General features: G+C 41.3%; 1 protein-coding gene across 1 annotated transcript; it reads right to left on the minus strand.

Annotated features, from left to right (window-relative positions):
• Window positions 1-21,137: 21,137 nt before the first annotated feature.
• Window positions 21,138-37,720, minus strand: LOC121513900 (IgGFc-binding protein-like). Its single transcript, XM_041793920.1, has 10 exons — window positions 37,477-37,720; window positions 33,963-34,186; window positions 33,675-33,816; window positions 30,728-31,070; window positions 30,285-30,401; window positions 28,764-28,865; window positions 28,481-28,676; window positions 23,418-23,681; window positions 23,186-23,328; window positions 21,138-22,545 (listed from the first exon to the last, which is right to left on the minus strand). The coding sequence occupies exons 1-10, from the start codon at window positions 37,689-37,691 to the stop codon at window positions 22,159-22,161; spliced, it is 2,133 nt and encodes a 710-aa protein (XP_041649854.1). The 5' UTR covers window positions 37,692-37,720; the 3' UTR covers window positions 21,138-22,158.
• Window positions 37,721-67,500: the final 29,780 nt, after the last annotated feature.

Below are 67,500 nucleotides of genomic sequence, written 5' to 3' on the forward strand. Positions count from 1 at the left end.
CTCTCCATGCCCGCTCTCACCATCCACCATGCCAACATGCAAACATCATCTTATCTATCTTACCACATGGCCCACACAGCCTCAACAGCATGCCACCTTCAACAGACCCAGGCTCCGTTGATGCGAGCTCCAGGTAGTGACGATGCCGATACTACCTTCCTTAACACCACTCATGATTACCGTGCAACAATTATTACCAATAACTAAGAGTAAAAAGAAAGGGAAGTAAGACAGATTAGGGAGAGTAAGAGAGAGAGAGAGAGAGAGAGAGAGAGAAAGAGAGAGAGAGAGCAAGCTTCACAATAAGGTGGGGGAGGCAGAGCTAAGGGTGTGGCACCCTGTCGTGGGTTACACACACCCCTGGTCTGGCGTGGTGTGCGCTCTATCCCCTCTACTCCCTCATTTTCATGAGGGAAGACAGAGTAGAGAGAGAATTAAACAAAACTAATGGATAGAGAAGTTACAGGGTTTCGTCAACCTTCATTTTTGCCCCAGCTGGCATTACTCCTCCTTATCCAGATCCACTGGCTGTCCTGAGCTGCTTCATCTGACATCTCCTTTACTGTCTTTCACAAGTTCTGTCCCTGCATTCCCAGCTCTCGAAGGCTATGTTCACACTGCAGTTAAAAGTGACCTGAATCTGATTTTTTTCGCTCAAATGTGACTCATATCTGCTTCGTTTCTGACAGTGTGAACAGCACAGGTCACATTGAATCTGACTTTTTCGAATCAGATTCAGACCACTGTCAAATGTGGTACTGAATCGGATACATATCGGATTCTTTTGAAGGCGACTGTGGTCTGAACAGCCAGGTCGCATTGAATGTGACTTTGACGTCATTCTGGAGTGACACACATCACTGTTCTGCACCGCATGCAAAAATGGAGATGGGAAACACACTCAATACAAACAACCATGGACGACAGCAGTGATAGAGTTAGCCAGTGGAGGGATAGTGAAGTTTCTGACCTCATTAGTATTTGAGGTGACACTTCGGTGCAAGCCAAACTTGAAGGGTCCTATCATAACCAGTTAGTTTTTCGAAAGAATTTCAAGGAAAAGTCCTTACGTGGCCACAGGAGGACTTGGTTGCAATGCCAATGGAAGGTAAAAAGCCTAAAGGCTAGGTTCAAGGAGGCTAAAGACTGGAACCGACGTAGCGGTCGTGGTCGGATTACATGTCCATTTTATGACGAGCTGGACCGTATATTAGGGGATAAACCAAGCTGTCAGCCATTAGAGCTGCTGGATAGTTCTGTGGCTGCAGCTGAAGATGAGCCTCAAACTCCGGAAAGTGGAACAAGTTCAGCTGGCAGTCATGACACAGACATCGAAACAGGTAAACTAACGATCTGCCCCTCAACTGATTATAGACCTAATAATATTTACCTTACTCAGATTTATGTCAGAAAAGTCCCCTAAACCCTTGTAGCAGGCACTGCTTTATGCAAGCTCCAGTTTACTATCATGTTTTGTGACCAGCCGTACTTTGTACACGTCAGTGTTGATTTCTCACCCATGAGGTGAAAGGGATGAGTCCGATTTTTTGTGGGGTTCATGACAATACTTGTGTATGGTTGGTATGTTACTTTATTCAGAAAATTGTTGTAGTGCTTCCATATCAGTAAAACTCTTAACACACAGCAGCTTAGATGCACATAGGACCAAGAGCAAACAACTACAGATATGCAGTGAAATGGCTTAATTCATGTATGAATATTCAACCCACAATTTATTTGCACCCAAAATATTTTAGGGTGTGAAAATGTTGTTTAGGTCACTGAAATAAAGATATAATCAGTAATATTATGGCATCGTGATCTGATCTGTTTGTTTGCCCTAGGAGATAACCTTGAGTTACTCCCCTCTACAGCTTGTACGTCAGATGATACCTCATCAGAGACCCAGCAGAGTACAGAGACCTGTGAGAATACCACAGCAGCCACCAAATCATATGGAAGTAAGTATCCATAATGGTTGTGATCAGGTGCTTGTGCTATATTTAACACAGTTTTCTTAAGGGCTACAACCATGTTAGTTCAATTAATGGTAATAGATTATCAGTTGGTGAGTCAGTAAACAATGACATACTAACTGATATGTCTGCAGACATTTATGGTAAAATGGAAATAAATGGATTTGAATTCAGTAATGTGAATACTGTATTTCTTATAAATGGATCAGTATCCACCATTAATTTTGTCCCAAAGTATATTCTGTTACATGTGTAACAGAAAACATCACTTTTATCATGCCTACCCTCTACTACTTACCTCTATTTTTTATTCTACCAAAGTAAATAATACAACATGATTGTTTATCCTCTCACAGCTACATCTTTCAAGAGCCAAAAAAGGAAGACAAAGATGGAAACAACACTTGAAGTCTTTGCTGAAAAAATTGGTAGTGCCTTTAACAGTGATGACACCGAGCTTCAATTGAAGATGCAAGCAGCACAACATGCACATGAGCTGAAAATGTTCACAATGTTCACTCGGTTTTGGAAAGGTCACACCAGTCTCCACATCCACCTTATTACCAGTCACCAGTACAGCCACCACCACTACAGCCTCCAACAGTACAGCCACCACTACAGCCTCCAACAGTACAGCCACCACTACAGCCTCCAACAGTACAGCCACCACTACAGCCTCCAACAGTACAGCCACCACTACAGTCTCCAACAGTACAGCCACCACCATTTCAGTCTCCAACAGTACAGCCAACACTACAGCCTCCAACAGTACAGCCACCACTACAGCCTCCAACAGTATAGCCACCACTACAGCCTCCAACAGTACAGCCACCACTACAGCCTCCAACAGTACAGCCACCACCATTTCAGTCTCCAACAGTACAACCACCACTACAGCCTCCAACAATACAGCCACTACTACAGCCTCCAACAGTATAGCCACCACTACAGCCTCCAACAGTACAGCCACCACTACAGCCTCCAACAGTACAGCCACCACTACAGCCTCCAACAGTACAGCCACCACTACAGCCTCCAACAGTACAGCCACCACTACAGCCTCCAACAGTACAGCCACCACTACAGTCTCCAACAGTACAGCCAACACTACAGCCTCCAACAGTACAGCCACCACCATTTCAGTCTCCAACAGTACAGCCACCACTACAGCCTCCAACAGTACAGCCACCACTACAGTCTCCAACAGTACAGCCACCACTACAGTCTCCAACAGTACAGCCACCACCATTTCAGTCTCCAACAGTACAGCCAACACTACAGCCTCCAACAGTACAGCCACCACTACAGCCTCCAACAGTACAGCCAACACTACAGCCTCCAACAGTACAGCCACCACCATTTCAGCCTCCAACAGTACAGCCACCACCATTTCAGCCTCCAACAGTACAGCCACCACTACAGCCTCCAACAGTACAGCCAACACTACAGCCTCCAACAGTACAGCCACCACCATTTCAGCCTCCAACAGTACAGCCACCACCATTTCAGACCCCAACAGTACAGCCACCACTACAGCCTCCAACAGTATAGCCACCACTACAGCCTCCAACAGTACAGCCACCACTACAGCCTCCAACAGTACAGCCACCACTACAGCCTCCAACAGTACAGCCACCACTACAGCCTCCAACAGTATAGCCACCACTACAGCCTCCAACAGTACAGCCACCACTACAGCCTCCAACAGTACAGCCACCACCACTACAGCCTCCAACAGTACAGCCACCACCACTACAGCCTCCAACAGTACAGCCACCACTACAGCCTCCAACAGTACAGCCACCACTACAGCCTCCAACAGTACAGCCACCACTACAGTCTCCAACAGTACAGCCACCACCATTTCAGTCTCCAACAGTACAGCCAACACTACAGCCTCCAACAGTACAGCCACCACTACAGCCTCCAACAGTATAGCCACCACTACAGCCTCCAACAGTACAGCCACCACTACAGCCTCCAACAGTACAGCCACCACCATTTCAGTCTCCAACAGTACAGCCACCACTACAGCCTCCAACAGTACAGCCACCACTACAGCCTCCAACAGTATAGCCACCACTACAGCCTCCAACAGTACAGCCACCACTACAGCCTCCAACAGTACAGCCACCACTACAGCCTCCAACAGTACAGCCACCACTACAGCCTCCAACAGTACAGCCACCACTACAGTCTCCAACAGTACAGCCAACACTACAGCCTCCAACAGTACAGCCACCACCATTTCAGTCTCCAACAGTACAGCCACCACTACAGCCTCCAACAGTACAGCCACCACTACAGTCTCCAACAGTACAGCCACCACTACAGTCTCCAACAGTACAGCCACCACCATTTCAGTCTCCAACAGTACAGCCAACACTACAGCCTCCAACAGTACAGCCACCACTACAGCCTCCAACAGTACAGCCAACACTACAGCCTCCAACAGTACAGCCACCACCATTACAGCCTCCAACAGTACAGCCACCACCATTTCAGCCTCCAACAGTACAGCCACCACCATTTCAGCCTCCAACAGTACAGCCACCACTACAGCCTCCAACAGTACAGCCAACACTACAGCCTCCAACAGTACAGCCACCACCATTTCAGCCTCCAACAGTACAGCCACCACCATTTCAGACCCCAACAGTACAGCCACCACTACAGCCTCCAACAGTATAGCCACCACTACAGCCTCCAACAGTACAGCCACCACCATTTCAGCCTCCAACAGTACAGCCACCACTACAGCCTCCAACAGTACAGCCACCACTACAGCCTCCAACAGTACAGCCACCACTACAGCCTCCAACAGTATAGCCACCACTACAGCCTCCAACAGTACAGCCACCACTTCAGCCTCCAACAGTACAGCCACCACTACAGCCTCCAACAGTACAGCCACCACCATTTCAGCCTCCAACAGTACAGCCACCACCATTTCAGTCTCCAACAGTACAACCACCTCACCTTTACAACACTAGGCACTAGGCAACCACCACCTCAATACTCCTACATCACTTTGACTGAGTCCCCTGCGTTCCACATGGCTTCCCCTCAGTCTTTGCCATTTAGCCACGAAACATCAAACCACCCCTTCTCCTTCTTGCAAGAGCTGTCTCATCCTCTGCCTTTCAACCTCTCTCCTGAACACAATCCAGATCCTGCTCCACCCTTCAGTCAGGCTTCAGCACACCCACCATTCAGCAGACCTACGGATGATGAGGAAAACTAAATCATATGTTAGAACTGATGAGAATGTTGTAAAATGTTATGGTATCACAACCTGTTTTTCTTTCCCACAATTCAAAGGAAAAAAGTCAGCCAATTTTCATTTTGAATTGAACACATAGCATGTTTACCTTTTATGGAAGACTATTTTGTTTCCCTTCCAAAGATAACTTTTTGCTGACTCTATTCATTAATCATGCAAAGAGAAACTGACAATTTTAGCAGGTGTAGCAGGCAGCATTTTTATTTTTTATATTTCATATTTGCAGTTTTTTTCAGGGACAAACCTGACACCTTATGCTTTGCCTTAATAACTTTAAAAAAACTCCACATTTGGAGAATTTTGTATTTGACATTCAAATAAAGTAACCTTTTTTCAAACAGAAGTCATCAGGTTCTTATGTTTTACAAAAACAACTTAAATGTAAGACTGAACAGTGAGTGCTGCTGTTATAGTTCAACGTTGGCTGTAGAAGAGTTCTGTCAGTGCCTCCCTGACTCTTGCTGGGTGAGCAGTATCCTGTGCCCCTCCCTCTGCTGCTCTGTCATCCCGAGGAGCAGCTTGAGCAGGGTCCTCGTAGGGCTCACCATGCTTTTCACACACATTGCCCAAAGGCACATTCAACTGTCATTCTAGCCCTGCTGTGTCACTCATTGAAGTATTTTTGCTGGTCTGTCAGAGTCCCTGTGTCCTTGTATCCTTTCAGCAGCCAGCTTCGCAGAGAGTACGAAGGATCACCGAGCAGCATTATCAGAATTTGGACGCCATTGATCTCTTCAGTTTCCTAAGATAGTGGAAACATATTTATGAAAAAAAAATTTGACATGCAAATTTTGACCCCTCTTTATCTTTTTTATCAGCCATAATATTGTGACCACCTGTTTGATCACAGGATACCCCTGAATGAAATTTCACTTCATTAAATCTTGACAGGTGATCATAATTTTATGACCCATTATTTGTGATCACAAACTGCATTATTAGAATAACACTGTGTCTTGTCACAAAAAGAGAAGGTGGTGGTGGTGGTGACAGAGGTAGACACCTACTGCTGGAAAAGCTCCCCTCTCCTCTATGGCAATTCCATAGATCCTGGAGTTCTTGAGAACCCTGGCATCGTGAACACTCCCAGGCCATCCAGTGTAAGATGTTGGTGAAACTGATGAGCGAACATGTGATGAGTTAAGCATCCCTTACTTTTTACCAGGCAAAAATAATGAAAAGAACTGAAGAAAGAATTAACCCGCTTATACCATGGTCACCTGCGAACGAAAACAATCAGTAAAGCTATTAATTAATAATGTCATACGTTTTGTGATCAAAATAGAAAGTTTTACAAAAACAACTTCTTTCCCCAAGCAGGGCTTGACTAATAACTGGAATAGCCATTCAAATCCCATAACGTTCTTAGGGAATGTAAACGTTATTCAGTACTCCAGTAAATAGGCGGGCCATTGATACCAAGTCACAACAGAGCAAAAAACTAGTCCACTCAGTGCACTTTCTGAACAGATTTATCACAGAAATGACATGAATATGAACAGTCATCTGATAAAAATCTTAGTTTTGGCAAACCAGCTGTTAGAATAAACAGAATAATTCTTCCTTCTGCACTACGGGGTCACAGACATGAAACGGAGCTGTCCACACCCTGCAGGTGCTGATTCTCCGTCAGACATGACAAGATTTATCAGATATTATAATGCCGGTTTATCAGAAGCGTTTCCTTTGGCTCTACAAAGAAATAATGGCTTCTTTTCTTTTGTTTGTGTTATGTGAATCTTCTGACAATAGTTTATAACAGAACAGGAGGAAAGTGAGAATCGATTATTCACAAAGACCATGGTATAAAAATTGATATTTTATCACTATACACACACCTTTGCATGTAGGCCTCTCATCATTATAATTACACTGTGTACTTTTGATGAATATTACTAGCTAGATGAAGAAAAGATATTTTTGTCAATATTGGCTTACCAGAACTGGTGATCAACAACACCCTGTAGAAGGACAGAGCGCCAGCCTTTACGGTTGAAGTAGTCAGTGTGGTTTTCTTCAGACGCAATGATGGGGATGTGACTCCCGTCTATCGCCCCAGCACACTGAGGGAAACCCCACCTCTGCCTGAAGCCTTGTAGCCCCTCTTGGAGATCGTCTCCCTGAGGCAGTTTGATGTACTCAGGCATAAGGACATGATGCACTGCTCTGCAAAAGCTATGGACAATGGCGCAAACGGGTTGGCCAAGGTGCGGTAACCCACCCCCGTTGCTAAACAGTACACCCCCACTCCAACTCGCTTTCTTAGGGAGATGGATTTCCTGAACGACGTGTCTTGCCTTGAAAGTCTCGAGGCGAGGCGCTGACAGATGTGGTCAAAGGTATTCCTCGTCATTCAAAAGTTTTGGAAGAACTCCCGCTCCGAGAAACCAGTCACATCCGGATCCCACCACTCCTGGCTCCAACACCGCATCCAGACACTTCTCTGTACAGATGTTGCAGCTATTGCTCCGCACAAGACGTCATTAACATACAGTTGGAGGGGAGAGTTGCGCTTCACATCAATTTACACCGTCAGTGAAGTGCTAAGCCCAAGTTCAAAAATCATTCACAAGGCCTTCATCAGAGCAATGAACATGGTGATGTTTTGTCCTCTATGACTTGGACTCTGAGATGTGCTGCCTTTTTTGGAATTTTACATCATTAACATATTAAGTTTCTTTCTCCTCTTCCTCCTTTTTAACATCACTCGCTCATAGATTTGCACAATGTTTTTAACATGAAACCATAAACAAGAGTTACTTCATCGGCTGTCGCCATCTTCACTTCCGTAAACATCATTGATGGCCAATCAGATTTTATACCGTAAACGTGACGCTATGTTCAACTGAGCATGCAGGTGATTTCAGGAGCATGAGCTGTTCGCGGTCTCCAGACAGACCCTTTTTTTTTTTCATACTTTTATTAAAGCAAGTTCGTAGCGTACAGTGCATTTGAGGTACAGTCAACATTTTCTTTCTACCCCAGAACATTCAAGAACCCAGTGAAGCTTCACCTTATAACAACCCTCCCAGACCAACAGACTTCTTAAAGACCAGACTCAATATACAAAAGTAAAAAGCTCACATGCTAAAACACAATAATTAAACAAAATTAAATAAGTAGGTATTCGTGAAAATTTGTCAAATTAAAGTACATTTTTCAGAGTAGAGTCAAAATGCATAAACAAAAAGAATATATACATATAATACAATTTAAATAAAAAAAAAAAAAAAGAGAAGTATATCCTGTGAAAGAGACAGACTTACTCACACACCCTGCTTAACTTCATCTATGTAAGGAAACAACAGCTGCCCGCATCCAGGTCATCACCTCAATGAATGAAGAACCCATGCTTAGGAAGAGGTGTATATGTACGTAGCATGAAATTTGATGTTTAGTCCCGCACAGGATAGCCCTGACTCAGGGAGGATTGGGGGGGGGGGGGGCCGGCACGACAGGTGTGCTACTATAATATCTCATCAGGTGAGAGTTTCTCGAAATATTGTAGCAGAGGTCTCCAATGAGTGTAAAACTTATCAGAGCATCCTCTAAGAGTGAATTTAATTTTCTCCAACTTAAGGAGAAATAAGACGTCGTGCAGCCATGTTTTGAAGGAGGGGGGTTGTGAAGATTTCCATACAAGAAGGATCCTCCTACGGGCATTTAAAGAGGCAAAGGCAATAACATTGTCCTGAGTGGTCGAGGTGGCAAGATTATCAGGAGATCTACCAAAGATGGCTATATGGGGGGATGGATTGATGTTTAACCCTAAGATGTTGGAGATGGACTTAAAGAAGGATTGCCAAAAATTAACAAGTCTAGAACATGACCAAAACATATGTGTTAGGTTACAAGGAGCCTGGGAATACCTATCACAAGCATCATTAATTTTTTCTGGAAATATTCTAGAAAGTTTATGTTTGCTATAATGAAGTCTGTGGAGTACTTTAAACTGAATGAGAGACAGCCTAGCACAGCTAGTAGAAGAGTTAACGGCCCCAAGTGCCTTCATCCAGACATCATCAGAAAGGTTAGTTTGTAGTTGGACTTCCCAATCAGACTTGATCTTATTAACCGCGGACTTGTTGGTTGTGAACAGGAGGTAATAAAGGAAGAAAACCTGACCTTTGAGCAAATCTTTTGCCTTAAGTGCCAGATCAATGCCACTGGGGTTTGGAACTTGAGGAAATGCCGGCGAGTGTGTCCTAGCAAAATCCCGGAGCTGGAAGTATTGACAAAAGTCTGACCTATTTAAGTTGAATGCAGAACGTAAGTGGTCGAAACTGGCAAAGGCACCATTAACGCATAAATCACCCAAACAGCGAAGACCATTCCTCTCCAAAGATGTATATCGTGGGTCAATTCTAGCTGGTATAAAAAGTTGATTATTACAGATGGGCGTCGCTTTAAGGAGGGAAAGCTACCCGAAGTGTCGTCTAATTTGTGACCATATTTTAAGTGAGTTTATTACAACTGTATTAGACGTAAAGCTAGGGGGAGAGAGGGAAAGGGTGCCACACACCAGAGATGGGAGAGAAGAAGAGCGGGAGTCAGCCTCCAGTTGGCACCAGCTGCACTGGGGTGAGGTAAACCACAGTATGATTTTGTGAACACTGGCTGCCCAATAGTAACTGAGAAAACTAGGCAGCCCAAGCCCACCCTCTGACCTGTTCCTCTGAAGTAAGGATTTACCTGTTCTCGCACACCCACCAGCCCAAATAAAAGAAGAAACCAAGTTGTTGATAGATTTGAAAAAGGACTTGGGGAGAAATATGGGGAGACATAGAAATAAATACAAATATCTGGGCAGCACATTCATTTTTACAGTCTGTATTCTTCCCGCCAGAGAAAGTGGCAAACAATTCCACCTCTGTAGATCTGATTTGACTGTAGCGGTTAAAGCAGTAAAATTTTGTTCACGGAGAGTACGAATGGTATGCGTGATCATAATACCTAGGTACTTTATCCCCATGTTGGACATTTTAAATGGTAAGGATGATGGTGACATATTTATGGCCAACTGATTAAGAAGAAGACATTCACGTTTCAGAATATTTAATCTATATCCAGAAATAGCGCCAAAAGTGTTCAGGAGTGAAAGGATAGGTGGAAAGCTTGTCAGGGGATCACAGACATAAAGGAGAAGATCATCTGCATAAAGCGAGATGCGATGTTCAACCCCCCCTCTTTTAATCCCTTTGAACCCTCTAGCCGACTTTAAAGCAACTGATAGTGACTCTATGGCGAGTGCGAACAGCAGCGGGGAGAGCAGACAGCCTTGCCTAGTGCCATGAAAAAGAGGAAATGGATTTGAACACTGTGAGTTTGTGCACACAGATGCGTAGGGGGAGGAGTAGAGTAGCTTAATCCAGGAGATGAAGCCGGCACTAAAACTGAACCGCTGCAGAGAGAAAAAGAGGTAAGCCCACTCCACCCTGTTGAAGGCCTTCTCGGCATCGAGAGACACCACAGCCTCAGCTTCAGTAGAAGAGGACGAGGTGTGAACTATGCCGAGAAGCCCTCTGACATTAGAGAAAGAGTGCCTCCCCCTTATAAATCCTGTCTGATCTTCTGAGATTATCTTGGGCATAATAGCCTCCAGACGACAGGCTAGGACCTTAGCCAGAATTTTGACATCAACAGAGAGGAGTGAAATTGGGCGATAGGATGTACAGTTTGCTGGGTCTTTGTCTTTCTTATGAATAAGAGATATCGAGGCTTGCATGAGCATAGGTGGCAAGGTGCCCTGGCGGCATGGTTAAACATTTCGAGTAGGAGTGGAGCAAGAGAATCAGAAAATTGTTTAAAAAACTCTACAGGATAACCATCTGGGCCCGGTGATTTGCCACTGCGCAATGAGCTAATGGCCTCTTTGATTTCAGAAAGTGTTAAAGGAGCATCCAGTTTCTGACTGTCATTAGATGAAACTTTCGGTAATGATAGTTTATCAAAGAAATTACATAATTGATTTTCATCATTAGGAGATTTGGAGGTATATAGTTTAGAATAAAATAGCCTGAATATGTCATTGATCTTCTCAGGGTCAGAGGTTAGAGATCCTGACCCTTCCCGTATCTGGGTGATCTGGTTGGAAGCCAATCTGGCCTTTAGTTGGTGGGCCAGAAGGCGACCCGCCTTATCGCCATGTTCGTACTGAGACCCACGGGAGCAGAGAAGGAGACGTTTGGCTGCTGTAGTGAGAAGAAGGTCAAGTTTGGTCTGGAGACCTAATCTTTCCTTGTACAAGTCAGGTGTTTGGGAAGTCGACAACAAAACATCAAGGTTGGCTATAGATTCTTCTGATTCCCTTTGGCGAGCCCTGTGCAGTTTGTTTGCATGAGATGTATACGAGATAATTCTACCTCTAATGAAAGCCTTCAGGGTTTCCCACAATAATGAAGGGGAAGTTTCATCGTTTTTGTTAGTTTCGCAGAAAAAAACAAATTAAAATCAGCAACATATTTGCAAAAGTTTACATCGGCCAGCAATAGTGGATCCAGGTGCCAAGTTCTGAATTCCTTTGGTCTGAGGTCAAAGCGGAGGTCTAGGGTCGCTGTAGAATGATGAGATACAGTTATAGGGGAGTATTGGGTAGAGATAATTGACGGGATAAGTGTTTTATCAACCAAAAAGTAGTCTATCCGAGAGAACGTTCGGTGAGCATGCGAAAAAAAGGAATATTGTCTGGTGGAGGGGTGTGAAAACCTCCAGGAATCGACATAACCATACTGATCCATAAAGGCTAAAAGAGTCTGTGACATTTTCGAAAGTGGGGAAGGCCGTGAGCTAGATCTGTCCAATATTGGGTCTAGTTCATATCACCTTCAAGTAGCAAAAAATGGGAGTTCAAGTTCGGAATAGAGGACAATAGCAACTTCATAAAATTATGGTTATCCCAATTCGGAGCATAGACCGACACCAGGACAACTGGCTTCTGGTATAGTATGCCTGAAATGACGACATAACGGCCATCTGAATCCAAGACTGTGCTAGTGGGAGTGAAATGTACATTTTTCTTTATTAAAATTGCTGTGCCTCTTGATTTCAGATTGAATTTGAAATGACAGACCTGACCGATCCACTGCCTGTTCAACTTCCGGTGATCAGAGTTTTGTAAATGTGTTTCCTGGAGGAACATTATATCGGCATTGAGGCCTTTGATATCTGTCATGATTTTAGTTCGCTTCACAGCAGCGTTTATTTAAGGAGATGATCCTCACTGCCCGTCCGCCAACCACGCCCTCACTGGTCACATCAACCATAACTTAGCACAGAGCAGCAAAAGATGTTGTCAATCCTAAGACGCAAGCAGCAAAAGATGAGTGAAAAGCAGCAAGTGCATGAGCAACATAGTACAGTGACAACAAAATTAAAATGAAAAAAACAAACATCACCAAAAGATAAAGTCAACAAAGAGGCTCCCCTCCCTACACACCCCCTAAGCTGGCACTTCCTTCCAGCTCCAACTCCCCCACCCAAAAGAACTTCCCCATTGAAAAAACGATCCTCCCATCCTTCCCAACCCACAATACCCCTATCACTTCACACAACCTTATAAACTAATACAGAAGATGCGTACTTCCCTTTCTGTGTCCTCATTCCCTCAGGTTTTGTCTCGGATCCCGCAACCCATAAAATGGAAAATCAGAAACGTAAACATGTAACCCTCTGAACACAATATGAAATGTTGGCCCACCACTGAACAAAGAACAAACAGCCTGCAAGTATCAAATTAAGGTCTTAAGACAGCCTGAGCTATTCTGCATAGAGTAATAAAAAAGAAAAATAACCATAAGAGGAAGAAAAATAAAAACACATGTTCAAAACAAACCCCTTATTTGTTTAAGCTAACTTTGGTCAGAGCATGTGCCTAACTGGCTCCAGACTGTGAAATGGAGGGCTTATTCAACACCAATTGTAAAAGAAATATAAGATCTTATATATAAAGACAAATTGTAAACATTGTAACAACTTAAACATTGTGGAATTAGCACCTCGGAGCCATGGATATCTCAGATAAGGTGCTAGCCAATATGCATTACTAGTATAAACTTCTACAATGTCAACAAAATAAGTGGAAAAATAAAACGAAGATAAAAATCAAAAGTAAAGTGTTCGAGTAAACAACAGAGTCAGATTACCCAGATATGCTGGCTCTCTTCACAGACCCTTTAGTATGCATGATGAAGGTAGGGCTAGTCGGTTAGCCTCCAGGCCAACAGTAAAGTGCAAAGGGTGGCGTACAAGAGAACTTCAGGCCTTGAGTATCACCATCATGTCTTTTATGTCCTGATACAGCCCAAGCTTGTGCGCTTAAAGCATTTCCATATTGTCAAAGAGTCTTACCCTGCCTGTGTCGGTGCAGCTTGAAGAAAGTCCGTGTTCGCATGGCTAGTGTGGCTAGCGCTCAGACTCTGAGCAAGCTAGCAATGCAGCTAATCAGGCCTCGGGGTGTGTTGATAGCTGCAAAGGTGTTGGCCTCCTCGGGCAACGAAAATCTCTTCTTTACCCAACCTTCCGATGATATCTCCAAGCGGGCTGGGAAGAGCAGAGCTGGTCTTAGAGCAAGGTTGTACAATTTAGCCATTACCGCCCGATACTTAGCGCGTTCCTCAACAACCTCCGGAGTATAGTCTTCGAAAATCTGTACAGGGGACCCATGATACTTGAGTGTACCTCGTCTCTTGCGTGCTTCCCATATGATCAGGTCCTTGGTCTGGTAACGATGAAGGCAGGCCGCAGCCGTGACCCGGTTGTGGCTTGGCGACGAGTACACTGTGTGCACGGTCCGGTTCGGGGGGGGAGATGAAAGGGTCTCGGCACCTAACAGTTCAACTAGGAGGTCGGAGAAGAAGCTTGTGGGCCTGGGGCCCTCAATGGATTCCGGTAGGCCAATGATCCGGATGTTGTTCCTGCGGCTCCGGCCCTCTAAGTCCGTAGCCTTTGCTGCTAGCCTAGCGTTGCTATCCGTCAGGGCCGCACATCTCTCCTCCAGTGCCTGAATACACTGGATATTCAATTCAGCAGTGTTTTCCAAAGTATCAAGACGTTACCGTGGTTTGTATTTTGTCCAATCTGGATTCCACAGCCGTGAAGGTGCTCTTAATATCAGTCGAGATGCTAGCTCTGTGATCCTCTAGCAGGTTAGCTATGCTAGTCAGGCACGAGTTGCTGCATGGAGCAGAGGCTTCTGCTTCTGTCTTCCTTTGCGGTTTAGAAGATTTCAACATCTTGGCTTCGCGCTTAGAGAGAATTTATGTTTATTTCTCAGTATCACGTGTAGGGTAGGCAAAAATGTAGGGTTTTTAAGGATAAAGTAAAGTTAGAGTTACGGGAGACGGAGACGACGCTGTGCTCACATGCTCACCAAACCAGAAGTCCTATCCAGACAGATCACATTTAAAAATGTTATGTGAACAGCCAAACAAAAAATCAGATATGAGCAATAAATTGGAATTGAGCATTAAGGCCTGCAATGTGAACGTAGCCTAAGTAATGACACAGCTGACCTTGCTACAAACCCTCTACATCCCACTTCTACTGGACGAGTCCTAACTTTCCATCGTCACTGTTCAGCTTCTGCTCCTAAATCTGTATATCTCAGTTTCTTCCTTTCATAGGCTTCCTCCACAGAATCCTCCCACAGAACCGTCAGCTCTATAAAATACACTACATGCTGACTGGCAGACCACAGCACTATGTCAGGCCTAAGATTGGTGCAAACTATCTCCTGTGGCACAACAAGTTTCCCTCCTAAATCTACCTGCATCCTTTAACTGGCCAGTTAGGCCAGTTAAAGGATGCCAGTTAGGCCAGTTAAAGGATGCTAAGGACTTCCCAGTCCTTAGCATCCTTTAACTGGCCTAACTGGTGCCTACCTAAAAAGCTATCTGCTTTAACCTTCTCTCCCTCTCTGACAAACTGAACCGTCCTCATTCCCTGATTATTTCCTGCATTCACCTGTCACCTTCTGCTTTCAATTCCAAAACCCTGTCATGCCTCCATGTATATCTACCACAGACTGACAGACTGATCTTACATCCTGTCAAAATGTGCCTCAAGGTTGCTGTCTCAGAGCACAAAGGACACGATGGGTCCCCATCAACCCAGCACTTTAGGTTCTGGGGTGATGGTAAGACATCATAGGTAGACCGTAGCAGGAATTTGATCCACCTATCTTCCATACTCCATAGGTCTCTCCAACTCATCTTCTCTGCACTCTCCCAGTTCATCCACTGTCCCTGCTTAGCCTGAGCCACAGCCTTAGTGAACCTTATTACTTCCTCCTGTCTAAGTACCTGTTCCACTACCAGTCTCCTTCTATCTTAAGGACCTGCTTTGTTCCACTCCGGTCTACCTGAGCCAAGCCCCAGGCCTCCCCGACCTATCTGGACATTGCCTACAATCTCAGCATGCCTAAGAGCTGCCTCTGCCTCCTCTACTGCCTGTCTTAGGTTCGACTTCCTTCCCCTGGTTGGATTTGGAACTACACTGCTAACTATTCTATCTTTGCTCCCTGCTAAACAGCAACTCTGTTCTAACCTTTGTGCACTTGAACTCTTCTGTCAAGCTAGTGATCGGGAGTTGGAGTATCCCTTTGCCATACAGTGCCACACTGCTGAGGCACCGAGGAACGCCCAACCACTTCCTTACAAATGAGTTAATTACTCTTTCCAGCTTCTCTACCTTCAATATTGGGATCTCATAAACTGACATGGGCCACATCAGTCTAGGAAACAGAAGATTGGTAGAACATCTGCAGGAGTTTCTTGCAGACGGTGAAGGAGGCCAGCCTCCTCAGGACCTGTACATGTAATTGGAGTTCACTGACCAGTCCAGTTTGCTGTCCAGCTGCAGGCCAAGGTACTTGTATGAGCTGACTACCTCCACCTCCTCCCTCTTGATGGAAATGGGCTGGGGAGGGGGTCTCTTCCTGTAGTAGTCCAGTACCATCTCCCTGGTTTTGGCGGTGTTAATCTGCAGCTGGTTCTGCTGGCACCACCTCACAAAGTTCTCCACGTCTCTGTACTCCCTCTCACTGCCTCAATACAACCCATAATGGCTGTGTCATCAGTCCCTTGTGTTGCTCCTGTGCTGCTGGTCACAGTGCTTGATGTACAGTCCAGCAATCTGACATACTGTGGCCTGCCAGTGAGGTAGTCTGTGATCCAGGAAGCAAGGTAGGGCCCTGAGACCTGGTCAGCTTTTCTCGCAGGAGGTAGGGCTTTATGGTGTCAAAGGCGCGGGAGAAGTTGAAGAAGAGAATTCTCACAGCGCCACTCTCCTTATCGAGGAAAGAGAGAACTCTAGCAGAAGAACCAGGACAGCATCCTCAACCCCCACCTTCTCCTGGTAGGCGAACTGTAGGGGGTCCTGAGCATGTTGCACCTGAGGCCGGATGAAGTGAAGGATGAGCCATTCAAAGGTTTTCATCAGATGGGATGTGAGTGCCACTGGTCTGAAGTCACAGAGGTCACTGGGGTGCTTCTTCTTGGGTATGGGGATGATGCATGAGGTTTCCCCAGGGTGGGCACCTTCTCCAGGTTGAAGATGTGCTGGAGAGGCTCCCCCAGCTCAGCAGCGCAGAACCTCAGCGTATGTGGACACACCTTGTCCGGGCTGGCTGCTTACCTTGGGCAAAGTCTCCTCAGTTAACCACTGACCTGTGCTGCACTGATGACGGGGGGAGTTGGAGGGAGGTGTGGTGGACTGTGCTCAGGAGGCAGGGCCATGGAGGAGGAGGGTGAGGGGAGAAGGGCTGGGAGGGTGTGTGGGGGGCTGTGGGGGAAGAGGGTGAGGGAAGGGGGTGCAGGCATTGAGTTGATACCACTGAAGAAGGCATTGAACTGGTCAGCTTGGTCCTTGTCTCCCTCTGCTGCTCTGCTGTTTGTCTGTTTGCATGGTCGTCATGCCACTCCAGACCTCCCTCATGCTGTTTTCCTGCAGCCTGCTCTCCAGCTTCCTCCTGTATGATTCCGTGGCCTCCTTCAGACACAGCTTTAGTTCCCTCTAGTTCCTGCATCTCCTTCCTATCTTTCCTTCTGAAAGCCCTCTTCTTCCTGTTTAGAACAGCCTTTACCTCACTGGTTACCCAGGGTTTGTTGTTGGCAAAGCAGCATACTGTTCTAACAGAGACTGCTGTGTCCATGCAGAAGTTGATGTAGTTGGTCAGGCAGTTTGTAATGCCATCAATGTCCTTCTCACCATGAGGATCCTGTAGTACAGTCCAGTCAGTGGTCACAAAGCAGTCTCTGAGGGCCTCTTTTGCTGCAGGAGACCACCTCCTGAAGGACCCATTTGTTGTGGCCTGCCTCTGCACCAGAGGAGTGTACAGTGGCTGCAGATGGATAAGATTGTGGTCTGACTTCCAAGTGGGGGAAGGGGTGTCGCTGTGTATGCCTCCTTGGTGTTGGCATACAGTAGGTCAATTGTCCTGTTTTTTCTGCTGGGGCAGTCGACATACTGATAAAAAGCAGTGAGTGTGTAGTCCAGGGTAACATGGTTAAAGTCTCCAGAGACAAGAAAAAAGGCCTCTGGGTGCTGTGTCTGTAGCCTTGCTGTGGCGGAGGGAATCACCGGCATGAAGCCGGATTAGCATCTGGCATGAAGCCGCTATGTCTCCGTGAACATAAACAAACTACTCTCCCGGTACATCCGCTGAGTCTTGATCAGTGCTGTAAGCTTGTCCATCTTGTTGGGCAATAGATTCACGTTTCCCATGAGAACCGGAGGGATACATGGCTTAATTCGCCGCCGTTTGCTGTTTGTAAGCCCAGTTTTCACCTTAGCACCGACTCTGCACCCACAGTACTTCTGCCTCAGCTCAGGGGGGATGGTGTGACGCATGCCCGTCTGTCCTTTTTTTCCTCAGCGCCAGTAGATCTTCTCTCAAATAAATGAGAATGCAGGGATGTGTAGAAAAAATGATCATATCATGGGATATATACTGTATAAACACACAAAAACACTAGACCCACCCCAGTGGCAGGAAAAGCAACAAAAAAGTAAGAACACGTAAACACAGAGGAGCTGAACGCAGCTTGTTACCACATGCGCCAGAACCGGTATTTCTCCAGTTAAACACATCAAAAACAGAGATTCTTATTCTTGATCCCTGAGCATGTGTTGAATGAAATCTGTCCTGCTCTTGGAGACCTTGCTGATAATCTGGTATCTACAGTGAAAAACCTTGGTGTTATTTAGAGGGTAACCTCAGTCTGGAGCTTCATGTAAAAATGCTTTCTCAGTCATGTTTTTATCAACTCAGAATTATTTCCAAAATTTGCTCTTTATCAGTTTTAATGTCCTGGGATAAGTTACTCTTGCTTTTATCACATCTAGGTTGGATTATTGTAATGCCCTTTGCTGTCTTAATCAGATCTTGCTCTCATGGCTTCAGTGCATTCAAAATGTAGCTGCTAGACTCTTAACCCAATCAAGAAAGCATGATCACATCATCCCTATTCTATCCTCACTTCACTGGCTCCCTGTGTGTTTTAGAGTTGATTTTAAAATTTTAGTCTTGATGTTTAAAGCCCTACATGGTCTGGCCCCATGCTACCTCTCAGAGCTTTTAACTTTCTATATGCCAAAGCAATGCCTGAGATCCTCTGATAAGAACCTTTTATCTGTCCCTAAAACCAGATTGAAATCAAAAGGTGACCAGGCTTTTGCTGTCAGGGATCCAACCCTTTGGAATAATTTACCTGAAAGTCTCAGACTTCACTATCTTAACTATCTTCTTTTAAATCAACTCTAAAAACACACCTTTTTAAAATAACCTTCTCTTAAAAAAATGATCTGCTTTTTAAATGTACTGCTATTTATTAACAATGTTTTGATGTTTTAGATTTTCATTATTTTTGTTTTATTTTATTTTCCATGTATTGTTGAATAAATGTATTTTTATTTCCTTTGTGAATCACTTTGTAACTGAAGTTTTGAAAAGTGCTAAAAAGTTATTGTATTGTATTGTATTTATTGTATAAATAAACTAATTATGATTATTATTGTTTATCAAGGATTCTGTCTGTGTGTCTTACATATGTACCATGTCATACTCTCCAGTAAAATACTGAAAGGCATTGCCAGAGTAATTATTGCACCTCTTACCTGCTGCATCAATGTGTCTTTATCTTCTGGAATAGTGCCGCAAACAGCGAAAATTGTACGAGTTACACCAGTCTTCAAATCTGGAGACAAGAACGATCTAAGTAATTACCATCCAATCTCCATCCTTCCAACTCTCTCCAAGGTTTTGGAAAGAGTAGTCTACTTAGCAGCTACCTGGAGAAGCTAAATATCATAGTCTTATATCAGTATGGATTCAGGAAGAAAAACACTACATGCATGGCAGTGCTTGATCTAACTGAACAAATCAGTGATACAATTGATAAAGGTGAATATGGTATTGGCATTTTCTTGGACCTGTCCAAAGCTTTTGGCACCATCAATATTGACATCTTAATCAATAAATTACAACACTTTGGTATCAGAGGCCTAGCTCTTGATTGGTTCCATAGCTATCTGTCTGACAGACATCAATATGTAAACAACCATAAGTCCTCATACAACAAGGATCTATTCTAGGGATCTATTCTAGGACCACTTCTCTTCATCATGTACATAAATGACTTTGTTAATGCTTCAACTGTAGTATATACAGTATTATTTGCTGATGATACAAACTTGTTCTTTTCACATAAAAATCTAAACACACTTGAACAAATCATAAACTGTGAGCTATCACAGCTTATGGTTTAGATGCAACAGAGTCTCGCTCAACACCAGCAAAACAAACTACATCATGTTCAGATCCAATAAAAAACCCGACATTAAAAAAATCTGTCTAAAGATAAACAGAGAAATTATCACAAGAGTTGGCTCTACAAAATTCCTGGGGATCCTGATTGATGAATTTCTTAACTTTAAATACCATATTGAAGATCTCACAAAAAATTATCTAAGTATGCTGCTCTATTTTCTAAGCTGAGACATTTCCTACCACTATTGGCACTTCTTACCTTATCTAAAACTCTGTTTCAGCCTCACTTAACCTACTGCATATGGTGTAACACATTTCCAACCTACCTAAAAAAGCTTGAGCCACTCCAAAAAAAGGTCATCTGTGCTTTATCTTGGTCCGAGTTTAATGGCTCTACCAGGGTGCTCTTCCACCTTTACAGCCTTCTGAGGCTTACTGAGTACAACTACCTGCAGAATGCTTGTACAATGTACCAAGTTGTCCATAAACAAAACGACAAATCAAGTAACCTCATTCCAATTTTTCTACCAAAGCACAGTTACATCACCAGGAACAAAAATGAAATCATTGGGGAAAAAAATGTAGGCTACAATGCACTAGCTTCAGCATTGTCTGCAGAGGACCACAGATTTGGAATGAGTTTACAGAAAATGTCACATACCATATCCGCCTTTAAGAGAAATCTAAAAAAAGCAACTTCTATCATTGTATGTCAAATCTACTGCTTAGATGAACCATCTTGTCTTTGAAAATCACTTGTCATATTATTCCATCTATCCATCTCTCTAGACATATGCATATCTGTTATTGTATATCTGTATGAACCAACAAACCTAATCTAACCAGATCACTGGGACTGTGTTTTTTGTTTGTTTTGTTTTGTTTTGTATGTCTACCTTATGTCTGTTACACATTGTTAAATCTTACACATATTTGTTGTTATCGGTAGAAAATCGGGCCCCCTTTTAAAAGCTTTAAATGGCTTTCTTGGAGCAAGCCCTTTTCACTAGAATGTACTCTCAGAGACAACACATTTGGAAAGAATGGTGTGAAAGGATGCAGTTTTAAGAAAACATGAACAACTGTCAGTATTTCATCAATACAGACACAATCATGCTGCTGAAATCTGTTTATTGATCATCACAAATATTTGATAACCCAAGACTGGAATGTAATTTTACAGACCACAAAGTATGAATGTGAGCATGGAAAGATAATTCATCAGGAAGCTGATTGGTGTGATTTACACAGTTGCATCAGAGTTAAGTCATAATCAGTGAGTATGTTTACAGGATCATATGAATGGATAAGATAATGGTTATAATCTGATAAATATTTTCAGGCACTCTAGTTTAGATTAGATTTTAGATTATTGGAAAACTCCTTGGTGATGAATGATTTCTAGCTAAAGTAAAATTTTCCTATGTTTCTTGTTTACCCCATTATCATTTTCATAGACAATTTCTAACATATTTCACCACTTCTTTACTTCCCCCCATCTTTTAGATGAAGGTTATTCATGTCCTTCTTTTGGTCCAGCATGTCAGTCATTTCAGTTCCACTCTTCAGTTTCTTCTTCTGCTACTGGCTACCTGAAGATGTTCTACAAGAATTAAACCAGATTAAACTAGATGCTTGGTAACTCCAGAAATCAGGTCATGATTAGTTTACTGATGTGTGGAAACATAGTCACTGACATTACATATCATACAGTATATTTGATCATACTGAAACACTACCGGCTGTAGAAATGCCTTTAAATTAACAGGACACTTTTAGCAAAAGTGTCCAAAGTGAAGTGACAAGAAGTAATGTAATAATCTAATCACCATCGTCTAAGAAATATCCACCTGATTTTGGAAATAAAGGATCCTAAATCACCAAAGGACATCTTGTCACCACAGAAGAACCTTAAATAACTCTCAGTACACAAACAACATGCTGAATTTACTCTTAATAATTTGATTTTAGAAGAGAAGAATAAGCTGTGGATGTCATCCTCTTAACCATTATGACTCATCATTTTACCCTTCATCTTCCTTTGCCCTCCTTCATTTCACCCTTCTCCGCCTTACCTTGGGAATCCTTCATTTTGCTCTCCTTTTCACCATGTGGACCCTTTTTTTACCCTTCATCTAATCCTTCTTTTTATCCTTTCTACCCTTCTTTTTACCCTTCATCTTATCCTTCTTTTTATCCTTTTTACCCTTCTTTTTACCCTTCTCCTTATCTTTGGAACCCTTCATTTCATCTTCCTCCTCCTCGTCTTCCTCTTCCTCGTCTTCCTCCTCCTCCTCCTCCACTTTCTTTAGAATCTTAAGTTGTTTCTTGCTGTAGCAGCCCCTCACTCCATCCACCACAGCACACTTCTGTTTGGCTTTGCAGCGTGTTTCGATGCACAGCACCAACCCGTTGAGACACTTGCAGAAAGATCCACAGCGATCTGTCTGGAACGTCTCCCCCTCCTCCAGGTAATGACCCTCGTAGGTACAGCCACAGTCGGGCAGTTTCACACAGCGTTCCTGCAAGAGGAACATTCAAAGCTTGGGCAACTTTACAAATCAACATCATATACAAGGTTTGTCTGAAGGTATGCACAGAGGAACCAGATGAAACTGGTTTTAACCTCTCTTGAAACACACTTCTGATCTTGATAAACAAACCTAACAGGAAACAGGTAGAGGATGGACCAATCATGTTAAATCTGCCCATTGTCATATACACACTCATTGTAAAAGTCTGAGAGCCAAAATATCACCATCACAACTTTACAGTAATTATTAAAAAAAGACAGCAAAAAAGGGAATCAAGCATAAATAGCTAAATAGTTTGTCTAATTTCTACTTTTTAATGAATGAGTTATAGGGTTTGAAAGTCAGCTGAGATGATGTGTACATGTGATGAAATGTTGGGACTATACCAGACCTTGATATATATCATTTTAATTTTGTGTTTCAGAAGCATTATGACTACAGGCTGAATGCCATTACCTGCCTTCACATGTAACCCTTCCTATCTGGAGCGTTTGTGGCTACACACCATGGCGAGCAATTCATGCACTCTCCACAGCCTTTTTACTCTATGAACAGTTTGAGTTGAGATGATTTAACTTACATTAAAGAAGATAAAATGACAAATGTGTTAAAGTGTGCAGGACCTTACCTTACTCAGCAGGTATCCTGTCTTACAGACACAGCCCTCAGCTGGAGGGATCTTACACCGTGGGGGAGGAGAGCGAGCATTACAGGAGACAGGACAGCCAGGAGCGGTGAGACTGTACTCGCTGAAATCAGGACACTTCATCGCTGGAACACAAAAAGCAGCGAAAGTTGAGAAAGACACAGTAACAATTGATTTGACACCATACTTTGAGAGAACGACTTCAGAAACTTACGGCAGAACTTCTCCGTCCTCCACAGCTTCACGTTGCCTCCGCTACTCTGGCACTCCTCAACATAGTTGCTAATGATGTCACAGGCGACGCCCTCGTTGCCATTGTTGAGGAAAATGTCATAGACGCAGTCATGGTGGAACTGTTTGGAGTCCAGGAACCTTGAACAATCAGCCAGAGGTCCATCCTCTGCTGTGATGATGTCACAAACCTTCGTGTAAAACGGTGGAATGAAGTTGGGTGGAAGAGGCGGCGGGCAGTCCTTACCTGGAAACAGATAAAAAACCCACCTTAATCGGTATTATTCTTTTTTATTAAGAGATTAAATTCAACTTCTATCAGACATTTTAGGATCTCTTGTGCCTTTTATGTCACCAGTCCAGAGAGCAAGGGTCACATTTAAAAAACAGCACATAAAATCGGATCTACCGGGGTGGCATGGGGTGGAAGTTAGCAGCCCACAAAAACCCCTCGCCACCCCTGCTGACAGCCTTGAAAGCTATGAAAGCTATGGTTCATCTGACTTTTTATGTGAGCTATTTTTAATGTCTGACTGCAAATGAAAGCAACACCACCTCCCTCCTCACTCTTCAGGCCTGAGGTTGCTGTCGGTTTCATATGAACTGGCCTGAGGAATGGTGAAAACACACAGACCACACAGAGTAAACAAGGTAAATGATGAACTATCTATGAAGGAATGGCAATCATCTAATGGAGTTGTGATGCTGACACAGATCTGGTTGAAAAACTCAGTCGACAATACCGTAATGAATTTGTATGTAACGCTAGCTATAGTGGTGTAAAGGTAATCCGATATGGATCATCAGCGGTCTTGACATCAGCGATCTGAATGCATTGGTCCGCAGAGCCCTGATCGGTAAAACTGCGGCACGAACTGGTCTTTAGACGGGTTTCAACTTTAGAGATCGGTTCATTGATTGCTGCTTCACAACACGTCCCACCACACTCTGGCTCAGCATCTGTAATCTCGCATGACCTTCAGTGACCTTTTATCTTTTAACAAGACTTCAGCTTGCCATAAGTGCTTGCTAGGTAGCTGGATGTGTTTCACCGGTCATCACCTAAACATCTTTCAGTTCCAGTTCTCCACCTCAGGAAAAAGTCATGTGGACTTTAAATGAAGGAAGGATAACTTTAGAAAAGTCTACCTGTCTGAACGTTTTGGAGAAAAGTGATTAAGAACTATGGCAGCTCATAAATCTCACCTGTTGAGACGGCGGAGCTAAAGTTTAGCCAAGATGCTAATGCTAAACAAAGCACAAACAGACCCGAAGATAAACACTTTTCTGAGTTACAACTCTTCAGTTATCACTGTAACAACAGCCCCTTTATTCACGGGGGTGTACAACCGTAACGTGTTGTTGGGAGTGATTGATTTGGTGACATAATCAATACATCTGAGCCCACTGATATGATATTAAACAGAGAGGACTTCACTGAGCTGGAGATCAGCTGTTCTCCAGTGAATTAATCATCAATGAAAACAATCAAGAACGCTCAGATACACAGAGAAAGGAAATAACATGTTTTAGGGACATGTAGACATGTTTTCATGCATGCTCAAATGTTAAATGGCACTGTATATATATATGTATATACATATATATACAGTCGCCAGAAAAAGTATGTAAACCCTTTGAGATTTCTTGGATTTCTGCATAAATTGGTCATCAAATGTGCTCCGATCTTCATCTAATTCACAACAATAGACAAACACTGTCTGCTTAAACTAATACTGTACAAAAAATATGTTTTCATGTTTTTATTGAACAAACCATGTAAACATTCAAGGTGCAGGGTGGAAAAAGTATGTGAACCCCTAGGCTAATGACTGGTTGATCCTCCTTTGGCAGCAATAACCTCAACCAAACGTTTTTTGTAGTTGCAGATCAGACCTGCACAACAGTCAGGAGGAATTTTGGACCATTCCTCTTTACAAAACTGTTTCAGTTCAGCAGTATTCTTGGGATGTCTGATGTGCATCGCTCTCTTGAGGTCATGCCACAGCATCTCAATTGAGTTGAGGTCAGGACTCTGACTGGGCCACTCCAGAAGGTGTATTTTCTTCTGTTGAAGCCATTTTGTTGTTGATTTACTTCTATGCTTTGGGTCGTTGTCCTGTTGTATCATCCATCCTCTGTTGAGCTTCAGTTGGTGGACAGATGGTCTTAAGTTTTCCTGTAAAATGTCTTGATAAAATTGGGAATTCATTTTTCTGTCAATGACAGCAATCCGTCCAGGCCCTGAGGCACCAAAGCAGCCCCAAACCATGATGGCCCCTCCACCATATTTCACAGTTGGGATGAGGTTTTGATGTTGGTGTGCTGTGCCTTTTTTTCTCCACACATAGCGTTGTGTGTTCCTTCCAAACAACTCAATTTTGGTTTCATCTGTGGACAGAATATTTTGCCAGTAGTGCTGTGGAACATCCAGGTGCTCTTTTGTAAACTTCAAACGTGCAGCAATGTTTTTTTTGGACAGCAGTGGCTTCCTCCGTGGTGTCCTCCCATGAACTCCATTCTTGTTTAATGTTTTACTTATGGTAGATTTGTCAACACAAATGTTAGCATGTGCCAGAGATGTCTGTAAGTCTTTAGCTGACACTCTAGGATTCTTCTTCACCTCATTGAGCATTCTGTGCTGTGCTCTTGCAGTCATCTTTGCAGGACGACCACGCCTAGGGAGAGTAGCAACAGTGCTGAACCTTCTCCATTTGTAGACAGTCTGTCTTACCGTGGACACATGAACATCAAGGCTTTTAGAGATACTTTTGGAACCCTTTCAAGCTTCATGCAAGTTAACAATTTTTGATTGTAGGTCTTCTGAGAGCTCTTTTGTGCCAGGCATGGTTCACATTAGGCAATGCTTCTAAAGAAGAGCAAACTCAAAACTGGTGTGTTTTTTATAGGGCAGGGCAGCTTTAACCAACACATCCAATTTCATCACATTGATTGGACTCCAGGTTGGCTGACTCCTGGCTCCAATTAGCTCTTGGGGAAGTCATTAGCCTTTTCACCACTTTTTCCACCCTGCACTGTGAATGTTTACATGTTTTGTTCAATAAAAACATGAAAACATATCATTTTTGTGCAGTATTAGTTTAAGCAGACTGTGTTTGTCTATTGTTGGGAATTAGATGAAGATCGGAACACATTTGATGACCAATTTATGCAGAAGTCCAAGAAATCTCAAAGGGTTGACATACTTTTTTCTAGCGACTGTTATTTAACCCCAGCTGATGCAATGAGTAACTTCTCATTTCTTAAACAACCATGTCAAAAGACACATCCTGTGGTCATGGAAAAGATGTTAGTCTGTTTAAGAAAGGTCAAATCATTGGTATGCATCAAGCAGAGAAAACATCTAAGGAGATTGCAGAAACTACTAAAACTGGGTTAAGAACTGTCCAACGCATCATTAAAAACTGGAAGGATAGTGGGAAACCATCGTCTTCCAGGAAGAAATGTGGTTGGAAAAACTTAAACGTTTGGCCAAATCAAATAGAAGAAAAACAACTGTAGAACTCAGGGGTATGTTTAATAGTGAAAGTAAGAGCATTTCCACATGCACAGTGCAAAGGGAACTCAAGGGATTGGGACTGAACAGCTGTGTAGCCTTAAGAAAACCACTAATCAGTAAGGCTAACCTGAAAAAAAGGCTTCAGTTAGCTAGGGAGCATAAAGATTTGACTCTGGAGGAGTGGAAGAAGGTCATGTGGTCTGATGAGTCCAGATTTACCCTGTTCCAGAGTGACGGGCGCATCAGGGTAAGAAGAGAGGCAGGTGAAGTGATGCACCCATCATGCCTAGTGCCTACTGTACAAGCCTGTGGGGGCGGGGCTATGATCTGGGGTTGCTGCAGTTGGTCAGGTCCAGGTTCAGCAACATTATGTGCCCAAAGAATACAGCTGACTACCTGAATATACTGAATGACCAGGTTATTCCATCAATGGATTTTTTCTTCCCTCATGGCACGGGCATATTCCAAGATGACAATGCCAGGATTCATGGGGCTCAAATTGTGAAAGAGTGGTTCAGGGAGCATGAGACATCATTTTCACACATGGATTGGCCACCACAGAATCCAGACTTTAACCCCATTGAGAATCTTTGGGATGTGCTGGAGAAGGCTTTGCACAGTGGTCAGACTCTCCCATCATCAATACTAGATCTTGGTGAAAAATTAATGCAACACTGGATGGAAATAAATCTTGTGACATTGCAGAAGCTTATCGAAACAATGCCACAGCAAATACGTGCTGTAATCAAAGCTAAAGGCGGTCCAATGAAATATTAGAGTGTGAGACCTTTTTTTGGTGGCGACTTTTTTTTTGACCAGGCAGTGTATCTATATATCTATCAACTCCGCCACATTGTGGTTTGTCCACATGGAGTTGCCGTAGTCGACAGTGTTTGTGACATCATCTGAAGGTGCAGGATGAAGGCGCAGGACAGATCTGTCAGCCGGGGCAAATCTGGTACCTACACCACCCGTGGGACAGACATGTGCAGTAATACAAAAAACACCCCAACAGTGAGAGACCAACTGATTGAGTGTTCTCATGGATGCTGATGCAATGACTATCAGCATTAACCACCCCTCTTAACAGGAATTAAATGTTTTTCTGAATGAGCTGAATTGGAGGATTTTATTCCAAATGAAGTGTTTTATGATGCATTTTAATTCAGATTGGGCATTTATTCCAATTACAAGTGGTCTGTGAAAGCTTAGCTATTTAGTAGGAGAAAGAGAGGCAAGCTCAGTGGAATATAGCTCACACAGTTAAACATATCTAAATGTCATGTTAAAATATTGTTTGGACCATACGTCTTGATTGAACAAGGGCCAACTGTTTGTTTCTAGGCTCTGTATCCTGACAAAAATCTAAAAAATACACACACTATTACATTCTCCTTGTAAAAAAAAAATAACTTTCTGATTAAAACAAACAGAGAAACCATAACTATGCACCACGTCTGCATCACTTTACCTGCATTTGCCTATTGTCTGTGAAAAAATATAGTTTAAGTGAATTAGCTCCTTACACTCATGGGAGCAGCCGTCCGTGTCAGCCACCCATTGGCTCACTCCGAATTGGTTGGCGTCAACAGCCTTGGTTCCGTCGGGCAGCGTCAGGTCATCGGATGGATCTCCGTTCATGTTTCCACAAAGGCCACAAATGGCGTTCTTATAGTGAGGCGCCAGTTCGACCTTCACTGAGCTCATGAAGTCATAGGACACCTGGTTAAATACAAATCAGTGTACGCAGTTGAGTTAGGAGCTGTAGGTGCTAACCGTCCATTAATGCTGAAGTTGATCTAAAATTACCCGTATGAAGTGAGTCTCTATGACGGCATGTCTGTGACTGCGATACACCTGAACCTGATCCTTGTTCCAGGAAAATGGCAGAGACTCTATAACGCCATCCACCTGCAGAAAACACACAACACGTTAAAAATGCATCAACACAATACAAAAAAATCCAACCACATGCAAATAAATCACATGAAAAAAATGAAGAAGGGTCTGGTGTACAAAGCCTTGTGGCTGCTTTAAAGGTTGAAAAAAGAAATATATATGTATATATATTTATATAAGATCTATACTGCAGCATATTCACAGTGATTTACTGATTTACAGTTTATTAAACCTGATCCATTTCATCCAGTCAAATATTTTATTCCAAATGATAAGGGAACGGGACAAAGGTGACTAGAATCACTCTAAAAACTAAAAAGGAACTGCCTGGGGCTTTCTGAGTCATACATTTTGACTTTGTAAAACAAAAAATTTCATATTCATGAGGTTAAAAATGTACAACATAACAAAGTTAAGGAAGTTCTCTCTAAACTCTCTTGGATGCTTTTGTGTGTGGTTTTATTCTAAGTAGCCTCAGTTGACAGCACTGTTTGGAAGCTAGATCTGCTTAGGATCTTAACTGATAACTTAGATCTGCATAACCCCTAAAACTCTGCATGTGGTTCCCTGCAAATTTCCAACCTTTTGTCCTGGAAATTTAGAGTAATTCTATTTAAATCTGTAATTTTTCAAACCAAAAATTTAACAAACTTATTTTCATGCTCTACAACTTTTTTTCTTAGAAATGTGTATTTTTTTCCATGTAAAGTTGCAACTTTTTAAGTTTTAAAGTTCCATTTTTCCTGCATAAATTTACATTTAAGGCAAAAAAAAAAAAAAAACACCAAACAAAACAAAACAAAACAAAACAAAAAAACAAATAAACAAAGACAAAAACAACAAAAAACAAACAAAAAAATCTGCGTCTGTGTTCTCATGAGTTGTACCGTCAAAAGTTTTGAGTTTGAGTTTAATACTTTAAACTGAACAGTTTTGCCCCCCCCACCCCCCACATAATTTATCTATTTCAATTCTATAAATGTTCAATTACTTTTGCATAAATTTACAATTTACAGTCAAAATTCAGAGTTTGGTTACTTCAAAACTTGACTTTATAATACCAGTGTTAAAGTTTTTGTAAAAAATGAATGCACCCTCTCTTTATTTATGTGTTCTATTCTTTAAAGTGACCACGATACCAAAGGGACAGAATCTCTTTACCTGCCGTGTCATATATCATGTTTTTGCATGTAAGTTATTCTGATTTCTTAGTCCCATTTTCTGACATCTTCTTTTAATGCTGTCTGAATTTTTTTCCATTTTTTTCACAATTAATATTCCATCAGATAAAACTTTTGTAAACAATGCCTTAATTATTTCTAAATCCAGATTAATGTTCCCCATTAATCTGCCTCTTTTACCTAGTTAGGAGTAGTTTTCATGGCTTTAATATCTCTGTGGTTTATGTGTGTGATCGTATTTATTACTCACCAGGACTCTGCCGTAGTATTTCTGTGAAAGAGTGAATGTTTTATCTGAGAATTTCAGTGTCACAGCTTTTGCATACGACACTCTGCTGTTGCCCCGGTTGTTGTTCTCCAAAGTGACCTAAAATTCAACAAAGGGGAAAAAATGAGGCTGCTTTCACACAAGGCTGCACTATTTTAAACTGCAGCGACTCCCCTAGGTTACAACCTCGCCATGGTGGAGAAAGAAGAAGAAGCTACCATGGCAACCACTCTTGTCATGAACTGAGCAGAGAGTGTTTTTGTTTAACAAAAATGTTCAAGTAGCCTTGGTATTCCCTCTTGAATTCTGAAGTTTTACCCATAAAACTCATAAAGAGTCCTAATTTTTTTGGCCAGCTGTCCAAATCTAAAATTCATGTTCATGTGGTCTTTCTTTGAGGGTCCCTGATCATTTCTGCGTCTCACCTCAAACTGTTCCAGCTCTTTGTTTTCTTTGTTTTCTTCACACATGCCAACCAGCCGGTACAAACAGTTCCCCTGGAAGTCATACTTGTGTCCATCGAAGGAGCGGAAGTGTGGGTCTCCACGAGCCGTGCACACCTTAAAGCTGTTTGGGTAACAGTCCTGGACTCCGTCTTTGATACTGCACGTCTCCCCGACGGGACATCCTGCCGGCGTACAGCGAACCTTCCGAGTTGTTGTGTCACAAATACACTTCTCGTTGCACTGTGAGTCACCCCAGAACTTCTGACCGGGTTGGTAGTATTTTCCTTCATGGCTACAGCCGCAGCTCTCCTTCTTAACACAGCTGGAGGGAAGAGAAGTGAAGGATGGCGCCATTAGTGGTTGTTTGATCACTTAGAGCAGATATTTCTACCTTTTCTATGGAGTCATTGCTGATTCTGAGCTAAGATTTTTTCTTCTCTTTCTTTCTTCTGCAAAATATGTTTAAACCGAGCATCAGACTGAGGCTATGGTTAAAGTTAAGTGTTCTTTGTCTGTGAACAATGCACGTCAAACATCTGTTGATATTCCCAGAAGTAAACAGGATAAATGATTTAGGACTGTCAGTACAGCATAAGAAATTATAACCATGTCTTACAGTAAAAAGTGAAATGCTACTGCTTTTAGGTTATCATTAGTACAGTAAACTGGTGCACTATAATTTTATTGTGGGTAAAATATACATCCCTTTTAATTTTATTTCATGAAAAGAGAAATCAGTCAATTAAAATCAATTAATTATGAGCCTCTCAAGGCATCTTTCTAATATTGTACAGTATATTATGAGCACATTATAATATTTAATGTCACTGTCTCATTAAAGTTTAATGGGTTTACTCCATATACGTGTGTGTAATAGGACTGAACGATTTGCAAAAATCATCTAATTGCGACCCCCCCAATATTGCCATTGTGATTTAATATGCAATTATTGTTAGGTTCCTCATCTTGTGTGTTTTCAACAAATTCAAACAACAAATCATTCTATATTGTTTACCTACATTATTGTCACCTACATTTAGTAAGGAACACTCCCATCATACATTTAAACATTTTACTGCAAATTGTGTCTAGTTTGTTAGTTTATTGTCCCATCTGGCAAATTCATTTTCACAGATTCTGTACATACGGGTATGAGAACGCCTTACAAGAGGGAACAATCACAAGACACAAAATCACATAGCATTCACTTCCAGCAATGATTACAAATAAATGAGGACAATCAGGTGTCATTCACATTTTGTTGGTTTAGTGCTGTGATGGCGGAGGGTATGAGACTGTTTTTAAACCGTGCTCTGTTGTATCTGCGTCCGGAAGGCGGAGCTGAAATCAAAAAGAATCCTGGCAGAAGTTCCTGGGGAGTCGAGATGTTGCAGGAGAAGATGGAGGAGGCAGGCCACAGCATCCTCTGTTCCTCGCTTGGCCTTATAGCAAACTGAAAGGGGTCCAGTTGTTTGCTGACAAGTGGCTGGATGAATTTTAGCAACAGGTGTTCAAAACATTTCATGATTAATGATGTGAGGGCAACGTGTCGGAAATCTTTGAATTCTGTTGAGCCAGGTTTTTGGGAACGGGGATTATTGTTGCATTTTTCCACATGGTGGGAATTTTGCAAGTGTGATAAGTTTTGCAGAAGAGAGAGTGTATCACTGGTGCAAGTTCGAAGGCACAGGTCTTCAGGACCCTTCCTTAGATGTGATCTGGTCCTGGTGCTTTACCTGCATTTGTTTAACTGATGCTGGGGGGAATATATATGCGGGGGAATATACACACAGCTGACAACAACAGTAGGAAATTCCCGTGGAAGATAATGATTCGACATAGGACTGAACACCTCCGTAACCACTGCATCAACTTCTCACTGAGCTGAAAGGCGCAAACACACCTACTACAACAGCCAATAGAAATGCTCCCTCTGACCTCTTGATTGGCTGTGAGTGCTAGCCTCCTCATTGGCTGAAGCATCATCCCTTTCTGGTTTTCCTCAAGTGAGAGTGCAGCAAGAGGAGGCGTTGCAGAAGTTTATCATTCTGTTAGATGGCTTCATTAACAAACCCTGACAGGTTGTGTTATTTTTGTGGGCATACGACACTAAAAATAAATCACTAACTACAGCTTTAAGGTTTGAATAGCCTTGCACAGCCGATCGATTTGCCCGTTTCCTTGTTTCTCACTGGTGAATCCATCTTGCAAAGCTCCTGTCTGAAGCGTTTGGGCCCGGTTAGAAAGTGACAGGACCAATCAGCAATGAGGGGCGGTACTTTCAGGCAGTCGTGACGTAAGCAAGCAACAACAAGAGGCGCCATCATGGCGGAAGACATTAGCATGGATGCTGCTAAAGCGCCAGTTTTATCAGAACTTGACGACATTTCTCTGTTAAAAGAAGAACAAAGAACAGCAGTGAGTTGTTTTCTTTTCAAAAACGACAGAAGTCGTTTGACATGTCTGCAGTCGCCATGGTTCACGTTGTGCAGTTCTATATAGAGTTTACTTCTCGGTCACGGCTACATCACGTGTTTTATTGCTCTGATTAGCCCGTAAAGATGTGACAGCGAGAACGTTCATCCAGTTTTTTTTCCAAGGCTCTGCTCTTTCCCAAACGCCGTATATGAGAGGTTTCCCAGATGGATGTGTGAAACACATCCATCTGGTGTGTCAGGTTCAGGATTAAAAGAAAAGACTGAAGAAAAATCTGAGACCAAAATCAGTAATTCAAGATACCAGAACTTTTAAATGTGCTCTTGAGTTCTGCAAAAACAATGACTCCATATATTTAAGGTTCATCAGGATTTTCTGCATGTTATCAAAGGTCAAACAATAAAGTCTAAAGTTTTAGTCTAATGTAACTGTGTTTGAATAGAATGGACATCTTTAACCTGTTCTATGAATTTTAAACTCTTTAACTCACTCTTTTCCACTTCTTACGTATCCCTCATCACAGAAACAGCCTTCTACACAGATCTCCGGGCACACTTCAGGTTCAGGACCACAGCTGGCTGGACATGCCGAACCGCACTCCTTGTAGTGGCTGTGTTCAGGACAAGGAGTGGCTGGAGGAGCACAACGGACCTCAGTCAACATTTAAGTAATGGCTTTATGTGGGTCAATTCAATAAGGCCTGTGTAAACCTAAGGGCCATGCCACCGTAGCAGTGTCCATGACTTCAGGTGTGTTAAATGCATTAAACGTAACTCACGACAGCCAGCCTGTAGTCTCCATGAGGACACCGATGCGTTGTTTTCCTGGCACTCGGCCATGTAGTTTCCCAGAGCCTCACACAGCACCTCCTGACGCCCTTGGTTCAAGCAGACGTCGTACAGACAGTTCTCCACAAAGTCTTTTACTGGAAGAGTAGCATGGCAGCTGGCGAAGGGGCCATCCTTTTTACTCAGGATCCCACAGAACTTAGGACCCAGGTACCTGAAGACAAACACAGAGAAGTCTGAGGTTTGTTGAGAACCTTATTATGTAAATTAGCTAGAGCCAGACTGGTGTTCTGGCCTTAGGGAGGACAATTATAGTTGTTAAAAAGGAAATGTCAAAATACTTGTTGTTGTTGGATATGAGAAATTAAATGGTTTATGGTTGAGCTACAGTGTTGTAGAGAAATCTATACAACAATAAAATCTGCTTCTCTGAGTGCCTCCACTAGTCCTTCTAGTTCTTCTGCTACCAGGATGTACACCCAACTCATATGGCATGAGTCTCCATTTACAAACATCTGGGATCCTAAATACGTCATTCTGAGGTGCTGTGACGTCAAGCGTGGAACTGTGATACATGTGACCTTTGCAATAAGACAGCTGGTGAAATTTCATCCCTGCTATTCCACAGTCAAGTGATGTAAGAAAGTGGAAGTGTTTAGGAACAACAAAAACTCAATGAAGCAGAAGACCAGGTAAAATCAAAGAGCAGAGTCAATGACTGCTCAGGCTCATGGTGCGTGAAAGTCTCCAAGTCTCTGCTGATTCCATAGTTGCAGAGTTCTGACCTTCCACTGACATTAATGTAAACCAGGGGTGTCAAACTCAATCACAGCAGGGGCCAGATTCTGAATTTTGGTCTAACCTGAGGGCATAACGGGCTCAATATTTAACCACTGTCTGTTAACCTAAATGATTTTGAGATCAAAAGGTCAACATGATAAATTAAAAATTAAAAATCTGAGATAAAAATTCAAACTTTAAAGGTAAAACATGACATTTAAAGTCAAAATAATGTTTTTAAAAGGCAAAAAATGAGAATACTGTAACCGTGATTTTTCACAGTCAATATATGAGCTAAAAGTCACAATTATGAGTTTTAAAGGTCAAAATATGAGATAAAAGTAAAAGTTAGGAGTTGAAATGGTCAGCAAAACTGAGATAAAATCCAAAATCCTGATATTTAACAATCAAAATATGACTTAAACATCAAAATTATTAGTTCAAAATGTCAAAATATGACTTTAATTTAAAATTGGGAGTGCAAAAGGCAAAATATGAAAGAACATTAAAAATCATGAGTTGAAAAAGTAAAAGACGATGTAAAAGTCAAAGTTAGGAGTTGAAAAGGTGGGATAAAGTCAAAATCATGACTTTAAAAGGTCAAAATAGGTTTTAAAAATGTAGAACTATAAATCTAAAAGGTTAAATATGAAATAAAGGTCAAAACCATAATTTTTAGTGTGAGATGCAAAATTAATAATATAGAGAAAACACAAATTTCTTACCCACATTCCTGACTTTTATCAAATTATTTTTACTGCTTACTTTTTCTAATTTTTATGACTCAACAAGGATATTATAGGGATATTATAATCAAGGTTAAGTTTACATTTTTATACTGGAGGAAATCTGCAGACCTCATACTGGTGGGCCAGTTCTTATAAAAACATCTGGTGGGCCTGGTATCACTGCACTAGGAGCCAGATTTGGCCCCCAGGCCTTTAGTTTGACACCCCTGAAGTAAACGCTAAAACTATGTAACCAAAATGAGAGCTGTGTCTGCATCCTAGACACAAAGTCTGACATGTTCCTGGTGCGTGGTGGCCTCTGCCAGGGCCGCCCCTTATTTCAGATTCTGTTTGTGATTTTCATTGACATGATCTTGAGGTACAGCTGGGAGAAAGAGGGTTTTTGGTTGGGTGACTTCAGAATTTTATCTTTGCTTTGTCTAGATGATGTGGCTCTGTTGGTCTCTTCAGCTTGGGACCTCCAGCATGTGCTGGAGTGTTTTTTAGCTGAGTGCAAAGCAGTTGGGTTGAGGCTCAGCACTTCCAAGTCCGAGGCCATGGTTCTCTGCCAGAAATCAGTGGATTGCTCCCTGCAGGTGGGGAGTGAATCTTTGCCCCAAGTGAAGGAGTTCAAGTCTCTCAGGGTCTTGGTAATGAGTGAGGATAGAATGGACTGTGAGATCTACAGGTGGACTGGTTCTGCATCAGAGGTATTGCAGATGTTGTAACGAACCATTCTGGTGTGGAGGAAGGTTGAATGTTGCTGGTGGTGCCTAGGTGTTGTTGTGAAGTTTGGTGATGGCATGGGGCTGGTTTTCAGGGTCTGGGTTAGACCCCTTATCTCCAGAGAAGGCCAATCTTAATGCTTCAGGAGACCAAGACATTGGAGACAATGCTATGCTTCCAACTACGTGGCAACAGTTTGGGGAAGGCCCTTTTCTATTCCAACATGACCGTGGTACAGAGACTAAAGAAGGACTAGAAAGACATGGTTTGATGAGTTCAGTGTGGAGGAACTTGACTGGTCCGCATAGAGCCCAACCACATCAAGCACCTTTGGGATGAACTGAAACAGAGATTGTGAGCCAGGCTCTCTGGTCCAACATCAGAGCCTGACCTCATAAATGCTCTACATATGAATGGACACACAGAAACACTCCAGAATCTGGTCGAAAGCCTCCCAAGAAGATTGGAGGCTAGTTTAGCTGCAACAGGGGGCAACTCCATATTAAAGTACATGGATATGAATACAGTGTTATCACAGTCCCTGTTGGTGTAATGGTAAGTCGGCTAAATACTTTTGTCCATAAAGTGTAAAAAAGCTCATCTTCTCTGATGGGAAGGAACTTGGTGACAAAGACAACTAGAAAAGCACTCAGAGAGTGATGCCATTAGCCCTATCTCCCAATAGTGAAGAATCCTTTAAAAACATTCCTGGATCCAGACGGTGATCTGGATGACTCCCAAAATGTAATTGGTCGATTACTCCCTCCCCGGTGGGGCGGAGACACAGTGAGGCAAAGCACTGGCTTTGCTACGTGTAGACTGTCATGGCGGAAGCACCCATGGTCTCACCGGATGACTGAAAGTCGTGGCAGAGGATGAATATTCCTCTATTCCTCCCAGCATTGTGAGTATTCTCGCTACAATTTGCTGTCTTTCTCTCTATTACGCTCTGACTCGTCTGTCCGCCATCTCCTGGTGTAAAGTGGTAACAGCGCAGACCTCCGCCATTAGCCCTATCTCCCAATAGTACAGAATCTTTAAAAAAAAATCCTGGATCCAGATGGTGAGTTCTTCCCTTATGCCATTTCTGACATTTCCTGAAAATTTCATGAAAATCCATCCAGAACTTTTCAAGTTATGTTGCTAACAAACAAACGAACAAACCCACCCGACCACATAACCTCCTTGGTGGATGCGATAAGTCTAACCTGGTAACCAGAGAGTGGAGCTTGATAACTGGTTTCTAGCAGTGAAGTTAAAGGGACCTTACTTCTCCTGGTCTTCCTTGGAGCATTGTGGACAGGTCCCTTTACACTCGTGGAAACAGAATGGATCTCCGTCAGGGAAGCTCCATGATTCCGCCCATGCTACCACACTCCTAGCCTTTTGCCCTCCGGAGGTCGTCAATTCATCATCCTTGTCTCCGTTGTAGTTACCACAGAGCCCACCGACGTTCCCAAAGTAGCTGCTGCTGAGAGTGACCATGACGAGGGTGGACCAATCAAAAGTGATCTGCACACCGATTTCAGTCTCAATGGTTCCTCGGATCCCGCTCTCTGTAATAGAGAGACTGCCTTCGTTGATCACAATGGGAAGCTCCACCCGGAGACCGTCAACCTACAGGAATACAACACTGATTGGCTCATTTTCAACACAAAACCAATGTTGTCCAGCATCATGTTCTTCATTTCTAGGTCTTACTCTTGAGACAGACTCACCATTACGATGTCTTCTGGACCGCTGGGGATGTAGATGGTATGGCCTAGTATTTCCACGTTGATTGAACGCACAAAGGAGCCTTGAGAGTTTCCACGCAGCTCAGTCTTCATGGTCACAGTCACCTCCGGGAGAGACGAATCAGCACCTGAGAGATCAGAATAATAGAGTTACAGCAGGTGGCGGTATGCAGGAAATCAGTGACCATATCCACCAGGTAAATCCCACCTGTGGTGTTGACCAGGACGTAGCTGCAGGTTCCCTGGAACGAGTAGCTCATGCCGTCTAAGGTAGTAAAGTGAGGGTCGCCAAACGCCCAGCACAGGGCTTTAGAGTCAGGAACACAGACTCCCTGACCCTCAGACACCTCGCAGTGCTCCTTCACTCGACACTTGGTCTCTGCACATGGGTCTGAAACAAGCACAGACATTTATAATCCTTCTCATGAAGCTGCTCTGCATTTGAATGAAAATCCCTCCAGGATACTGTGATTGCAGCCACAGGGGTAAATTCAGCTGGTCCACACATTTTATGTCCAATCATTGCAACATTTAAAACCTTTAAGACCAATGGGAGCACTATGGGATGCATATTTATCTTTAACCGCAGGTAGAATTACAACCAAATAAGATAGAGCAATAATTCTTTGTGCATATAAAACTAGAGGAGTAACAGTAACATATCACACACTCAATGAGTCCCAGATTTCTGTTTCCTTCCAGTAATATCCTTCCTTTTTTTGCAGAAATGTAGTAAAAAGCACACACATCAAAAACAATATAGTGTGGTATTATCCAGACCACTGCCTTTCCCAGCACTTCCTAGTTTACGTTTACATGATGATGTATGATGACATTTTGTCTGCACGCAACCTGTCACCTTGTTTCTTGCAGGTCTTGAGTCGCACTTATCATTGTTTCAGCATGGTCTTCTGCACACAAATGCATGCTCCAAAGTATCTGGCAGACTAAGAGACTTGATTGCACTACTGTACATAGTTTATTTTGTATAAACATGCTGCCTTTCTGCAAATTGTGCGCAATTTTATCTTCATTATGCCTTGTATGGTAGGTCATAAAGGGTTAAATTTGTCTGTTCTCCAGAGCTCTAAAAATCTGACTGAAGTGTTTTTACTCGGTCGGCTTGAAAGGCAAAATAATTCATCTTGCCTCCATTAACCCCAAAATATCACAGCAGTTTCTTGACAGTGAGACCATTAAAGACAAAAATGTCCCCTTTTTAAACATAAAAAATACCATATATGAAAATTAAATGATCACAGTCCTGGATATGTTAAAGATAAAGAACAAAACTATAAATTGATGCATTATTAGTTTTTGTCAAGTGTCAGATTTAAATTAAAATTGATTATCTATAGCACTGATCATCAACTGGCGGTCCGGGGGCCATATCAGGCCCCCCAAAGCTTCCTGTCTGGCCCCCTAAAGATCATTGAGTTCAGAAAAGGAGAAAGAGATGTGGTTTTAAGAGTATCCTTTGGCTTTAAATGTCTGCAGCTGTTAAATCCACCCCACAAACAATTTATGTTGAAAAAGTTGGAGAATGACTTAACATTTGATCTGTTTATAGAAATTTACAGTCATAATTAGTAGATATTTAAAAATACAGTTAAGGTTGGCAGAAGAGCTGCAAAAGTGACCAGATAAAGTTGTGAAGAGGTTAAAATGTGGCAAAAATTGGTTAAGAGGGAGAAAGGGGCAAAAAGTATCATGAATTGGTAAAAAAAAAAAAAAAAAGACAAAAAATAGCTCAAAAAAGTAAGAAAATGGGTTAGAATGGGCAAAATAGAAGAAATGTGTCAAAAATGGATAAAGAGTGGTAAAAAGGGGCTAAAACATGTGGGGAAAGTGGTTTAAAGGGGTAAGCGAATGGCAAAAAATTGGGTTAAAAAGGCAAAAATGATAAAAAATGGGCTAAAAGTGGCAAAATCACAGCAAAATTAGCCTGGTAAATTAGTGAAAAGGTATTCTAGAGTGGCAAAAATTGGTTAAAAGTTGCACCTTTTGTTGAATAAATGTAAAGAAAAGAGGCTAAAAAGTCACAAAAAAAGAAGAAAAGTGGCAAAAATGGATAAGAGTGGCACAAAGGGATAAAACATGCAGGAAAAGTGGTTTAAAGGGGTTAAAAAAAATGTTAAAATTGGGTTAAAGAGGCAAAAAGGGTTTAAAATGAGTTTTCACTGGTGCTAAATCATGATTGTGGAGGGCCCCTTCTCTGGGATTTTCAGGGGCTCAGCCAACTCTGTTGTCAGGCCTGTTTCCCTGTGGCCTGCTGCATTATAGATATCAGGGACAGATCTCACTGATAATGACTAAAAAAGTCCTTTGTTTTGAAAGAAAGTACAAATATGTTAACCAGACCAAAATATTCATTTAATTTTGTGTATTTGAAAGTTTCTGTCCAGACTAAATCTGGCCCTTGTGCAAAGATACTTTATGACCCCTGATGTATTGGCTTCATTCCTAATTAAAACCACCACACATCAGAAAATAAATCATTATCAATTTAAACTGACCACTATAGGGTTAACTTTCTAAAAATAGCTTATTTTTTAGTTGTTTGGATCAGGACTGTTGTTGATTAAAAGATTTAATCCTAAATTTGATAAAAATATTCCAATAAAATATTTCAAAGAATGTTTAGATCAGTGGCCTTTAAGGTAAGTAAATGTGCACACAGTTTTATAGCCCTATTAAAAATGTAAAAATCCTAATTTAAAGATTTATCAGAAAAAACTAAGGCTGTCAAGATTAATTGCATTAATCAGGATTAATTAAGTTGCATACATTTTTTCTAATAATGATTAATCTCATGCTTTGTTGTCACATTCAGCATTCTTTGGTTAATCTACGTCAGCTTCTCCCTGCAGTCACAGCGCTGGAAAGTAAATCCACCAGTGTTCCTCAAAGTCTCATGTACTGTAAAAACCTCACAGACAGCTCAGAGGACAAATCAGAAGTGTACTGATTACCTTTTTTAAAATCAGTAACAAATCCTTTTTTTCTGTGGTAAAGTTTATGTTATGACCTCTGATCGACCCAAAAGCAGGTCTGGAACCAAACAGGAATAGTGAATAATCCTTAGTTTAATGACAAAAAACAGTTTTAAATGCTAAATAGTAAAATTGTAAAATGTGATAAAAAGGGTGAGATTAATTGTGATTAACTATAGAATTCCTAGAATTAATTGCACTAAGAAATTTTAATCTTTTGACAGCCCTAAAAAACCTTTACAAAAGAAACATGCCATTTAAAGTAGCACGACCAAAATGATTGAAAATAAAAACGTAAATAAGGGTTGTAGAGATTAACCGGATGAGTATTCTACCTGTCGGGAAGCAGCCGATGACCCCGTCCTTGTTGCGACACTCCTCACCTGCCTTGCAACTCGTCTCTTGGCAGCTGAACTCTCCAGCTTCGCAGTAACAGACCTCGGAGCAGTCATCTGAGAGGACCGTCGATCCCGACTGAAAAGAGACACAAAAACATTTATAAAAATACTAAAATTGATCACCATGGCTGTTTAGAATCAGCTATTTTTGATGCATATTTTGAGGTCTTCAATCACAGAATAGGTAAAAGAAAAGAGTTCATCTCAGAGATTGCTTCAGCCTGCAGCAATGACACAGGCTGAAATGGCTGCTACATGATCCTTTAAGGCAAACACACCTAATAGAAGGTACCTTAAAAAGAGCCTTATAATATTTGCTTTGATAAACAAAACAACAAAGCGTCTCAGTGGAAATGCAAGAACTTTCAAGCTTTTGTAGATTTATGGACAACAATACAGTAAAGCACAGCCTGCATGCAGGCTCGGCGTGTGCGAGCAGGCCACTCTAGGCAAGAGGCAATTTTCCCGCCCCTTAGTTTGCAGCTGTAGGTAACAAGAAACAATACTTCAACCCTAAGGTCACGGAAAATAGTCATTGTTTTGTTCTGGACAGTCAGAGAAAGACAAAAGTCACAAAATGAAATCAAAATGTACAGCAACTAGAGCACAAATAACGCCTTTACATGAACCGCTCAAATCAGGAGAGGAGCACTGAAATCTTTGTTTACAGCGTCATTTTCCCTCACTCTCTCTGAGTGGCAGCTGTCAATCCAGAACAATGGACAGCACCACATCTACACATGATCATTCTTGAGCTAAAACATCAACAATGTTCACAACACAAATGCTCATTTGTACATCACATGCTTTAATAAATATATTTTATCAGGTCCATTGCAGCAACACAACAACACCACGTGCAAGAACGCAAACAGGCTTTTGCAAAGCAAGTCTGCTCAAATCAATAACAATATTATAGTCAGTCCGAGTCAAAAAACAGACCTTTTGCAGCTGCGCACAGTATAAACGCATGGGTGTGTATAATGACTAATAATTCAATTCAAATTAATGTGCAACAGGAGCAGGAGCACAAATAACTGTAATCCAAACTGTGATCCAAACAAACTCAGTTCAGTTTACAAGCAGCAGTTCCAAAGCAAACCTCTCCACCGTAAAGCACACACACATGCACAGACACACACATGCACGCAGTAAAAAGGAGCCTCCCTTTCAGAAGTTTACAGTGAGTGTTCATCCCTGCAAAAGTACACAGCACGAGACATGACTGAGATTTTGATGACTAGCAAACTTCTGATACGGTGAAGCTGCTTGCCTGTCCTTGACTAAAAAACATGGCTGAGGGTTTATCAGTCTGTAAACACAATAATGGATTTGGCGGGTCATGTGGAGGAGAATCAGCATCTTCTCCAGTGATGCTAGCGGCACTTGCAGCTAGGGCTGGTCAGTTAAATTGATTAAATCGACAAATCAGGTTTTTGGAAAATCAAGATTTTGAAAATTGAAAATTGGGATTTTCTGTTAAACTTTACTGCTGTTATACCAAAGTAAAAGCTACTGTAAGAAGCTTTGATTTTTGGTTCTGGCAACCCTGTAAACAAAATGATCCATTTCTTTCTTACATACCGCTAATGTGTAACCACTGTGTTCTCAAATCAAGAAAAATATCCTGCTCAGTTTTAATAATCATATTCATTCTGAATACTTTCAGTAGAAATTAACAGTAGTTTTGGCCTGCTTGCCAACATATTTTTTTGACACTGGTTTTGTAGCAGAGATGACAAGAAATCAAGTACAGAAATAATCAGTATTCCTCTGATGCTCTCGTTTAATTGCATACATCATGGAGAGACTTTAGCATTACTTTCTGTCTGCTTCTTCAGCAGATCAAACCTTTGAGTGTCTGAGTGTTCATGTAAATATAACCCTTCATAGAACACTTTTAAAGACAAGTTTACAGCTCACACTTTGACCTTTAAGAGAACATTCAGTTCAATTTTTTTTTACAAATAAACTGTGGTGATTGCACATTCTCATGTTTTACTTTGAAAAGTTCCTGTGAGCCACTTCCTGCCGCGAGTTGTTTTTGGTTCTCTTCACAGAGGTTGGGCGCACCTGCACTGATCGGCACAGGCACCTCCGCACCTGCACGTCATCACTGCAATCACCGCACTCACTCTTAAGCTCTGCCCAGAGAAGACTCAGGCGCCAGATGATTCCCGCTCTCCAGTGGTATCTAGGCCTTCTCGAGATCCTCACACGCCTTCAAAGATAATTCTTTGCAAGTTTACTCGTGTTTGTTATTCCTGTGACTAATTCGCCTTCTCCTCGTTTTATTCCAGTGCCTCCACGTGCCCTCAGTGCTTCGCTCACCTCTGCCACGACTGCCACACTCTCGCACCGATCTCCAGCACCAGACTCACTCGTTTCCCTCCTCCTCCTACCTCACGACTCCCTGGAAGATTCACGCACTCCCTGGACCCGGATTCCCGGATTCCCCCCTCCCTCACTCCTGTGTCTCCCTCAATAAACCTTTTAAACTGCTTCATCTGCCTCCGGCTCTGCTCCTGGGTCCTAATACAAACCTTTAAGATTACAAATCACTACATAAACCTTATAAAAACATTATTATAATTATTATTACTATTATTATTATTACTATTATTATTATAATTATTATTGTTGTTGTTGATAAAAGTGAAAGAAACCTGTTCGACTTTTTGTGGAGATTAAATTTTTTAACCATATCGCCCAGCCCTACTTGCAGCTACTGCCTCTGTGGCAGCTTCAGGGGTTGAGCCATCCTGATTCAAGTTTCCTTGATTAACAATATCTTAAAAACGCATCTCGTTGGTTCTGTAGCTCTTGCTCCTTAAGTATTTTTCTTTTTTATACTGACATCTGGATAGTCTCGGTCTTGTCAACAAGTTAGCAACCAAAATGCACTTAATAAAAACTAAGTTGGTTTCAGCACACTGACCTGTCATTGGCTCGTCAGGGTTAGGGGCGGGAGGTGAGGGGATGGGATGAATGATTGATTCATGGGTGCGGATTGAGTGACTCAGCTATTCATTGTGCTTAAAGGGATACTTCAACATTTTGGCAAATTCGTCCATTGCCATAATTCCTATAGTCCTAGTAGTAGGTTCGTTACCTTCAGTTGTTGGTGCAAGCTGTTTTTAGATCGCCGCTGCCGAGTTCGGACCTGCTGTGCCAACTCAATGTAAGCAGATGGTATTCTGGCTTTCCCTCATCAAACTCATCAAATACACAATCCAACAACTCCAAAACGCTCTCGTGGACAAGTTGTGACCTGCACATTCACCACGCTATGAAATAATCATGGAACATTATGAGACAGAGATGTTTTAAAGCTAAATGCAAAGCCAGAACAACACTCCAGACATGGCTGCTGCACTGTGTCACTCCGCCCAGTGGTTCACTCAAGAAATAGTTCCGAGTATTTGCTTCATGCATCATAATGTTACTTAATTATACGTTATTATTTCATAGTGTGGTGAATGTGCAGGTCACAACTTGTCCACGAGAGCACTTTGGAGTTGTTGGATTGTGTATTTGATGAGTTTGATGCAGGAAAGCCAGAATACCATCTGCTTACATTAAGTTGGCACAGCAGGTCTGAACTCGGCAGCGGAGATCTAAAAATAGACTGCACCAACAACTAAAGGTAACGAACCTATTACTAAGACTATAGGAATTATGGCAATGGATGAATGTGCCAAAATGTTGAAGTATCCCTTTAAAGGGTGGTTACTGGTTACTCTGTATATTTTCTGATTCTTATTTTGCTGCCCCCTAGAGTCCCGCTCCAGGCAGCTGCCTAGTTGGTCTACATGGACGCACCGGCCCTGTCTGCATGTCCTAAGGCGGGCGAGTGTTCCATCATTTTTAATCACATAGATTGGACACCCCTGGTCTAATGTGTCTTTGTTAATGCACCCTGATAAAATACCAAGTAATTCCTTTTACTGTGAGTTTTCAGACACTTATTTTCACATTTCATCAATTAAATACATGAAGCTGAACCTAGAAACCTGAAACTGAAATAAGCCATATGATGATGGAGTTAATGATGATGGTTCTTACTTTATAATACTGTCCTTCCACTAAACAGCCACAGTTCTCCACGGACACACAGTCTGCACCGTCAAACAACAGGCCGTCGTCACACTGACAGCCTTCCTGACAGGGCGGCGAGGTAGCCTGGCTCTCCAGGGAGGCACAGGTGGCAGTCCAGGTGGAGCCGCACAGTTCGTAGTGACTTCCTGAGGGACATTTCAGTGCTGCAGGGACAAAACGATGGCATGATTTCTGAATCTATACATTTATGAAAAACATATCAGGATCACTGGACTTTGAGTCTGCAACCACAATGACAGCTTTTTTTAATTTATAGGTAGAATAACACACATCCAGGAGAGCTGAGCCATATTTGAGGAAGAAATCCTGAATCATACTTACGGCACAGTTTGTCGCTCCTCCACTCCTTGATTGTGGCGCTGGCGAGCTGACAGGCAGTGACATAATTCTGAATGTGACGGCAGAGAAGGTCGTCTCCTCCTTTGTGTGTCACCATCTCCCTGAAACACAAACGCACAACAGAGGATTTGAACAGGAACTTTTTTTTTTAAGTTTTGTCTGTTAAAAGCTACAAAATATTGAATTTTATGTTATACACATGAGGACAAAATTATTAGCCCCACTATGAAATTTCATTTTTTTAAGTTATTCCCAAGTGCTGTTAAACAGAGCAAGGAATCTTTTAACAAATACATGTATTTATGCAAATATGCTTGTTTTATTTTGGATGCTAACGTTAATTTAAACACAATTATTTGACAAAAACCCAAAACTACCAGGCTCAAAATGATGATCTCCCTTTAGAACTGACCTTTTTGTTGAGTCACAGCACAAACCACTGTTGTTCAATGGTGGCCTATAACTTTGCAATGCTCAAAGCAGTAATAAGTTAAACTGAGGGTTATCTTCACATTTACACGCAGTCTACGAATTTCAGAAAGGGTTTGAGCTGTCACTGGAGAAAGTGTAAATTTCTTTGTTAATAGAGATCTAAAAATTACGAAAAGCACTCCAAAATCTTAGTTTAATGTTATTTTATGGATTATTTGCCTTTTTGTAGCGTAACATTTACTTTTATTTTTATGATTGTAAGCCAGTAACCGTGCCGTCACAGACAAGCCTACGAGTTCTAACTGGTTTTTGGCATTAGCTAATGGCCATGTCATACAATGACTTTCAGCTGAATATGTCCATGGTTGTTGTGTTCATACATGTTATTTGGTTGAATATTAACATGTTCTCCTTCTTCTTCTTCTTCCTCTGAATCAACAGACTACACAGTTTTGGCACATAACTGCCCTCTACAGTCTGAAATCATAACTGCTATTAAGGGGTGTCCCATTTCTAAGTCCTGAGATGACCCTTATACTTGGTTTTGAGGGGCAAGCTCAGACTGAGTGTTGTGCTTGAGGGTAAGATTGAGGGTTAAAGGGAGAATTGGGATTCAGCCATAGTCTCAAAGAAGACCATAGAGCCCTGAACAAGAATGGATCAAGACTCGTGGAAGTGTATCGCTATGGGAGGCGTCAAGATGGATCCACCTGTGTTGTTTAGTGCTGCTTATTTAAGTTAGACCATGATTATTCTCTGACTTCGGCTGCTCATGCTGTTGGACGTTGAACTCCAGGCCTCAACTTCCTACCCATTAACAATAATAACCCCACTATGCTAGACAGGATGCAGAAATGCAGCCCTCTTCTCTGGTCCTCTAAAATGGACTTAGACAAAATGAAAAACTGTTTTGTGGTCGGATGAAATTCTTTTGATAAATTCTGGATGCTGTAGAGGAGGAGCTGCCTCTGCTGCTTACTTCTTATCTAAAACTGAGGACTCTCTTCATTAGAAACATCTCTCCATAAGGCAGTGAAGTAAAGTTTGGTTTCAAGGATGAACTTCACAAAGAGGGAGAAAAGCTGTTGAAAGTGGCCTTCCTGCTTCCAACACTCTTTCCTCTATGTCCATAATTTCCAAAAACTATTTCAAATGTAAATTCCTCTGACCACAGAACAGTTTTCCATGTTTCCTCAGTCCATATTAAATAAGCTTTGGTCCAGAGAAGATCCTGTTCACATATGGCTTCTTCTCTCCATGATCCAGCTTTAACTGTCATTGGTGGATGGCACGGCCAACTGTGTTGACAGACAACGATTTCTTGAATGTTCCTGAGGGCTCCAAGATCACCAGTTTCCAATACTGACCTTCAGCCTTGCGCCTTGCTCACAGAGATTTCTCCAGATTCTCTGAATCTTTGATGATATTATGGACTGTAGATGGTAGGATCCGTGTTAATTTTGGCACTTATTTTCAATTTTAGTTTTAGTCTTTAAATGAAATGTCTTTTAGTTTTAGTCGCAATTTAGCCATTTCTACCCTTTTCAGTTTAAGTTTAGTTTTAGTCAAAGAAAACTCAAAACATTTTAGTCTAATTTTAATCCACAAAAACAGTCCTCACATTTTAGTCTTTATTTTTAGTCCAAGCATTTATTTTCTTGTCTAAATCTGGTACCAAATCATGGTAGTGTGTTCTCAGCACCCTGCCAAACCTGGGGTCCCTGCTTTCTACAGCTGAGAGACAGAATAGATACAGATGCATTGTTTTTTTGACAGATTTACCCACAGTGGAAAAATATCACAGATTTTTAATGATGGACAAAAACTAAATTACATTTTAGTCTAGTTTTAGTCAACTTCATGAAAACTAAACTTGGTTTTTGTCAGTTTTAGTCATCACAGATCTATTTTTGTTAGTCTCAGTCTAGTTGTAGTCATCACAGATCTATTTTTGTTAGTCTCAGTTTAGTTTAAGTCATCACAGATCTATTTTTGTTAGTTTTAGTCTAGTTGTAGTCATCACAGATCTATTTTTGTTAGTTTTAGTCTAGTTTTAGTCATCACAGATCTATTTATGTTAGTCTCAGTCTAGTTGTAGTCATCACAGATCTATTTTTGTTAGTTTTAGTCTAGTTTTTGTCATCACAGATCTATTTTTGTTTGTCTCAGTCTAGTTTTTGTCATCACAGATCTATTTTTGTTAGACTTAGTCTAGTTTTAGTCATCACAGATCTATTTTTGTTAGACTTAGTCTAGTTTTAGTCATCACAGATCTATTTTTGTTAGTCTCAGTCTAGTTTTAGTCATCACAGATCTATTTTTGTTAGACTTAGTCTAGTTTTAGTCATCACAGATCTATTTTTGTTAGACTTAGTCTAGTTTTAGTCATCACAGATCTATTTTTGTTAGACTTAGTCTAGTTTTAGTCATCACAGATCTATTTTTGTTAGACTTAGTCTAGTTTTAGTCATCACAGATCTATTTTTGTTAGACTTAGTCTAGTTTTAGTCATCACAGATCTATTTTTGTCAGACTTAGTTTTAGTCATCACAGATCTATTTTTGTCAGACTTAGTTTTAGTCATCACAGATCTATTTTTGTCAGACTTAGTTTTAGTCATCACAGATCTATTTTTGTCAGACTTAGTTTTAGTCATCACAGATCTATTTTTGTTAGACTTAGTCTAGTTTTAGTCATCACAGATCTATTTTTGTTAGACTTAGTCTAGTTTTAGTCATCACAGATCTATTTTTGTCAGACTTAGTCTAGTTTTAGTCATCACAGATCTATTTTTGTCAGACTTAGTTTTAGTCATCACAGATCTATTTTTGTTAGTCTCAGTCTAGTTTTAGTCATCACAAATCTATTTTTGTTAGTCCCAGTCTAGTTTTAGTCATCACAGATCTTTTTTTGTTAGTCTCAGTCTCAATTTTTTTTTTGGGGGGGGGGAAGCTCTGCCCATCTTTACTTGTGATGGCCTCTGCCTCTCTAAAATGCTCCTTTTATACCCAGTCATGTGACTGACCTGCTGACAAAGAGAGGCAGGTATTAAAATTTTCCTGCTGTTTTTCATTCGTGTCACTTTTTGTTGCCCCATCCTTACTTTTTGAGATGTGTTGCTGTGTTCACATTCAAAATGAGCCAATATTTTTCATGAAATGTAAAAATGTCTCAGTTTAACATCTGATATGTTTTTTAAGATTTTTATTTTTGGGCCTTTTCATGCCTTTATTTGATAGAGGAAGGACAGTGGATAGACTCTCAAATGGGGAAGAGAATGGGGAGAGACATGCGGTAAAGGGCCACAGGCCGGATTCCAACCCGGGCTGCCCGCATACATGGGTAGCGCCTTAAACCACTCCACCATCTGCGCTCCCACATCTGATATGTTTTTATTGTGAATCAAATATGTGTTTATGAGATTTGCCAATCATTGACCTCCATTTTTATTCAGATTTTACACAGCGATCCAGCTTTTTTAGAATTGGGGTTGTATTTAAAGCACACGTGTATTATTTTCTGTTTTCCTCTGTTTTAAAGCTTTTCACCAATGCTGCTAACATCTAACACCTAACAATAGTCATAGAGGGGAAATAACTGAGTCTTTCAAAATAAAAGCCGGTATAAAAGAAGTGTAATCCAGTTTTTTTTATTAAGGTTATAAGTGCACTTCTTTTCTAGTGGAGACTCTGCACACTTACTGCCTGTGTTAGCATGGTCTAAGTCTATAGTTGAGATATTACCTGACGCAGGTGTCATAGTATGGCTTTGGTGCTACCGTCCCGTGGCATCCTTTAAATGGACCTTGTGGTGCTTTGATGATGTCACAGTCTTTCTCGGCATCTGGAACCTTCTGATCGTCAGTATCAGGACAGGAAGCTGCCCCACAGCTGGTGTCACACTGAACCTCCTCGTCATCCTCTTTCACCACCCAGGCCGCCGCCATGTCCTGCGGCTTCTCTTTCCCCTCCTTCAGGTCATCGGACACATCGTTGTAGTCTCCACAGAGTCCACTCGGGGCATCGTGATAGGTGGATGGGAGGCTTAAGACCACAGCCGCCACGGTGTCATAGGTCACCTTCAGACCGAAGTCAGTCTCTACGATGATGGAGCGGCCATTTTGGTTGACTCTGATTTTTTCATCCGCCAGAATCACAGGAAGATAAACGATCTCATCATTGACCTGAGACACAAAGATGTTGACACGCTCAGGTGAGCTGTTTAAACATTTAATGTCCTAATTAATGACATAACCTGATTTAAAAAGGCATGTCTGTTCTGTGATAGGATTCAGTATCAACATTTGTCTTTAACTGTATCATAACGTATCATATAAAGTTTTATTCACACTTGAAAAATCACTGGGGGGACCCTTAGGACTATTGTGCTCAAATAAAAGTGTGATTACTCTAGTTAGAATTTACTTAACTTGAAGTGAAAGTACTGGTCTATTAATCTACTCAAGGAAAAGTAAAGGTACTGGATTTAACTCTGTGAGCCGCCTGCTCTTGTTTTAGCCATTTAGTCTCTCCTGAACTTTTCTTGTCTAAAAAAGCTTGTAAAACATCAGTCCTGTGTGCACAGTCAAGCTCAACACATCCTTTTTACAGGACAACCTGGGCTTAAAGGTCATTCAGACTCTCTCCAGTTTCCAAATGTGGCGCTATTCAGCAAAGCATGACAGCTGGTTTCTGTTCCACCAATCAGTGGTGGACCAGCCTGCCATTGGTTGTCACAGCTTAGTCACACTACATCCAAACAGACAGTATGGTGGATGGCATTAGCCACATGCTGCTGGAGAAAAAAATGGATTTTAAAATGGATAAAATGACATTAAATATCAGAGTTACTGGTGTGGATTTATTCTCTATAGAGACCAGAAAGTCAGCCAGGTCCAGGCTCTCTAGAAAACGTTCTATAAGAGCTATGAAGGTATGGATAGCGTCATCTGCTTATCATTAGCTTTCAGAGCCCACATTTGCTAGCTCTTTGTATGTATATGTATAAATGTATGTATATGTCTTAAATGTATATGTCTGCTGAATCTAATACTGACGTGGCAAAGCTCTCACGGAGTGATTTTGCTCCAAATTAACATCTGAATCACAGGTAAGAAAACACTTCATCTCAGCATGAACAGATTCTATATCGGACCGGACACCACCAGAACTCGGCCATTGTATCAACTTCTCACAAAACTGAGGCGCAAGCACACCTACAACAGTGTGTTATTCTGTTAGATGGCTTTAATAACAAGACCCTGACGGACTGTGTTGTTGTAGTGGGCATAAAAATAAATCACTATCTACAGCTTTAATCAGAATACACTGATTATTCCTGCTGTATCAGAAAGGGTCCTCACCATCCACAGAGATTTGATCCAAACACATAAATCCATAAAGATCCACCATCTGATTCAAACCTACTAATAATCAGAACTTTCTTCTTATGCCACCAGTCTTTGATTCTTAACTTCCTGTTGGTGAATCTGATGGAGGTTGAAGATTTCCGTTAAACTTTTTTTTAATAAAATATAATGAATTTAAGAAAAAAAGTGAAATAAATAATTACTGATCACTGGATTACCAGGAGTCTGTCATAGGAGTATTGATCATCTACCAGACGATGACTGTCGATGGGTTCGGAGACTGATTCTTTCTAAATAATGACCCTTTTTTAAAAATACAGACCATATTTCATACCTTAACTTTCCAAACAACCCCAGTCTCCATGGTGATGTCAATGTCATAGACTCTGAGCTCCACGTTTCGAGTGACGAGTCCGTCTTTATCTGTGTTCTGCTGCACCAACACGGAGTAGGCCGGCATCCCTCCGTCCTTCTGCTTGACCTCAGACAGCGTGAACAGACAGTTTCCCCACAGAGGATACTCCTGAAGGACCAGGACGTTTAATGTTAGGAAATCTACAGAAAATCTACCACAGCATCTTTGAGATATCCTGTTTAAGAGCATCACCGGTCATGTACAAGGAACAAGAAAAGTGTCGAGTGTCTTCAGGGTCAGTGCTTTTATTCCACCTGCAGTTTTTTAATTTGAAATGAGAAATCCAAACCCAAGAGACAAGATGATTCCCAATAACTGTTTAAAAACTGGAAAACAAAACTGTCATTAGCTCTTTTGGGCCTTTCCTGTTAAATTGGAAATAAAAACAGGGAAACAAAGCATGAATTGTTGTTTTTTTGTATATTGTTTTTCATTTTCTGAAAGAGTAGAGTTTGTTCCAAAGACAAATCAGCATTAGTGATGTAACACTCTATTTTTGACCTGAAGCAGGTGTTCTGGTCAGTGTGTTTTCTGAAAGATCCATTTCCTGGTTGAAACCAGACAAAAAATGGGAGAAACCCTTATTATTCCATTTTTCTGTTTTTGACCAAAAAAGAAAAAAACTGAAAACGAGTTGTTTTTTCATTTTTTCAAGTTTGGTCATAAAAACAGAAAAACAAATAACATTTTAAAAAAGGTGTCCAATTTTTTATTTATTTATTTTTTAATTCCTTTATTTTTTTTTCTTCATTTAATGAAATACTTGAGGAAAAGGAAATCATGTGGCCATTGGAAAATGTGAGCTTTTCAAAATAAAAGCCTCCATGTCAAGAGCCATCCATTGAATTTAAAGGAGACATATTATGCAAAAATCACTTTTTCAGGCTTTTCTAACACAAATATGTGTCTCTGACCTGTCCACAATCCCCTCAAATACCAGAAAAATCCATTCCCTCTCCTCCTCTCTTTCTCCACCAACAAGCTGTTCTCAGATTTAGCTACTGGTGACCTCACCAGGAGCGTAAGCACCCGCCTCCAGGTTTGGTTGGCCCTCCCCCACCTGGAGGAAAGTTCTGCCCTCCTCTACTGATCCTCTCAACCACCAGCTGAGATGCTGGATAGCTCGATGGGTTATCCTGCTGACTACAGTCTGGGAGGTTGATGGTTCAAATCCCAGTCAAGTTCTAACCTTTGGATAAAAGTGTCTGTAATACCAGAAGTACTTCATCCATGTTCTGAGAAGGGTGTGGTCAGGGGCGGAGTCAGACAGCTAATTATCATTTAAAGCCACAGACACAGAAACGGCTGATTCTGAGAGGGGCTGAAATAGAGGGGGTTTTAAACGTACCAAAATCCTATACTGGAGTGTTTTTTCAGCAACAAACTTCACAGGCATGTTTTGGGGACCTCTGAGAACAGTTTAAGCTTGTCTTAAAAGGGTAAAATATGTCTCCTTTAACAGTATTATAATAGGCCAAAATAATGGCCAATTATGATGGATGGCTCCTGTTTGACATGGATGCTTTTATTTTGAAATGCTTACCTTTCCCAATGGGTCACACGTTTTTCTTTTCCTCAAGTTTTTCATTAAATGAAGAAAACAAAATTACAGGATTGAAAAAGACAAAAGCTGGACCCCTTTTTTCAAAAGCTGGTTTTTATTTTTCTGTTTTTGTGACCAAAATGAAAAAATGGAAAAACCAAAAACCTTTTTTTTTCTTTCTTTTTTTTTTTTTTTCATTTTTGGTCAAAAATGGAATAACAGAATAACGACAGTTTCTCACGTTTTTTGAGTCTGGATTCAACCAGGAAATGGATCTGCCAGAAAATACACTCACCTGTTCCGTTGTCGATCTTCCTTTTTTGAGAGAACACAAACAGTTTGCCATTTTGTTTTGTTTTTTGTTTTCATTTTTTATATTCATTTCTCTGTTTGTTTGTTTTTTTCATTTCTGATTCCCATCAAACTGCCTGAAAGGGTCAAAGGTCAAATTTTTCCCCATTATTCCAACAGTAATTAGGAAACAGCTTGTTTTGATTTTTGATTTTCTGATTTTCTGTTGTCTGTAAAATAGTCTGACTGTTGTTTTCCATGTTTTCTTTTCTTTTCCTTTTTAACAATAAACAGCTTATTTCATTTTTTTGGATTTCTCATTTCAAATGAAGAATCCTTTGCTGATAAACACACTGACCCTTCCACCTCTTTCATCAGCAGTGTGCAGGCATAAAAAGCCCACTAATCTGTTAAAAACATTTAATAAAGGGTCTTTTAGAAATAAACACAGCAATGAACCGCAGGGTTAGATCAGACTATGAGCACTAAAGGTAAAGAAGGGTTAATGAGCATCGTGACCTTGTCACTCCTCTAGAGTGCCAACTCTTAATTCAGAAATATTCAGCATCCAGTCTTTGATGAAGGCCTAGTCCAGGGGTGTAAAACTCCGTCACAGCAGGGACCGGATTCTGGATTCAGGTCTGACCTGAGGGCCTAACAGGAAGTAGTCGAGTTGTAAAAAAATCAGAGGGGATGGTCAGGGCTGTAGCAGGGTTTCAAAACTAGTGAGGTCCAGAATTAAACGACCCCCCCCAACATATATATATATGTATATATATTCCAAATTTTTGCTGCTTTTTTATAATTTTTCTCACATTTTTGCCCATTTTAGTTACTTTTACATTTATTTTTTGCCATATTTTTGCTGCTTTTTCACCGTTCTTCTCACATTTTTGCCCATTTAGTGTCTTTTACACTTATTTTTACCATGTTTTTGCTGCTTTTTGCCCATTTTTTCTCACATTTTTGCCCATTTTAGTCACTTTTACACTCATTTTTTGCCATGTTTTTCTGGCTTTTGACCATTTTATTCGCATTTTTGTGAGCTTTCAATGATCGTATTCCTTGTTGCAATAATAATGACAATATTTCTAATGTATATCTGACTTTTTCAAGACTTATTTTCATCATAACATTAAGCCCACATTTTTTTAGCTCTTTTTTATTGGGGTTTTTACCCCAGAATTAAACTAGAATAAACCAGTGATCTTGCCCCCCTCATCCCCCCTCAAATACACCCCTGCACCCCTCCCCTTTCCTAACACAGCAGCTCGTCCTTTTTGTATCTCCCTCACTATGTTTCTGTGTCATTATAAGTAGGCTTTATTTTATTATATCACCTTAGAATATACCTATGTTTTCTTTATTTGTTCTCACCCGTGATCTGGTTTTAAAACAGCTGATCAGCGCGAGGAAGTTCTACAACGTCAATCAGAACCAGAGCGGGAGCTTTACCATAAATTCACAAACTAAAGGATCTACTATAGCTTCTACTAGAGCAGAAGCTGACTTTTGACAAGAGAGGTCACAGAATAACAGGTGGATATACAGGCCACACGAGATTAGAGTTTCTGTGCTGCTCAGGAGAGAGAGAGAGAGAGAGAGAGAGAGAGAGAGAGAGAGAGAGAGAGAGAGGGAGAGAGAGGGAGAGAGAGAGAGACAGAGAGGGAGAGAGAGAGGGAGAGAGAGAGGGAGAGAGGGAGAGAGAGAGGGAGAGAGAGAGAGAGAGAGAGAGAGAGAGAGAGAGAGAGAGAGAGAGAGAGAGAGAGAGAGAGAGAGAGAGAGAGGGAGAGAGAGAGAAAGGGAGAGCGAGCGCACTCAGCGCGCACCTCATTGATCACGGATGGCGCTGATTTCCAAAAATAGATATCATGAGTGTGGTTTATTACCATAACAACAAAGTAAAGTTTTTGTTTGGTCAAAATTGTAAATACATTACCTCGATTATATTTATCATACAGCTGCTACCCGCCACGGCCAAAATCCACCCGCATTTGACTAGTTGGCAGGTGTAAATGTCCTGTCAAAGCCCCCTAAATGTTGAAATGGTGGTAATATTTCCAGTGTCAAAATAGCACTAATATTTCCACATTCATTGATAAAAATGGCTCAAGGGATGGAAAGGGGGGATGACCGTTTTAGAAGGGGGATGGTTTTGACCATTTTTATCAACTCGAGTACTGCTAACAGGGTCACCTTTAAACCATAAACTGTCAACCCCATGTCACCAGTAATAAAATATGGAAAAATGTACAACTGATCATACATGATTTTGACATTTAAAAAGTTTAAAAGATAAGTTTAAAGGCTCACAATCTGAGAAAAGTAAATTTATTAGTTCAAAAAGGTCAAAACATGAAACTAAAATTGAAAACTTTTTTTTAAAAGGCAAATATATTAGAAAAAAGTCAAAATCATGAGTTTAACAGGTCAAAATATGAATTAAATTTATAATCATGAAATTAAAAGTCAAAATATGATTTAAAATTTTAGATTGTGAGTGTAAAAGATCAAACTATGGGATTATGAAGTCAAAGTTTTGAGTTGAAAATATGAGATGAAATACAAAATAATTGGTTTAAAAGGTCAAAATATCACTTAAAAATTAGAATTATGAATCTAAAAGCTCAAAATATTATATAAGAAGTTAAAATTATGAGTTGAAATGCTCAAAGCATGAAATAAAATGAAAATTCTAAGTTTGAGTCCTAATTGTGAGATGCTAAATTGAAAATGTGAAATTAAAACACAAATTAATTTTTTTTTCCCACATTCCTGACCTCTTATCTAAATATTTTTACTCCTTACTTTTTCAGATTTTGTGACTTAACAAGGATTTCTTCAATCATCAGGATACGTTCACATCGTTATACTTGAGGAAATCTGCAGACCTCAGACTGATGGGACAGAACAGAAATATGAGGTCATCTTGGGGGCCGGATTTAACTGTTCCACGGGCCGGATTTGGGCCTTGAGTTGGACACCTGTGGCCTAGTCCAAACAAAGGCTGATATCTTTAGTTTATTTTTGATGCTAAGAGGCAGTCAGGTAATGGATGACTAGCCTGTGGGAGATCAAGGACAGTGTGTGATGCTGTGTGTGATGCTGATATTTTCCTGTCCAGATAAAAATAGAACAACCTAACATTCGTTACCTGCCCATCAAAGGTGCGGATGGCTCTGACTCCGCTGACTGAACAGGAGCCGATACTTTTAGGTTCACAGGAGGCGGAGCCGTCTTTCAGGACGCACGTCTCATGTTCTGAGCAGTGGAAGGTATCAACGCACTTTATGTCTCCCTCTGAGCACGTGCACCGAGTGTTACAGGACTGATGGGGGTAGAACACCTGGGGACAGAGGACAGGTGAGTGAGGGGACCTGAACACAGAGGTCAGGCTCCATCAGCTGGTAGGACCCATGCCGGCAAACATCAGAATAACAGGATGACAAATGAATAAATAAATAAATAAGTCAGTGACCAATAAACTTTAAAGCATGTGGACCTAAACTACATCAAACCAGGACCTCAGCACTGGCCTTAGTGAATGACTAAAGCAGACACTGACAGAGAACTACAGTAAATGTTCTCTCAGCTTATTTACCACTTCATCTTGTTGTTCATGTGATTTACTGAACGTCTCTTTCATAAACAACCCAGGTTATCTACTCTCCAGGTGTAGTGTTACCTGTCCGTTCTGGTAGTACCGCCCCTCGTCCTCACAGCCACACTCGGCAATAGGAACACACTGGTCGTTGCTAAGAACAAAACCGTCTTCGCACACACAGCCCTCTGTACAGGGGGCGCTCTCGTCACAGTTGTCAGGCGGGGCCAGGCCGCTGCATGTGTCCTGACATGGGGAGGCGCACTGCTCGTAATGACTGTTAGGGCCACATGATGGCGCTGCAGAGTCATAAAGAGTGTTAAATGAAATAAGGAAACAACACCACAGGACTGATTACCACTGAGATCATGATCTTTACAAAAACTAGAGATACTGGATGTTGGATGTTTTGCTGATAGCTAACATTTCTAAAGTTGTCTTTACAGACTCTGATTTTAATACTGATACTTACAGTTTCTACCTAAACTCCACTAACATAAAGTAACTAACCCCTCAGAGACTTTGTTTCAGATGTAAACCTCTGTATTTGTGTACAAATTGGATTTTAGTGTCATAAACATTTTAACTCATGGATGGTGTTGTGTCTCAGGGCTCTGTGGATTACTGAAATCAATCTCAGACACCTGTGATCATTAGTTTGCCAGGTTAGTCCAATTTAAATAAAACTACTTAAGATGGAAGTTCCAAATTATTAAGCAGGCCACAGGTTTCAGCAATATGGGAAAGAAAAAGGCAAAATCATAGCAAAATGATCTTCATGCATGACAATGCTCCATCTCATGCTGCAGAGAATCCCTCTGTGTCATTGGCTGCTATGGGCATAAAAGGAGAGAAACTCATGGTGTGGCCCCCATCCTCCCCTGACCTTTAACCCTACTGAGAACCTTTGGAGCATCCTCAAGCTAAAGATCTATGAGGGTGGGAGGCAGTTCACATCAAAACAGCAGCTCTGGGAGGATATTCTGACATCCTGCAAAGAAATTCAAGCAGAAACTCTCCAAAAACTCACAAGTTCAATGGATGTAAGAATAGTGAAGGTGATACCAAAGAAGGGCTCCTATGTTAACATGGAAGTTGTCCTGTTAAGATGTTTTTGATTGAAATAGCTTTGATTTCAGTAAATTCACCAAATGACCATTTTCAGTTCTTTAAAACCTATAAAATCTTTTTAAAACTCTGTTGTGCATAATAATTTGGAACAATGAATTTTGAGTTTCTTAATTCTTGAAAAAAAATAAAGTCATTGGGAAGTTTGTTTAATAAAATTTGAATTATGCTCTAACGGCTGATGACTTGAAAAATTTACTGACTATCATTTGCATCAAATATTTAGGAAAATCAGAGAAAATAACAATGTGGAACGCGGTGTAGTTGGTAGTAGCGTTGATCATTTATGGTCCAGAGTTTGACATTCTATGTTTTGTGTTAAAATGTGCAAAGTGACTGTCCTCTACTGTCTGCAGAATTATTTTAAAACATTTCCCCAGGCTGATCTGGTGCTCTGTAACCACCCACGGCGCTACTATTGGGCCTGGGTGGGCCTGGGCCCATAGTAATTTTGGACACAGCGTTAGTTTTCATTCTGGCTGTTCATCCAATAAGCAGCCTGAGGAAAGCTTTGAGTGAAATCTTCTCAGCCAATCAGAGGATTGTACCCCACATGTGGATTCTTAAGCCTGCCCACAGGCTGCATCGTCACCAGCAAGTGATCCAATGAAATAAATGATAATGATGCGCAAGCTCTTCAAGCAGCAAGCTCAACGAGACGTCAACATGGCAAAGCAAAGCAGCTTGTTTTATTTAAATTCACTGAGAAACGCTCCGAGGAGCAGGAGGAGGAAACTCCTGCCATTTTAAGTAAAGATACTAGTGACGAGTTACTGCCAGCTCAGCCGCCCTCTCCCCATCATGTCCTCGTAGCCACCCCCTGACACCAGCAATGCAAGTAACAGGCTAACGTTATCGTTAGTTTCTAGCTGTCTGTATGCTGAGTTTCCGTTAGCCGGCATTTGCTGGTCATTGGCCGGTAAAAACGGCGGAAGTACGGCGGATAAAAATATAACCGGTGAAAATGTCCGGCAGAAAACATGCAAATGATCAGATAAGTAAATACTGAATACTTGCATATTGTATTTTGTGTAACCTAGAAGATATGTTGTGAGAATGCGTTAATATAAACTAAAAGTTGCCTAATCTTACTACGTCTACTGTCCTGCGGTGCTGGGGTTGTTTATCTCCACAGACAGCAAGCACATGGCTAATTGTGTATGCACAATGACGTCAAAGCGAATCTATCTCTCTACTGCGCCTGCTCATTACTGCTGGAGACTCTGCAGGGAAAGTTTGACCAGAGCTTTTGCATAAAGCAGAATTTTAAACTAAGTGAGGTTTTCCTGGTTAACCAAAGGCTGAATATCATCAGCGGTATGGAGGGATTTTGAGTAGTGTCATCGCTGTGAGTAATGAAGTGGCTGAAATGAAGGGAACTATATAGCTGAGCGTCGTAAACACCGATGCAGCAGCAGAGACAGAGAGAGGCCTACGCTAATTAGCAGAAGTAGTCTTGGATAAACCGTCAATGAGAGAAGGACTGGACCGGACTATCTGCTGTGGAGCTTTTATCTTTTGGGGACTAGTCCAAATAAACCAGGATGTTGGATTTACTGCTTTATTGGAGGCTACAGTGATATCATCATGAGGACTGATATTACAACTGACGGTAAGACTCATTTTTCATTTGAAATGTAGAGTTCTAACGCGGTGTCCAGTTAAGAGAGCACTTTTGTTATGTGTTTGAATGCTTCGTTGTTGTCGTTGGAGGATGGTATTTGGCTGTTTCAAGCTGCTTAGTTATGATAGCGGCCAGCTTAGATGTGCTAACAGGCTAACGGTGCTAATATGAAGCTAACTGTTGTTTTTTATGAGTTTAATGTGGGCGTATATTGTGTGACTGACTGCGTGTGTAAAGAAAAGCGCGCAGCTTTCATTTTGAGACTTTAAACCACTTACACAAAGAAAAAATAGAGAAAGTCTCTGTGCAGCCATTTCCAGGGTCCCATTATGTGTACTTGTCTACCACTCTGTAATAACAGGGTGATAATTACTCAGGTTTACTGTTGGCTTGGTTTCTACTGTCTGGGTTTTGGGTCAGGTCTGGAAATAAAAATGTGTCCTCAGTCCCGTTTAGCGCAGACTTGTATCGATGTATCACAGAATATCAGATTTATGCATTTTGCTGCTGTTAATGCAGCAAAATAATGTTAAAGCAAATGTCCGGTAGTTGTTCTAAATAGCCGGAATTCTTGAGGACTGCCGGTCATTTTGACCAGGGACAAAAAAAGTCTAGTGGATACGCTGGTGTATGCACAATTTCTGGAGTGAAAATAATATTAGCAGTAGGCAGAGGTAACTTACGACAGCGTTACGGTGTATGACTTTGTCCGCTTCTGCACTGAGCTGAGGACAGCGACACAAGAGCCACACAGGTAGGCTACTGAGTGGCTGTCCTCAGTACCACAGAAAAAGCACTGCAACGGAGATGAAGGGGAACCCTTTTTTGGCTTATTTTAACTGGCCCATCCAGTTTTCCGGAGGCCCACCCACAATCAAAATCCTGGCGCCACTAGTGTCTGTAACATATGTGGTGTCATCTGTCATCACCACAGAGCACAGCAGTTTCAACGACTGTTAACATAACAAGTAGAAGCCCACAACTCACTGCTGTTCTTTGTTCTTCTTTTAACGAAGAAATGTCGTCCAGTTCTGATAAAACTGGTGCTTTAGCAGCATCCACCCTCATTCATTTTCATTTTTCCCATCATGCCCTGGACAGACTGTTAGATGTGTTTTATACATGTGTAGTTGTGGTTGGATGTTTCCTGTTGAACAGTGATCCCTGCTGGGGTTCTTTTGATCATGTTTCTGTTGGATTGTTGTTTTTGATGGGAGACACGTTTGCACCATAAGTGAAGTTATCCACTGAGTTTGAGTTCTTGTAGCTGTTTCTAGAGAATGCATAGTGAATATGTTTGCAACTTCCTTGCTATGAGGTGGCTGTCTGCTTTGTTCTTGCTGAGGAAATCCACCTGACACAGATCTGAACGTCCTGGTTGGAGAGTTTACTGTACAGCTCCTAGGTGGCTACTCAGCACTGAAAGGAAACTTTAAATCAAATACATTTACTAACATTTACTTTTACTTGATTAGATTTATAGAACAGTACTTTTACTATTATGTTCATTTTAACCAGAGTAGTTACAGTGAGTACGATAGTGGTGCATGTTTTTCCATCTCTGTCTTTTGGACACATATCACCAAATCAACCGGATGTTGAGCCGTTGCGACTTTTTTATTAACCCCTTAAAGCCTGAAAACACACATTATAGCCAGAAAATTCTGATTTTTTGGGACCGAAATGTTTTTTTTTTTCACTTTCTACTGAAATCCAGAAAAATCCACATTTTCAAAAAATTTAACATTTATATTTTTTGTATCTCATTTGATACATTAGGTGTTTTTGGTAACTTATAATCCACTTGAGGGCATTTTTTGTTTTTATCATTTAACAGATTGTATTCAGAAGGGTTTTTTTTAGTAATTTATTGATCATATTGATTAGATGGAGGTATCACAAAAGTATGTATCAAATACGATACAACAGGCTTCAAGGGGTTAAACTAGACTGGAATAAGGGGAAATGTCCAGGTAAGCTGGAATAAACTGTCCCTACAAACAGTGCTTACCCATGTAAAATGTTATGAAGAGCTAAAAAGACCTTGTAAAAAATATCAAGTTCATGTACAACTGTGAGGGGGTGTGGCTTTGGTGGTTTGTCAGAATTTAGCATCTCGCCATGTAACAGGATGTAACTGTTATCCAAACATCCTGGGTAAAAACTGGTGCAGTTGTACTTGTGTGACAACATTTCTGTATCCAATAGAAAAGATGTCATACTATTTTATAACGATGATGAAGTGTTGAATTTTCACCGTGAATCTGGTCTGGATAAGCTTGTATTCATAGCTCTGAATTTCAAAATGTTTTTGTAAAGTTCACATTTGATGAAATGGCTGTAAAAAGTAACGGGTAAATGGATGGACGACTCTTATAGTGTCTGACTTACGACAGAGCTTCTGTGTCCTCCAGCTTTTAATTTCAGCTCCCGCCTCCTGACAGGACTGACTGAAAGCTGATAGGCTGCTGCACAGAGCGGACGCGTGACCTTTGTATGCACACATGTCAAAAACACAGTCGTTGAGGAACGGTGTAGGGTCGAATTTAGCGTGGCACTGGCTGAAGAGAGAAACAGAGAATCACAGTGAAGAACAGTAGAAAACCCAAAGAAAAATGTCAATAAGTCAGAAATCCCCCACTTAAACGCTAAATTACATTGACAATTTTTCTGTGGCCATTTTGTGTGATAAAACTTAATCTAATGTGCCAATAAATAATATTCAGTTAACATTTGATCGATTTTATAAATCAATCATGGTCAATACAATTTGGCTTTTTGACCAAAAAATTACAAAAAAACCCTCTTTATGTCAAAGTGAAAACAGATTTCTACAAAGTAATGTCAATTAAATTAAAATATGTGATGTTAAATAAGTGACTGCATAAAAATTCACTCCCTTTAAAGTGACAGAGGTCCAGACAGTTGGTGCTAGTATTCTCACAGTTAGAGAAATAGAGATCAACTGAGTGACTGTAGTATAAAGACACCTGAGTCTGGAAGGTCCAGTCACTGGTTCATCAGTATTCCTGGCTACCATTACACCATAAAGACTGAAGAACACTCCAGGAACTCAGAGAAAAGGTTATAGAAAAGTCTAAGTCAGACAAAAACATCTCCAAGTCTCTGAACATCCCCCAGAGTTCAGTTAAATCCATCATGAAGAAATGAAGGAATATGTCACATGTGTAAATCTGCCTAGATCAGACCGTCCTCACAAACTGAGTGGGCGTGCAAGAAGGAGACTAGTGAGAGAGGACACCAAGACACCTATGACTACTCTGAAGGAGCTCCAAGCTTCAGCAGCTGAGATTAGAGAGACTCTGCAGACAACAACTGTTGGCCGGGTTCTTTACCAGTCAGAGCTTTATGGGAGAGTGGCAAAGAGAAAGACACTGTTGAAGAAAACTCAGATTCAATCTGGACTAGAGTTCACCTAAAGGACTGTGGGAGACTCCATGGTCAAGAGGAGGAAAGTTCTTTGGTCTGATGAGACCAGAATGGAGCGTTTGACCATCAGACAAACACACCATCCCCACTGTGGAGCACGGTGGCAGCATCATGCTGTGGGAATGATTCTCAGCAGCCCTGCAGGGCTTGTTAAGGTAGACAGATGAAAATCCTGGAGGACAATCTTATTTAGTCTGACAGAGAACTACAGTTTAGAGAAGATTTATTTTCCAGTCAGACAATGAGCATTCGGAGAAAGCTACACAGAAATGTTTTAAAGACAACAAGGAGAATGTTCTGGAGTGGCCGAGTCAAAGCCCAGACCTCAGTCCAAGACAAATTTGAGTCTGGATTTGTAAAGGGCTGGTCAGTCCTGATCCCTGATCAACCTGACAGAGCTTGAGCAGTTTATCAAAGAAGGAGTAAAATTCCATAGTCCAGATGTTTGAGGCTGACTGAGACCTATCCACACAGACTCAGAGCTGACTGAGACCTATCCACACACACTCAGAGCTGAGACTGAGACCTATCCACACACACTCAGAGCTGAGACTGAGACCTATCCACACAGACTCAGAGCTGAGACTGAGACCTATCCACACAGACTCAGAGCTGACTGAGACCTATCCACACAGACTCAGAGCTGACTGAGACCTATCCACACAGACTCAGAGCTGACTGAGACCTATCCACATACACTCAGAGCTGACTGAGACCTATCCACACAGACTCAGAGCTGAGACTGAGACCTATCCACACAGACTCAGAGCTGACTGAGACCTATCCACACAGACTCAGAGCTGAGACTGAGACCTATCCACATACACTCAGAGCTGACTGAGACCTATCCACACACACTCAGAGCTGACTGAGACCTATCCACACAGACTCAGAGCTGACTGAGACCTATCCACACAGACTCAGAGCTGACTGAGACCTATCCACACAGACTCAGAGCTGACTGAGACCTATCCACACACACTCAGAGCTGACTGAGACCTATCCACACACACTCAGAGCTGACTGAGACCTATCCACACAGACTCAGAGCTGAGACTGAGACCTATCCACACAGACTCAGAGCTGACTGAGACCTATCCACACAGACTCAGAGCTGACTGAGACCTATCCACACACACTCAGAGCTGACTGAGACCTATCCACACAGACTCAGAGCTGACTGAGACCTATCCACACACACTCAGAGCTGACTGAGACCTATCCACACAGACTCAGAGCTGAGACTGAGACCTATCCACACAGACTCAGAGCTGACTGAGACCTATCCACACAGACTCAGAGCTGACTGAGACCTATCCACACAGACTCAGAGCTGAGACTGAGACCTATCCACACAGACTCAGAGCTGAGACTGAGACCTATCCACACAGACTCAGAGCTGAGACTGAGGCCTATCCACACAGACTCAGAGCTGACTGAGACCTATCCACACACACTCAGAGCTGACTGAGACCTATCCACACACACTCAGAGCTGACTGAGACCTATCCACACACACTCAGAGCTGAGACTGAGACCTATCCACACAGACTCAGCTGAGACTGCAGACAGAGGAGACTACTAAATTCTGACTAAAAGGAGGGAATATTTATGCACTCAGTCACTCGTTTTACATTACAGATTTTTATTTAACTGACATTACTTCCTGGAAATCTGTTTTTAATTTTACAAAAAAAAGTTAAAAAAAAAAAAAAAAGAAAGAAAAGCCAAATTATATTGACCATGACAGATTTCAAAAACAAAAAGGGAAAAACATCTAAAGGGGGTGAATACTTTTTATAGGGACTTAATAAATCATCAAAAGAAAATGAAGGAAGAAGAAGAAGGAAATTATCCTGGCTAAACCGCAGAGAAGTAGTCACCTGAACGGCCCATTCTTATCAGAGATGATGCCACAGTAGCGCCCCTGCTGGTAACGAACTGTCATTGCGGGGTCACACTTGGGACATTTACCCCCAGGACAGTCACTGGTGCAGCCCAGGTCTCCTCCCACCTGTGTTTGAATATACTAAAGGTTATGACGGGAATAATACTGTCTAATGCTGTTAAACTTCCTCCTGTTTATAAAACGCTGTTTTCAATGTCATTTCAGATTTAGTGATGGTAAAAATCCAAATTTATAAAAACCTTCCAGCTGTCACCAAACTCGTTGACGTTGTTGGTTACGGTGCCGTCTGATTTGGTGAAGTCGTCTTTATGATTTCCGTTGTAGTTTCCACACAGGCCTGAAGAAGAGAAAAACAGGACAGTGGTCAAAAAATAAAATAAAATAATTAATATACATTTATGTAAGTATTTAAGAAAATACAGTGAATCATGGCCATGAGCTCACTGTTAGAATAAAACTCCTTTATGTTTGACACAGAGAAACCCAGGAGACTTACCGATGGTTTCCCCGGCATATGAGCTCGGAAGACTCAGCCTCACGTGACTCCTCCAGTCAAACCGGAGCGTCAGACCAAAGGACGTTTTTACCACGGCAAAGTTTCCCTCTCTGTGAGCCGTGAGTTCCCCGTCATTGAACGAGAATGGCAGGTTTTCTATCCGACCGTTCACCTGTGAGGAGAAGAGGATGACTCAACATAAAGAGACTTTTTTATATTACTGCTTATTATCAGACTCCCCCATTCATAAACAGCTAAAACTACTGAAGCATTTTTTAAAATTATTTATCAAATGAAATAATTTTCTTGGAAATTTGAGACATCTTTATTTAAATTTTTGGAAAATTTGTTTAAAAAATGTGAGGATTTTGGTAGAAATTTCAGACTTTTCTTTGTGTTTTTTGGGAAATATGCTTGGAATTCATTGAACAATAATATTTTTTTAAGTATTTACTTGGAAAATTCAGGGAATGTGATTTAATTCTGCAGGATTTTAAAAAGTTTTGAGAATTTGTCCAGAAATTTTGGAAACTGTCTAGAAATTTTTCAGGACTTTTATGAAAATTTGTTGTGAAAATTTTTAAATTTGGATTATATGCATCTCAGAATTTGCTTGGACAAAGTAGAGACATTTCTTAGAAATTCTGGTACTTTAAGTTAGATTTTAGGGAATTTGTTCAGAAGATCTGAGGAATTAAATAATAAATTCTGGACTTTTTCAGAATTGACTTTCAGTTGTGTAGAAATTTTCATGGGATTCTGTTGAAAATTGTCTGAGAAAACTGAAGGAATTCTAAAGGAATTCTTGAGGAAATCTTAAAAAATGCTTGAAAAACTTTTATCTAGGAATTTTCAGGATTTTAACTGGATATTTGCTGTGAAATTTGGGGACATTTTATCAAATATTAATTTGATAGTATTCTTTTGTAAAACTAGCTTTGACGATTTGAGGAGTTTGCTTTGGAATTTGCATGAAATTTTTGGGGAACTTTTATTGATGTGTTTAGGATTTTTCAGATACTTTCACCAAATTTAGGGGGAATTTTACTTTGATTTTATATGGGACTTTTCTGAAATGTTAAATAATTTTTGACAAATTCTTAGGGGGACTTTTGAATTTCTTAAATCATTAAACATTTTTGATGGACATTCAGAATTTAAAGAGGCTTTTTGTTCATGCTTGACCTCAAAAAGTCAGAAAAACCCTGGAGAAAAATAGGTTCACCAGATGTTTCTCAAAGATTTATGCCATTTCTTACAGACTGAATAACCTCAACAAACTGGCTACTGACCAACACACAGCCAGAACATTATCACATAGATCAACATTTTGTGTTGTTTCTGCAGATACTAGACATTCAGGGGATTGTTCATCAGTTCATCGGTAGCAAATTAAAAATAAATTCATAATGAAAATAACTTTCTACGAGAAAAGAACAGAATCTTTGTACT

The sequence above is a fragment of the Cheilinus undulatus genome, linkage group 8 (assembly GCF_018320785.1).
Source record: "Cheilinus undulatus linkage group 8, ASM1832078v1, whole genome shotgun sequence".
NCBI classification, from domain to species: Eukaryota; Metazoa; Chordata; class Actinopteri; order Labriformes; family Labridae; genus Cheilinus; species Cheilinus undulatus.

Coding starts and splice junctions, on each gene's coding strand:
- LOC121513900 (XM_041793920.1), bottom strand. CDS start 37,691: ATGGTCACTCTCAGCAGCAGCTACTTTGGGAACGTCGGTGGGCTCTGT. Junction 31,071..33,674: donor TACGTAAGAAGTGGAAAAGA/GTGAGTTAAAGA, acceptor TCTTCCCTCCAG/CTGTGTTAAGAAGGAGAGCT. Junction 28,677..28,763: donor TAGAGACTCACTTCATACGG/GTAATTTTAGAT, acceptor GTATTTAACCAG/GTGTCCTATGACTTCATGAG.